This window comes from Periophthalmus magnuspinnatus, chromosome 1, assembly GCF_009829125.3.
Source record: "Periophthalmus magnuspinnatus isolate fPerMag1 chromosome 1, fPerMag1.2.pri, whole genome shotgun sequence".
NCBI lineage: Eukaryota > Metazoa > Chordata > Actinopteri > Gobiiformes > Gobiidae > Periophthalmus > Periophthalmus magnuspinnatus.
In genome coordinates this window covers 13,080,767-13,152,201 of record NC_047126.1, presented here as the reverse complement: position 1 = coordinate 13,152,201, position 71,435 = coordinate 13,080,767, and the positions used below count along the sequence as shown (strand labels likewise).

General features: G+C 39.3%; 5 protein-coding genes across 10 annotated transcripts in view; 3 read left to right on the top strand and 2 right to left on the bottom strand.

Annotated features, from left to right (window-relative positions):
- Positions 1–8,810, bottom strand: part of LOC117393922 (neuronal acetylcholine receptor subunit beta-2-like) — a 15,099-nt gene extending 6,289 nt beyond the window's left edge. Inside the window, exons 1-2 of the mRNA XM_033991934.2 lie at positions 8,551–8,810; positions 2,285–2,430 (exon numbers count right to left, since the gene is read on the bottom strand). Coding sequence (XP_033847825.2) covers positions 2,285–2,430; positions 8,551–8,656 — 252 coding nt within the window. The 5' untranslated portion in view covers positions 8,657–8,810. The remainder of the gene's footprint in view (positions 1–2,284; positions 2,431–8,550) is intronic.
- Positions 8,811–15,803: 6,993 nt separating this feature from the next.
- rnf38 (ring finger protein 38) lies at positions 15,804–37,499 on the bottom strand. 2 transcript variants are annotated; one of them, XM_033966525.2, is made up of 13 exons: positions 37,377–37,499; positions 35,798–36,432; positions 25,658–25,719; positions 19,133–19,335; positions 18,698–19,052; positions 18,415–18,582; positions 17,977–18,147; positions 17,689–17,871; positions 17,494–17,597; positions 17,296–17,380; positions 16,921–17,042; positions 16,738–16,837; positions 15,804–16,426 (listed from the first exon to the last, which is right to left on the bottom strand). In XM_033966525.2, exons 2-13 carry the CDS (start codon positions 36,354–36,356, stop codon positions 16,364–16,366), a joined length of 2,175 nt encoding a protein of 724 aa, XP_033822416.1. In that variant the 5' UTR covers positions 36,357–36,432; positions 37,377–37,499; the 3' UTR covers positions 15,804–16,363. The 2 variants fall into 2 exon arrangements, with proteins under 2 accessions (XP_033822416.1, XP_055077498.1); XM_055221523.1 differs by lacking the exon at positions 37,377–37,499 and adding an exon at positions 36,873–37,331.
- A 9,132-nt stretch (positions 37,500–46,631) lies between these two features.
- On the top strand, positions 46,632–48,745 carry zgc:195282 (uncharacterized protein LOC100192223 homolog). Its single transcript, XM_033970600.2, has 4 exons — positions 46,632–46,815; positions 48,230–48,324; positions 48,399–48,453; positions 48,520–48,745. Exons 1-4 carry the CDS (start codon positions 46,773–46,775, stop codon positions 48,528–48,530), a joined length of 204 nt encoding a protein of 67 aa, XP_033826491.1. The 5' UTR covers positions 46,632–46,772; the 3' UTR covers positions 48,531–48,745.
- Positions 48,746–51,049: 2,304 nt separating this feature from the next.
- pi4k2b (phosphatidylinositol 4-kinase type 2 beta) lies at positions 51,050–62,285 on the top strand. Its single transcript, XM_033968577.2, has 11 exons — positions 51,050–51,575; positions 56,300–56,451; positions 56,553–56,633; positions 56,709–56,828; positions 56,923–57,054; positions 58,389–58,542; positions 58,948–59,009; positions 59,952–60,054; positions 60,134–60,267; positions 60,999–61,058; positions 61,166–62,285. The coding sequence occupies exons 1-11, from the start codon at positions 51,233–51,235 to the stop codon at positions 61,337–61,339; spliced, it is 1,515 nt and encodes a 504-aa protein (XP_033824468.1). The 5' UTR covers positions 51,050–51,232; the 3' UTR covers positions 61,340–62,285.
- Positions 62,286–62,648: 363 nt separating this feature from the next.
- htra3a (HtrA serine peptidase 3a) lies at positions 62,649–67,351 on the top strand. Of its 5 annotated transcripts, none has more exons than XM_033968028.2 (10): positions 62,649–63,231; positions 63,387–63,495; positions 63,594–63,819; positions 64,916–65,110; positions 65,181–65,213; positions 65,742–65,886; positions 65,957–66,004; positions 66,068–66,125; positions 66,209–66,304; positions 66,514–67,351. In XM_033968028.2, exons 1-10 carry the CDS (start codon positions 62,817–62,819, stop codon positions 66,671–66,673), a joined length of 1,485 nt encoding a protein of 494 aa, XP_033823919.1. In that variant the 5' UTR covers positions 62,649–62,816; the 3' UTR covers positions 66,674–67,351. The 5 variants fall into 5 exon arrangements, with proteins under 5 accessions (XP_033823919.1, XP_055088552.1, XP_033823910.1 ...); XM_055232577.1 differs by having other exon boundaries at positions 62,649–63,246; XM_033968019.2 differs by having other exon boundaries at positions 62,661–63,231; positions 64,913–65,110.
- The last annotated feature ends 4,084 nt before the right edge of the window (positions 67,352–71,435 follow it).

Sequence of the window (71,435 nt, the reverse complement as noted above, 5' to 3'; positions counted from 1 at the left end):
TTTGCAGTAGTAGAGCACTTTGTCTTATTTTTTGTAGTATTAAACCTATTTGATAATATTTGAACTGTAGCTGGTTGAATAATTCACTTCTATGACACATTATAGATACTAAAACTACTACTATAGTAAAAGCCAAAGTTAAATCTGTCAACTGGACAAAAAGTTGTAGGATTGAAGACGTTTCTTCAGTTCTGGTCAGATTGCTGGTGGACACTGCCTTATATCTGGCTGAAGGGAGGAGCTAACTACACTGAAACTGTAAACAGCTTCTTAAGAGTTTCTCTATGTACGCTAGGTCTACTGAGCTACAATAAGTGTGCACTGTGCTTGAGACCTATTTAGCATAATCATTCACTTTTAATGTGCCTACTACCTTTATTGCTCTCTTTGTTTCTTTTGTTTACTTTGGGTCTGATGATGGAGTTATATATAGGGGATAGATTATGTCTCAGGGCCCCATTCCTGTTCAAGGAAGGACTGTCTTTTCTAACAAAAATAGCCTCTTTAACTCCCCTCTCAAACCATTTCTTTTCTCTGGCTAATATCTGTACCTCACTGTCTTCAAGGGAGTGGTTAGTGATTTTGAAAAGGAGATGTACGGCAGATTGGGGTCCAGAGGAGTTCTCACGCTAGTGTTGGTACATTCTCTTGTGGAGTGGCTGTTTAGTTTCTCCAATGTACCGCTCATTGCACTCTTCACTACACTGAATGGAGTAGACTTTATTACTACTTTATTTATGGCTCAGGGTTTTGTCCTTTGGGTGGACTAGTTTCTGTCTTAAAGTGTTTGTAGGTTTGAAATAGACCAGAATTTCAAATGTTTGAAAATTCTCTGCAGCTTTTTAGACACACCAGCTGTGTAAGGAATTGTTACATATTTCCTTCTTGGTTCAGATTCCCTGTTGTCATGTTTTTTAGCTCTCTTAGATCTATTGAAGGCCCATTTTGGATATCCACAAGCCGAAAGGGCTTTCTCCATGTGTTGAGCAGCAAAACACCTTCACTCCAACAACTTTTTGTCCAGTTGACAGATTTAACTTCGGCTTTTACTGCATAAAACTACTATACACTTTCATTTCGTTTCATCATGGTGCTATTTATTTCTTGCTGGCCACATTTTTTCAATGTGGTTCACTTAGCAAAAAGGCTTACTGGTATCATCCTGCTTTAGAGTTATTGTGTCAGTGGTAAAAGTAGTTTCAATATATTTTTCTGGATATTTTCTGGAGCAACATATAATACTTTACAATGTGTTATCATGGGTCTACCTGTATATGAAGTAAACATGTTCAAATATATTGTTTGATGATTGTTATGACAACTGTGAACTGTATTCTTAGTGACAAAAATACAGTTCATAATGTACAAACTGTTTATGTTTTCATAGTGTGTTTTGTTTATCCAATCAAAATGCAGAACGTGTCCATCCCTTGTGGTTAGGGTTACAATGAACAACACATATTTGTCCTTAATAAGCAGGTTACCACAAGCCAAGTTTGTGTTTTTAATCCCTCTTATAAACCAGTAAGAGCACAGACACATATTTTCTCTGTAATGTTGTTATTCTAATCTTTTCTTTAGCTGGAATTATTACAAACATTGTTCTTCCTGTTGGCCCCAGTGTCAGATTTATGTGTTTTATAGTTTAAGGCTGATCTAATCTAATCTTTTCTTCCCTGTTCTTTGGAAAAAAACCTGATCTCCTAAAGCTACAATTCTTCCTTGAACATTTATTTAAACTGTGCACAAAGAAGAGAGCAGCCAACATTTTATACAGTAGTTTACAAACAGAACGAAACACAAAGTTTATATATCCAGTTAAGCCTTTCACAATAACAAATTTTAATGTGCGATATATTGCGATAATATCAATGAAAATATTGAAACAGATTTATGCCATTAACTGTAAAGCAGAATTATTAAAAAAAAGCTTCTAAATGTACAATAAACAATAAAATAATAATAATAATAATAATAATAATAATAATAATAATAATAATAATAATAATAATAATAATAATAATAATAATAATAATAAATCTTTAGCAGTTAGTTTGCATTCATAATAAATCAGAAGATATTTATTTAATCGTTTACGGCTCAAATGTTATTGTAGTACAGAGAAATAATAAACTTCCCCTGTATACTAATAAACAGAAGTACCCACGATGAATATTGAACTGTTGCATTGTTTCATCTATCATTTATTGAGTGGATACAGGATGGATTCAGTTAAACTTCATGCTCTTTCTTTATCATTTTAGAAGTGTGAAATAGTACTGACCACACTGATGAGCTGGGACAGAGACACCTGTATGGAGATGGTGACCTGTTGGCTCTTGTTCAAAGCAGGTCGGATCAGTTTGTTGTAGCGCTCCGGCCCCAGCAGGTGGTTCACCAGCCGCTCCTCTGCGTTCTCTGCTCTGCTGCCTACCCACACATAGACACAAATCAGATGCCTTTTGCTGTGTTTATCAAATGTGCATTGTGTTCAGATGAAAGCTTTTAATGTTGCAGATCATGATAAGAATTAGATGAAGGTACTTTTATATGGTGATGCTGTGGCACATTGGTTAGAGCATTCACCCACCAACCGAAAATTAAGTGTTTGATCCTAGCTCTGACCAGTGAATGCTGTTTTTGCGTCGTCGTGGCAAGACACTTTGTCCACCTTGTTGTTTGAGTGATTGCCGTTGCTTAATTTAATCTACACCAGGGAATCTATGGTTACAGAAGTATCTTACCACCACAGAGGGTATAGTGGATGAAACAATAACTACATAATGCACTGCAGAGGCATGTCGATGTTATTAGGTGCAAAATATGTGTAAGGCCATTCATCCATCCATTTTTTTTCCACTTATCCTGCGCCAGGTCATGGGGGCAGCAGTCTAAGCAGGGACTCCCAAACTTCCCACACCCCAGACACTTCCTCCAACTCCTCCAGTGGGATCCTAAGGTGTTCCCAGGCCAGCCCAGAGACATAGCCCCTTCAGTGTGTTCTACGTCTTCCCCTCCTCCCTATGGTACTTGCCTGGAACACCTCTCCCGAAAGGCATCCAGGAGTCATCCAGGACAGATGACCAATGGAAACTTCGACTGCTTATATCTGCGATTTTGCCCTTTCGGTCATTGTATAAGGCATTATTATTAATACAATTAACAGAGACAAATTATGGATTTCTGTGTCCTTTAAAGTGCCATTCCAAACAAAAAACACAAAAGAGACATTTTTATGCCTTTATATTTAACTCAAGGGGAAGGGTTTTGTTACTAAACGCCAGAAGTACTTAAAGATAAAAGCCAGTTGGCCTGTGGTGGCACATGTTTTTTCCCTGCTGTAGTTTAGGGCATCATAATTAATGTTTATACTCCCAAATGATGAGCAATAAACTAGTTATCTGTGAGTAAACTACACCATGGGGCATTTAAATCGTCTTCTAATGAGTGAGTGCTTTGTGCTGCAAGCTTTAAATGCAAAAGAACAAACTAAATCCAGTCAAGCATCTATGTCAGTGCGCAGATCTCCAGAACTTTGTCTCTCTACTCAACCTGAAACTATGTCTTATGTAAAACTGATTAAATACATGAATAATTTTAGTGGAATAGCAGAATAGCCTCCAGTCCTGGCTCTGAGCTTGCATTACATCCACATTGTCAGAGCAAGTGACAACAGCAACAGGGACAGGATAATATTTAGAGATATGCAGAGCCGTGCTGTGCCTCGTGAGTTGTGTGTTTTAGTGAGTTTACAGGCAGCAATGGCCCATATACTATATCTACTAATCGTTCAATATATGAAAGCTGGAACAATATATTTTGGAGCTCAATAGTTATCTTGTGCATAGTTTCTTTGCAATAATAGGGAGATTTTTGTTATTTTTGTTGTAATACGATCAGATTTGAGCTGTGGAGGGTTGAAAAGGTAACTTCTGTGGCTACGTATTGCTTCATTCTGCCATTTATTTGTTGCTACTCATGCCATTTAATGATGTGTATTTAAACATTTGTTCAGTCAGATTATCCCGCTTTAAGGTTATTGTGCCACAGTAGTTTTAATATTATCGTTATGGCAGTATATCTCTGTAGTATCTCGTGCTTCAAAATTTGCTATTGAGACAGGCCTACTCAAAACTGTTCATAATTTGAGAGTAATCTGTTAAATCTCACTTTATATCTGTATACAGGGCTGTTGAAGAAAGGATTTGCTCCAGTTAGTCACAGAGCCAAACAGGAATGGAGGGAGGAGTGGTGGAATGAATTCAATAATCTACATAAATAAACTCCTGGTTAAAAAGCTCCAATTTCACAGCGATAATGATCCATCGCATATAGTAATTTGTATGGAGCGAATTTAAAAGTGCTTACATGAAAAATTAATGGGTACTTTAATTGCAGTGCTCGTGTATTGCTGTTATGAATGGCAAGCAGAGGATGAGGACTGCTACCGATGAAAGCTGTTGTTGTGTCCTTGGGCAAGACACTTAATCCACCGCACACCCTCCGTGTTTGCGTACACTGGTGTATGAATGTGTCTTTGAATGGATGAGTGGTTCCTTGATGTAAAGAGCTTTGAGTGCCTTGAAGCTGGAAAAGTGCTATAGAAAAATGATTACCACCCATAACCTTAGTTTATATATTCGGTATATGCAGCTTTAACTGATACTGAATAAAAAATACTGAATAAAAATGCCTGTTGCGTGCAAGATATTTTTCCCAATTAAATCAACCAATTGTTAATTTTTATGGCAACTGTCCTAATTTTTTCCTCTTTCTGGAAAACTCCTACACAGGAACAAATAGTTTATAATCAAAGAAATATCCATAGTATATTTGGCTTTGTATTTCACTCTATATTTCAGGTGGTGATGTTCATGATGGACAACATGTTCTGACCCGAGCTTCAAGTCTGCAGGGAAACAAATACTTAAAACAACAAGAAGAAGAAAGACAGAAGAGTAACGCACTTTCTCTGAGTATTACATCAGCTGAATTATTTAACTGTTTCCTTTCCTTTGATGGAGGCTCAGGGGTAAAGCCTCATGGTGCCATCTGCCCTGTTTGATCTTTTATATAAAGTTTAGTTGAAAATGTTGAAAATATGGCAAATGTACATGTAAAAAAATCGGTAGATGCTGTGTAATATAATTCATTGTATAGGTAGACCTTAGGTCAGTTGGACCCAGGGGCGGGGCCAGGACTGGAGCCAGGCAAACAAAAGCACACTGCTGCCTATAGAAAGGCTCTACAAGCAGAGTCTGAAAACACTAGATCAAAAGTCTAACTCCTATCATCACTGTAAAATATTGGGGAAATATAACGTTTTAAATTGGGAAAATTTAATTGTTTATTCAGACATTGTCCTGGTCTATAAAACCCTTCATGGTCTAGCTCCACCCCATTAAAAGAGTTCATACAGTTGAATCTAAACACAAACACTCGAGCATCAAGCAGAGGAATATGTAAAATTCCATTTAGAACAACTTCATTTGGACAGTCGGCCTTTTCAGTTCGTGCCGCTCATTCCTGGAATCTGGTCCCCACAGAAATAAGGAATATTACTTCTATCCATAGTTTTAGTAGATCTGGGAAGCGGTGGCTTCTGGACAATCAGACATGTGAACATAACTAATCTGTATGTGTTTTTGCATCACAGCAAATGTCTCTGTCTTGTTGAGTGACTGTGAATTATGTTTATTGTTGTTCATGTATGTGCTGTGCTTTTAGCATGTTCTAATTTTACTAATATGTCTACAGTATTATTCACTGATCTTTAATGTGCTTTGTCATGTGTGATGGACTGAATGTTTTCTGTGCCTATGTCCTTTTTTTGTCTTGCCATCAACCTGCCAATGGGACTACGGATGAAAATTAGCCTGCATGGCTAACTCTGGCACTTTTACATGCTGTACTAACACATGTTGATCAATGTGCACTGTCCCATATTTAATTAATAAGCATAAACATAAGGGGGCACTAGCCTCCCCTGGAACAGCCAACACGCCTCCATAGCTCCCCCAAAGGTTTTTGCCCCATTTTCATTGCATAAATTAATCCCAAATAAAAATGTACAAATGGCAACTGTACAGTGTTCAAAATGAGACTACAATTGAAAAGGATTCCATATTAGGCTTTAAAAGTCACTACAGAGGCTAACTACATTTAAACTGGTTTACAACAGCGACTCAAACGTGGTAAATGGATCTATATTACCATGTTAAGTGAGCACCTCCATTGAAAAACTTAGAACTCCCATAGCTCCTCCAACCAAAAATGTCTGGCACCATCCCTGGTTGGCCCACCATGACTGATGCAGGGCAGGCAATAAAGGCAAAAATAAATTGTATTGTAACATTTATCTTGATAACAATAATCAGACATTATCTTGGCAATCCAGCAGAAATAGGCTAAAATGTGTCTTTAAATGTATTAGTTCAGTTTTAAGTATCAGACAAATGCGAAAAGCACAGAAATGTCACTTTATGTTTGTGGAAAGATTACAACATAAGTTCGTTCTACTTTAACTTTAATCAGGTCTTTTTGATGCATTTTGAGATGATTTATTATCAACAATATAAATGTTTCAAATTCAAACATTCAACATAACTATATTATTGCTAATTCAACATGTATTTTCCACCTTCATTTGACTGTGACCTGTATTATCTACTAGGAACGCAGATATTAAGTAATTACTGACATCCTATGCTAAATGTGTACTACTTTGTACAGTCCTTGTCATATTGTACAGCTCAGTATTGAGAAAATAGGTCAGGATAATAAAAGCGTGCTCTGGTTTTAGAACAGAAGTAGATATTTGCTTCCTAAAAGACTGAGACGGTCAAGAGAAAAAGGTCCTAAGTGAATTATTCAAACCCTTTTACAGAGTCTTTTCAGAGGATGACCTGCGCTCCAATATTAGAATATAAACTAGTTCTGTGGGGCAAATGTTTAGAGAGGTTTACAGGTGACTTCATGCACTTTAGTACATATGAATATTGCTGTATTTTCACTGACCACAGATATTTCTAGTTTTTTATTACTTTTTTCCATTGTAGACTGCATTATATTCAACTGCGTATTGATAATAATAGGCCAGGTTGTTGATTTCTATTGTACTGAAATGATGTGTTTATTTATTACAGATGTTAATATACTGTTTTCTGACAACACTTCCCACTCACAGCCTTTGTCTTGCTCAAGGGCAGTTCACAATATGAGTGGTTGGAGAATTTAACTGCCAACCCGATTTATGATCAGCCTTGAGCACCTCTCTGTAAATCTGCTGTATAAGAGTGGTGTCAGTGTGTCTGATGGCTGTGTAGTTTTATGAGCTTTGCTATCATGTTTCTGCCAGATGTGCTTTGTGAGTCTGAAGTAACACGATTTTGATCACTGAGTTTTCATTGTGTAATCAGACACAAAATAAACAGGAATACAAACTTAAGTACTTCAAAACAGCAACAGAAAATACACGCAGAGTAATATAATTTACCCCAGAAACAACAATTTGGCTTAAAGGGTCATTATGTAACTTTACTGAAAGGGGGTTTGTCATCTGATCATCTCCATGGTGATTTTATTGCTTTGCGTGGAATGTTTCACAGTATGGCTTTAAATTGAATCCACCAGGCCATGTTTCTGGTCAGAATCATGGCGAGGCGAGTCCGCTCACAGTTAGAATGCATGTTTTTCAATGTATTTTTAAAGGGCTCATATTATGCTGTTTTCTGATCTGTTATAATGTTACATCATCATCAAAATCCAAACTCCATAGACCTTCACTAGAAACATTTGGATGATTTCACCCCTAGAATTGTCAATCTCTGCTGAACTTAAGATAAAAGGTAGATGTTAACCTAAAAACTACCACTTCATGACATCACAAGGTGGAACGGAGCATTTGGAGCTTTGGAGATGTAGACAGACTAAAAATAAAAGGTTACTCAAACATGTGTAAATGAAACAAAACACAACTCCAGGTATGTTTTTTTAAGAAGGTAACAACATTATAACATGGCTTAAAGCTCACAAGAGTCAATTTGGGGTAATACAACAATAAAAAACAGTTATAAATGAATAAATTATATTATGTTTAATGGAATACTGTGGAACATTCTAACAAAGTAATACGTTTTTCATGGAAGCAACCAGAAAAGTTACGTCATTCAACTTTAAAGTCATAATAAAAAATAAAAAAATAAAAAGTTATACAGCCTAAGTTGGTGCTAGTATTCATGTATTCAAACTTGATAGAAAGTAGTAGCTCAGAGGCTGCATCAAAGAGCAGAGGACTCCACTGATAGTCTATTGATTGACATTGGAGGGTCATCCTCACACACTTGGATGAGTGATGGACTCAATAAATGGACACCAGCCATAAGAAGCCCATCTAGTCCATCACAAGAGCGTCAAAGGCCAGATTTCTTACTCTACCGTGTAATTAACTCGCTTCAACTAATGGAGAAAAAATGATATATCCCACATTTGAATCATTTTCAGCCCGAACAAAAACTTAATTGTTCTTTCCCATGATAATGACAAACCTACCTGCAAGATACAGAACGAGCAGCAGAAGGCACGCGCTGGTAGTCATCTCCTTCCGGTTTGTAAACTTTCTAAATTGTGCAAACAGCAAGTTACATGTTGAATCCATAATTCCAGCGATGATCAATCTGAGTATCGCGTTTTCAAAAGTCTTCCCTTCCCTCTCCGCCGCTCCCCCGCACCTGCTCCATCATCTGCGCGCTCTCCATTCAGATATCTCCCTGCGAAAATGATTTTCCTCTGACTGGGACAGCAGCTGATTGAGTTTTATTAGCCGTGAAGTTCATTGTCATCGTGCGTCCAGTGCCACGTCAATCTCGCGTTAATGAAAATAAGACGCGCTGAGATTTGCAAAGCTCATCGCATCCAAGGAGAGGGAAGGAGGGAAAAAGTTTGCCGTGCGTAAATGTCTCTGTGTTTGAAACGGGAAGGAGAGACACGAAGGAGGAGGGGTCACTGTGAAGAAGGTGAGTGAGTGTGGGGACAGGCACTCTCCAGGACAAAGAGCATTAGCGCATGGAGAGGATGTAAGTGCGGCTGTTACATGACAGTAATATGCAAAATAATAAGAACATGTTAACTAATGTAAGCCTATCAACCTCAATTAACCTGACTGAATAAGGTTACATTTTGAATAGTATAGCCCTATTACTCAAGTGTGGGTCCCCAAAGATCCTCTTTCTTAGAAAAGAGGTCTAAACTAGACTGTGAGAATTATAATGAAGGGCTGGCACGTTCATTTCTTCTATTAAGTATTTTATACTCGTTACTGTTCTATGCCATTTTTTATGATAAATAGTTAATAGTAGCTTCTCCAGGAGAATGATGTGCCTACACACTCACGGGTAAAACTGGGAAAAAAGGACCCAGCAGAGGTAGGATAATATTTGTCACGATGTACAAATCAGCAGCAGTGTTTTAAAGCAGCAGTGTATTTTTAACACTTTTTTTTATTTTAAATTCCATAAACCTGATTTATCTGTGTCCCTAAATACTAGGTAAACATGCTCTTATCAAATATAGCTTTTATTGATAATGCTGATTTATTCTTCATTTCAGTGCTGAAATCCAATCAGTTTCAACCTAAAATGACTCTCGTTGATCTTCACCACATAAACCCCAGCACCTGCAGCCAATGATGAATCAGTGCTAGTGCAGCCTCTGCAGCTCAATGATTCTGGAGGTTTGGAACTTTCACATGAGCCATGACTTTTCCAGATACTGAGAAACACTTGTATGTGTACTATATCTGCAGGTTTAGACACTGGGTTTATTTGTGATTGTACTTTTTTAAACAGTGAGAGCACAGGCTACATGCAGGTCTTTTAACAAAGTAAACATATAGCTGTTAATGTACTGTAGTGAATATTTTGAGTATTAAACTATTTCTTTCATACTGAAATTGGCTACTTTATAAGTCTACGTCTGTAACTAACTATTCAGATGGTTACTGAAAGAGACAGTGTGTTTTAAAACAAAGTACAAATGAGAAGAGTGAAACCTCCTCATATCTTACAGTATTACCTTCTCTATTCCGCCCCTCTGATTACTCACTTATGCATGTGTAGGTACATTTTCCTGGTTATGTGGCTGCACACGACCACAGTTTTCCATCACAGAGGAGGAGGAGAGAGGAGATACAAGATGCCGCTGCAGCCTCACGGGGAGACATAAAGGCCGGGTGTGAGAGCAATGAACAGCACAGGACAAGAGCAGGAGGCACTTCTTGTAGACTTTTCTACTCTGTCTGTCATAAATATTACAGGCCACATTCACTGGATACTGGATAGTAGCACAGATCCTGCTGGTCTCAGGACTGGAGCAGCTCTTATAGCCTCATTTATTTATAACTGTGCACAGTGGGATAGTCAAGAAATATGCATGTAATGAACAAAGCTATTCAATGGTTATGGATGGAAAATGATGGACCTGAAAGAAAGTGACATTGACAAAACACTGTTATGATATCAAGGAAGAATTAAATATACACAATTGTTAAATAAACTGTTAAGAGCTGGCTATACTTATTTACTGCCTGTTATGCCTCTGGTGTGAGGGCAGCAGAGTCTGTCCATCCCTTTCATAGTTGAGGAGATTATCGTTGTTGCTGAATCTGTAACAGATTGTTTTTTTCTGATATTGGGTTGTTAGCCTTATGCTCAAACCCCAGTGACTCAGAGGGCCATTGGATTTCTTTTGCCACTGCCACTCAGCTGCCAAAGCATGACCAAGACCAACCGAGGCGTGTGACATGTGACTCGCTGGCAGAGCCCATGTATTTGGTATTGATATTGTTGAAATGAGTATAGCTTCAAAACATTTTTGACCACCCCTGTCCTAAGACATGCAGCATTCCCTGTGTCACCAATGTCCTGTATACCTTTTTTCTATGCAGCTTTTGGGAAACTCTTTTGTTATCACACTTTTCTCTCTGCATTTCACTGGAAGAGTCATGAACAAAATGAATCCATGAATTGCTGGTCTAAATTCTATTATCGTATGAGACTTGAACATGCACGTGAACGGAGGGATTTGGCTGCAGTGCAAATCCCTGACTGTGCAGCCCATATAACTAACACATTACTTTCCCTGCACGGCCCACTGGACATTTCAATCAGCTGTAATGGAGGAGGAACTGCTCCTCACTCAACAGGAGCAAGGGCACCTGCACATGTGGCTAAAGCCTACTGTTGCTACTATCTCCACTTTTATACAAGAGATAAAAGTGGCCCTATAGCATGTACACAATATTTGTACACAAGTAAAAGTGGCCTACTGTTAAGTCAAAAAGTTTGGGTATAGCATGCCATACCATATTACTATTTTACTCTGAGATTTTTACTTTTTTACTTAACAGTGAAGTAAAGCAGATCTACATATTTATTGTCTAACTGTAGTGGAAGTAATACTATAATAATTGTGTTTTTTATGATAGTTAACAATATGTTTTCTTTGTCTTTTCAGTTAACAGTCTGGAACTCAGGCTAAAATAACCTTATTGTACCTAAGAATTCAAAGGAGTACTATGTCACATTTTTGTTGGAGGCTTGTTTCCATAGTGATGCTATTGCTTGCTATGAATTTTCCATAGGCATTATACACATCTATCTCTCTCTATCTATCTAAGGCTCCAGCAAAGGGAAGGGGGGCATCCCATCCCCACACACATCTATCTTGCTTTATTTAATTACATGAGTTTTTATTGCTCAAATGCACTTTGAAAAGCATGCATTCTATTGTAAGTGGGCTTGCCTTTTCACAGATCTTACAAAACTTGTCCTGGTGTTGTTGCCTGCTTATCTTCATAGAGGTAGATAAGTTTAATGCTTCACCATGGAACATTCCTGGCAAAGCAGAGCACCTCTGTGAAGACAAGCTGGTGTAACTCCATTTGCAAAGTACATACCTTAACCTAAAACGCATAGTCGGACCCGAAACCTGATACCGGAGGACACAAATATGAGCCTGAGAAAGTGAGCTGTACTTAAGGTTTAATCTTTTTATCCAGACAGGGCTTTGCTGAGTGAGCATATATTTCTGTGAGTGCTGAGATTGCAACAAACAACACTGATGACTCTACCAACACAACGGCAGCTGCACATGAGGTTTTTAGGTCTACAAGAAATATGGAGGAGGTATATGCAATTGTATGATATCTACACATACATATCTTACTCCACATATCTACTTTCCCAGGTGCAAAGAGAGAACAATACCACTACACTCTATGCACACTGTATTTAGGATCTTTCTGCAGGCTGAAATGTTATTTGCTTGTCTCCATGGAGATGTTATTGATCCATAGTGTGGCATTAATGATTCCCAATTTGGGATACAGAGACCTCTGGGGGGCCGTGGAAGCATTGCAGAGGACCCTTTCAGAGATTGTCCACACATGAAGCAAGAAAGAGAATTGAGTTTTAAATCAACTTTACATAAAATATTTCTTTATATTTCTTTATATTATTATTAAGTCCAGAGGAATACATTGCGTGACTTGTGGAGAGATGACCCCACTCCCAGTAAGAATACATGTTTCTTAAGATGTTTTTGAGCAAGAAAATCAACTGCAATAGAGTAAGTTCAAGATACATATGTTTTATTCCATACTGTGGAATATGAGCATAGTAATATAACCTCTATGGAGACAAGCAGGTGCCGTACACTCCTGCAGAAAGTTACACAATGCAGCTTTAAATTACCAAGAAAATTGCTGCATGGGTGTTTTTACATTTTTAGTAGACTCCTCAGCTATTGCTTACACTAAAGTGGAGCCTCTAAAGAGTACAGTATTGTTAACTGATCTGAATGTGACCTCACCATTAGTTTTTATTCATATTTTACTAAATAATTGAATGAAAGGCAATGAAACAATAACACTTTTAACTGTACATTCATGGTATGTAGGCAAAAAGCAGACAAGAGTGACTAGGAGGTACTACAGTGGGATAGGGTATATAGAAGTGTGACTTTTTTCATAAAACTGTTTCGTTAATCACCAGCAGATGGCAGAGTTATGTAAGAATTAACCAGCATAACCCATAGGCCCAAATTTCACTTAAAAGGATTTTCCTGCAACATAAATTTAATTTTTAGCATTACATACATATAATGGACAGCAGAATATACATGCAACAGCCAAGAACAGTGTGTGTTTAGGTGGGATAACAAACAGAGGGCAGTGCAGACAGCAGCAAGTGTGTATCAAAAGCATCCATGACACTAGATTGAATCAGGAGTCTCAATGGACGGAGGTACTGTTGAACAAATTGTTTAAGTGCAAGGCGTTCACTGGGTTTTGATAAGAAAAAATCAATGTAAATCTATACAGTGCAAAGTACAATGATGTACACAGACCTGCAATAAGTCTCCTCTTTAGACAGATGGGTGACATCCAGGCAGATATGCCCACTGCAGCCTGAGGCAAGAGGCTCTGAGGTGGGATGTGAATGATAACAGCATTTTAATGGTGTGCTGATGTGGGCCAGTGGCTGAATAAACAGTGGGGAGTAAATGCTATGGAGGCTCTATATGAGATAAAGCTCTTCACCAAAAACCTGATGTTAAGTGCTGTAAACATCAAACTAAAAAACTGGATTTTTTTTAGGTGTTGACAGCATTAATTCTTTATCTTTCTGTGGAGATATAACATATGAATGTGTGGAAAGACAAGGACACTAAAGCTGCAGTTATAGTAATTGTGATGCAGTTTTCTTGTCACCAAATCTCAACATTATCACCAAAGATGCAATTATAATTCCACGTTTTGGTTGTGGTTATTTAATGTATTGAATTTTATGTTTTTACGCAGAAGCTCCTGTTTCTCTCCAAATATTGATAATTTTGACACAAGATGAAACATGAATTGGCCTTTGTGTTTGTTTACTTGTTTATTTAGATGTTGTGGCTGATTGCATCTGTGGTTGTTCTGAAACAGTTCACACACACACAGGGTAGAGCAGAGCTGAGCCCCAATGTAAACACGCCCACGTCTTGGCTCCTACACACTGGGCCTGGATCAGTTTCAAACAGACTGTTTTCTTTTAAATAAATACATTAAGGTATTTTTGCACTCTACTCCTGAAGCTACACATTTCAGCTGTTAGTTTTCAGGACTCAACTGAGACTTATGGCTTACTATCACAGTCAAATAATTTCAAAAAAGTAAATGCAATGTATTCTGCTTTCTGTCATGTTTTTTTGTTTGTTTGTTTTTTAATGATTATTCTGGAAATTGTGCTATGCTTTATTTTACCAAAAGGTGGAGTTATTGCGCTGCACAAGACCAAAGGTGATCTGCACATAAGAGTAAAACACTTAGGACAGTCAGGTGTAAACAAAGTGTGCATGTGACACTTTGACTTTTTTTAATTTCATCCGTACTAACATACTACCTTGTGCACGTTTGTTAGACATAGTAAGTTAGTACTGACTTGTTAATACAGTATTTGAGGCATAGCTATACTGCCACCTAGAGGTAGAGTACACATCCTCATGTATTATCTAAATGTATGCAGATGAAATAGAGTTACAATTACTTTTAGTTGTTCATTCTAATCATAAGGCCTAATTATAATAACTCTCATAATAAACAGTGATGCTATATACTTCACATTGTCTTAAGTGGTCCATACTACTTTGTTGGCTGTGTTTTGCCTATTTGTACTAGATCTAACTTGGACTTTAACTGAAATATTACTGAAACAGCCAAAAGAGATAGTAGGAAAAAGAGAAACAATGAAAAGGACTGAGTTGATGGCTCTGGTTCTTGACCTTTGCCAATATATCTTCTAAAACACTAAATCCAAATAACTGACATGATGAAGGTATTTTCAAGTGATTTTAAAGTAATTTCTTCTGTAAGACACAGCAGGCTTCAGGCTGACCTTTTCTAACACTTTTTATTTATAGCGTCTGAATATGGCTCATGTTAGAGAACCATCTTGACACTAATACTATTACGAGACGCTTTGTGGTGAGGTGACACGCTGACAAAGACCTCAGTGAATGTTAGCTTCAAGGTACTGAGTTTTGAACCCAACAAATACTGAAATACTTGATGTTAAACTTGAACGTATTGAGAAAGCAGATGTTTAAAGAATGACAATGTTCTGAGTGAGTTTGCTCAGAATACCAGCTATAAACAGGCCTCTCATGAAAATCTAATTTGAAGTTCAATATTTTGCTAAAGTAACTATATGCAATAAATGATAATATTGAAAAAAAAAACAATAGCCCAAGAGCAGATTTAAACCACAAAAACTAAATGTACAATATTGTTACAAAATCATGAGCTGCAATAAATAGCAGAATGAAACTTATTGTCCATCTTGAATGAGTCATAGAAGTTATTAATTCAACCTTTAGCAGCTTAAATCTTATATTGCCAAAAAAAAATCAAAAATTTAGCAGTAATGTAAAGAAAATACACACACAATTAATATTAACCCCCAAAAATATTGTTCCAGCTTTTATATATTGAACAATAAGTCAATGTAGTAATTATCCTGATAGGCCTAGGTATAAAGGAGGTGAAGTTGGCTTTTAGTATCCCAACAGGACTGAATACTCAACTCCATTTCATATCAATCAAGTGAATATATATGTAAATCTATATATAGTCATTACAGACTTAACTGATTGGCTCCACACTTATGTACACGACTGAATTCTTAAAATGTTTGAATCATGCATCTCTGAATTATGTTAAAACTCCTCTGAAAACAGAACACAAAAAAAACAACACATAAAAGATTGATTCAAAATTCAAATTTTAATGTTTAGTAAAAAGGACAGTTTCTGTTTGTTATGACAATTCTCACTGTATTAACAACCAGATTAATAACAATAAAGGTATCTTAGTTATAAAATTCATAATCTTTGGACTGTCAATCCTCCCTCTGGGGTGTTAGTACAACTATACAATATGTTTTCAAAAATCTTTTCCTGTCCATACGGTAACAGACTGAGGAAGTTACATCATCTTAAAAGAGCTTTTAATTAGTTAAAAAATACAACTTTAAATATCCACCAACACATGACACTGCGGCGGTGAGAGTGTTTCAAGGCCATTTGTAGCAGAAGGCAGAGTAACAGGGCAACAGTTCAAAGGCCTAAAATGAGCACAGTCAGTAGAAGATTCCCCAAAAGCCGGTCCCGGAATAACAGTTTGGAGTCTGGTGTTTGGGATTCAGAAGCACTGGTCCACGGAAAGTAGGAGGAAGTTCACTCCATTGGTTAGCATAAAAATACAGTTCACTGATTGGTTTGTGCATCCACATTGGAGTTTAGGTTATAGAAACGGTGGGATACGAGGTTACTCAGAATCCCGCTGGACTTCAGAGGCATCCGCTCGGCAAATAGGACAGGTCCGATTAGCCTGAAATCAAAGAAAAACATTTATTGAAATGGGAATAGTAAGAAACATGGTAAACTAACAGTACAGCAAACTATAACTATAAATATTGCTACTGATAGTACATGTACTGCAACTATTACTATTGCAAATACGACAACTGCAGTTGCCTTGTAGTCAGGCTTCACAAAAATTGTTAATTTAACCAACAGAAAAAATAAATAAATAAATAAACAATGAAATAGTATGTGGTCAATAAAAGACAAGCAAACTACTGCTATAAACTACAATACAACTTACTTGGAGCCTGACTGAAAACAATATTGATTACTCACCTTGAGCCACTTGTCCACACACTTCGCATGAAACTCGTGGTTACATGGCAAAACCCTCAGGAGCTGGCGAGACTCGAAGTCACACATGCACACCACACACCTGTAACACAAAGCAGCTTTTCAGTCAGCTCAAGTCACACGGTAATTTCACTGAGCATATGTTGGAGAAAACAAAGTACTTACATAGTTTGCTCAGACTGATGGTTGTTGGGGTTAAACCTGTATGACGGCAGCTGTTCTATGTCTGCCTTTGTTAGACCTCGAGGTTTGGCCTCTCCGAGACGCTCAGCTAGATTCAACAAGGCCTGAAATACACAGCAAAGACAATGTGGACAAAAGCTACTTTTGTAGATATTAACTATATTTATTTAATCTCAAATGTATTCTATTTTTATTGGACAATAGATCAAAATATTGTTGCTATTGCTCAAACAAAATTATAATTATTAAATGATTAGTTTGTAGTCCGGTGATGGTGGTAGGGATAGGTTTTTTGATTAACTTACACATACATACATTAGTAATATTAATACAAATGTACAAAGAAGGAAATAATACCTCATAGTTTTCCACCTCTCCATCCTCCACATCCAGCTCCAAACTTATAGCGGGGGCTACATTTGGGGGCACAGGAAGCATAGACCTGAAATAAATAGAAAAATGTGAGAAACAAATTAATAAAGAAAACACTCCAAATTCTAAACAATTGTGCAGATAATAATACAAATTTGACTTCAGATTTTTGAAGTTACATACAAGAAATAAGGCAGGAAGCTGGGGTGGTACGGTGATGGAGGTACAGTTTGTTGAGAGCGGTACCGACGACTTGTTATTCTTCGAGGCATGAAGTGAGGATAGGGCTGTGGAATATGAAAATTAAAACATTAGCACATTTTGAGATTCAGTCAAAAACATAATAATCAAGAGATCACCACAAACTGAGCTAATGACCATTGTGAAGAGCTCCTGTGACAGTGGGTCGTGGTGGGACAGGAACTGCAGTGGGGTGGAGGGGGGCAAGGCGGAGGGGGGCTGGTGGTGGTGGTGGTGCCGATGGTGACTGAAGCTGAAGCCTCCACCAACAGACAGCTGCTCTCCCAGGAGTTCCACCTCATTTTCAATTCTTTGTAAAGGCTAAAGAGAAAAGCACATATTAGAGGGGGCACCGAAAAGTATTGAAAAAAAAAAAAATTAGTTCATTATTAAAAAAATAAGCTAATGACTAAACTGATGACTTACCGATCGTGGTTGCTGTGTCTGGAAAGGCAGGAACTGTCCGGGTGCGTGGATGTGCGGAGGGTGGTGGGTGAGGTGAGGGGGAGGGGGCAGCAGAAACTGAGGGTCACTGGACAACAGAGAGGGGAACGCATAGGGCACAGGGAGATGCTGCATTGAACATGTCTGAAGCATCTGGTGAGAAAGAAACAATAGGTTTAATTATATTGTTTAAAGAAAAAAGGTTCACTGTTGTTGTAGTTAAACTAAAGTTCCACAAGGTGGCATTCAAGATCATAGAAAGAATATCCAATCTCACGTAAGCGGTAACATTTTCCACTTTGTTATTGTTCACTAGGCACTTTGGCTTTCCTTGTCAAGTCGTAGGAGAAAATGTGCCGTACAAAGTGTACTTCTACTACCAAGCCCACACACAAGAACAGATAGCAGTGTTCCTCTCACCGGGTGGTAATGCTGTCCAGTGCTGAAGACCACTGTGCTGCAGGCAGGGACCTGCTGTTGAGAGGAGCAGGCAGGGGGGAGGTGCTGTCCACTGCACAGAGGTGCCGCCAGCCCATGAGGAGGCACCGGGGTCACCGTGTACGAGATGGGAACACTGCCCTGCTGGAGCTGCACAACACATCAGGGTTATTTCTCTGCTGCCCATGGCTGCATTAATTATTATGTTTACATCATCCTCCATGATGATAACTGATGTAATGTTTTCTACACAATGTGCACTCACTTGTTCATGTAGGTCCATGAGCATGGCTCCTTGCTGCTGTGTGGCATGATGCTGCTGCTGACTATGGTGGTGGTGGTGGTGTGCAGCCTGGTGTAACAGTCGAGGGGACAGGGCAGGAGGGTGGAAGGCGCGAGGCTCCTCTGACCCAAGTGCTGCCCCAGCAGAAGGGGTCTGGCCATAGGCACTAGGGGTGTGTGCGGGGAATGTCTGGTGTGTGGGGAGGTGAGGGATGTGGTAGTTCTCGTCCTGGAGGTCTGAGGGCAGCCTGACAGGCCCTGGTGTGGTGGGGTGGTGATGAGGCGGCACATGACGAGATGGTCTGGAGAGACGCCCGCGCTGGCGCCTGGCTGGTGGGCTGGAGGGAGAGGAGAAATATTAGTTAAATTCCCATGATTCAATGCTTAAGGTTAGTTATAAATTAGGGGAGCCCTTTACCTGCGCCTGAGCCGTGCTGGGGTGAGGCATCTCTCCTGGTGGTAGTGGGGATGGGGATGAGGTGGTCTGCGATTGGCAGGTCCTGACTCCCAGGGGCGAATGGGGGGTGACGGGGTAGATGGTGGTGGGGCAGAGGAGGTGAGCTGTTCCAGGACAGACTGGCTGGATAGCCTCTGGCGCTTCGGACTGGGGCTTTCCTCACTCTTGATGAGTGAAAAAGGAAAATTGGGGAAAACAGAGGGGACTGTGGTTAGTGACCCAAAGTAGTCGCATCATATACATCAGTTTGTTCATACTTTACATTTTCTCTGGCCAACAATCTATACTTCTCCATAGACACTAAGCTCCTTTGTGAGTCATGGTATTTCCTGTATGATCTGGAGTGTGAAAGAGAGCGTATTACACCAGCAGGGCCTCAGGGTCAAAGTCACTTCCTCTTGGAGAGAGGAAACGTAAACACTAGACAAGCTCTCACAGGCAGTTTGACTCACACACACACCCTAAATGTTTGAATACACAATATAGTGCAAACAGGAGTGAGCCTGGTTGGCAATGCCTCATATTAGTGAAGAAATCATAAACCAACTATGTTTAATCCTATCGAAGCAGTGACTCACTCGACTTACTGTCAGAGGAGTGACTCTCGCACTTGGCACTAGACATGAGCACACATGTTGTGTGTCAGCTCTTAGTCACTGTCTTAGGCCCAAATGTGCTCTGAAGAAACAGGGCCCTCTGAGGCGCACACAGACTTCCAAAGAGTTCAACACTTTTCCCTTTAGACCGACTTGATCCCGGCTCTCACCAGCACTCTTCGTGGGAGAGACACGTTGTTAAAGTGTGATAAAAATGACTCAGCGGCTGTGACTTTTAACACACACATCCACACAGCTCAGCAACCTTGAGAGCAGCGTGATAGCTAACAGGAAACAGCTGGAGAGCAGGCTGCCGAAACGCACACACGTATGGAAACGCCTGCAGACATGCGCACATTCACACATGGGCAGCTGCCACTGTTTGAGTCTACAGCCTATAAAGAACAATACCTCCCAAAGTTTCAGAAGCTACACTGTGGGGTATGTGGTGTCATGATCTAAGATTTCACGTAACTCTTTGAAAAACTGGACCACGTTTAAGTCTAAAAAAATTGATAACATAATAATAAGATATATATGTATATAGTACTGATTAGTTTTTGCAAAAGAAACCATGAATGAAAAGAGCAAATCAAGTCAACTAGAGCAAATGGTAAGAGTAAGTATTTGTATTATACGATGCAGGGTGTACACACAAGAAAATAGAGTGAGCAATGTAACCAAATTCTATTCCATCTTTCAGTGTCTTAACAATGATGCATAAAATTAATCACGTTCATTGCATTACAAATATTGTCCAATCAAATCCAATGTACACACATACCAGTATATGGGTTACATAAAATCATCCTTTAAACAATTCAGTTTAATGAGCTACATGCCCATTCTGAGGGCACCACCATAGACACCGCCCCCACTATCTCTAAGGCCCGCCCCCCTCTCCACCCTGCCTTGACACCTCACCACCACCATACCAACAAACCCCAAACCCCTAGGGACATCTACTGTGCCCATTTTCATATCCAAGCCAGACACTCCCGTCATGGGACGGCATATCCCCCCCCCCTCCGCCACACCCCCACCCAATCCGGCATGCTCCTCCCCATCCCCCCATCCCATCTAACAGATAAGCTCAGGCTCTTCGCAGGACTCCTCTTCCTCTTTGGTCCCATCCTTAGACCCTTGGCTCAAATCTGAAGGGACAAGACGAAAGGTTCTTGGACAAGACACATGCCGTAGGTAGACACAGTTTGTCCAGGGACGCGGAGACCATTGGCCATTAGTATGAAAGTTTGATGGGGCTGTCTACCCGTGTCAGTGGGAGGGAGCAGTGCCAGACAAAGAACTGTGTGTGCGCATGTTTCCCCAAGCTACACACTTTATTGTGGCCTTCTTGTGTTCTTGTGTGCAACTCTTCCCCCAGTTATTTGGTCCATTTCTTTTCCATTTGTTAGACTATGTTGTATTATAACCCTGTAGTGATAACTATAGCCATTATAATTTTGTTTAAGAGTAGTTAGGCCTGTTACAATTATTATAACGACTTATCCTTCAATACATGAAAGCTGGAACAGTATTTTTTGCGGCTCAATATTTATCATGTGTAGAATTACTTTGCAAAAATGGGGAGATTTTTGTTATTGTAGTTGTAAAACAAAAAGATTTGAACTGTAGAGAGCAGAATGAAGCAATAATTAGACTTATTTAACGACATATTTGTTGTAGCTCAGGCCTTTTAATGATAGTTTATTTAAAAAGGGTTTGATTTATTTTAATTTTAATCAGTGGCATAAAGTAGTTTCAATATTATCGTTTACTGCCATATTTCTCTGTAACAATATATCGTGCTCCAAAATATGTAATTGTGACAAGTCTAAGAGTAGTTTGTACAGTATATTATGATTAAGTTACAGTGTATCAAAACGACAGTGATAGAACCTTCATCCATTTTTTTCAGTTGGGGTAAATCCTGTGTTTTTCTAATCTGCTTCTTCCTAAACCAGTCATCTACATTTTTCTTGGCTTAGAACTGACACACTGGATTGTGACCCCGTATGAAAGGGTTTGTAATTTATCTTGTTTCAAAATTCAACACAGCATGTAAAAATTTGGAAAAAATTTGTATGGTCAATACAGATGAGCAGCATAATCTAGAATCTATAATACTAAACCTGAATACCGATGTATATTGCTCATAAAAATATATATATACATCTCTCAAAATGCTACAAAAAGAGCAGATTAAAGAAAAATATTGAAACAGACTTAATGCAAACTCCCAAACAAGGATATACTGAGTGATTTCACATTTGTCTGATACTTAAACCTCAATATCTTCTGAATATCATTATCATATAGTAAAAAAAAAAAAAAAAAAAAAAAAAAATTAGATTCTTTTTGCCACTGGTATGAGGATAACTCACAGATAAAAACATATTGTGAAGCCATTTCATGCTGCACTGCTACATGCATGTTCTAACACTCAGCTTGTGGAAATACACTGTTTCTTTGCTTTAAAGCCTAAATACACAGTCAAAAGCACAGACAAATGGATACATAGAGTGACTCCCAGAAACAGAGTGAGGCAGTCCACCATGACTGAATATTACATTCTGCAGAGCCCACACACTCTCCCTCCCTGTCCCCCTCCGCAGACACAGTGCACTGGACAGATATTCCCGACACACCCTGCCACTACCACGTCCTATTTCACAACATTTGGGATATGTGCATGCATTCACAGAGAGAGAGTGTGGTCACCAGCTGTTGTGGCTTCCCAGAACTGGAATAAGCTCTGAGGATGCTGTGTGCTCCCAAGTAAAAATGGGATCATATGAATTTGTGACATAAGCTAAATCATATGAGTCAATGTATGACTTGCACATCCTGAAAACTAAGGCTGCAGGGCTTTGGTCTCTTGGTCAATGAATTGGTCGATTGGGTCTTAGTTATTCCACGTTTTCATTAGTCAACTGATTATTTTATCAAGATTAAAAAGATTTATTTGCCTGGGATCCAGAATACAGACTTCTCCAAAAATTTACCAAGAACTGAGTCTGGTCACTGTTGGATCACTTCGTTTTCAAATGGGCATGACTGACAGGGGGATTATCCAATCAGGGATACACATGGTCCGTGCATTTACAAAAAACTTACCACGAAAAAAGAAAGGGAAAAAACATCACATGGGACTGAAAAACAACATGGATTTCTGAAATTTGAATGAGGATTTTTTTTTTTTTAGTCTTGTTTTTTTCACGTGAGAGAGAGTGCAGAGGTGAGATGATGAGATTTTAAATCTTGCGATCCTCCGAGCCCAAAGACTGCAGCAAAGAGACCTCTAAGAGCTAGCAGACTCATATCATCCCATCCCTACACCTGACATATGACAATATAGCTAATCGCTATCAAAAACTGCAATTAATTGTTTGTGGCATTTTTTACCTGATTATAAATCGCCCTTAAGGCAGACTGTCTCATGTTTCCAGTTTCAATACAATGTTTAGAAGTTAGTTCTGGTGTTTGCCTACAAGGGGGCCCTTTATTATAGTTTGGGAATGGTTCTTGACCTCAGTCACTATCATGGCTAATGGGCAGGCAGTGGATCTGGATCCGGAAGACTCCACACATTTATATCCTCCAATCAAAAAAGTGAAGTCTGATGTGTGGAGTTAATATTATAACTTGAGCCGTAAGTAATACACCATGTGAAATAAACTATTGAATGTAGTTTGTGTTAGTTTGGATTTGTATGAATGGTATAATGGTATGTGTTTGTGTCGACTTTGTTATCGCTAGGTTAGGGCTAGCTAAATTACATTTTGCACAGCTGATGGCTGCAATGCCAGCATAGTCTTTATCCTATCCTTTTTTGTGGGGTTTTTCTCAGGTTAGTTCACGTGTTTTTTTAATAGAAAAAATATATAATTGACAGATTTATTATTCATTCATTGTTAATTTCATTTGCATCAAAAAATAAAAAATAAAACAATAAAGGTGATTGCTCAGACACCTGCAAATTGTATGGTAATTGATGTTTAATGACTTTTTAAAAAACTAAACATTGGTTTAATAATTATGATAATATCGTTAATCGATATTAGTTTGGTCAAAATAATCGTGAGTCTAAATTTTTATATTCAAGCAACTCACTTTGAGACTCATCTGGCAAAACAGTCAAAGCACTGCACTTTTACATTATATGCAAGTCATAAGTATGTTATTTCTTAAAACATAGCTCAGAAAATATTTTGCCCAGACAGAAAATGGTCAATAAACAAAACACTACTTCCTGTTTGTCTATTGCTAATCTGCAACAGCTTCACCCAGCAATCCTCACTCTGTGGATTTATGTAAACACGGCACACGTGAGGAACTACCATTGCCTTTTTCTCCATTTTTATTTTTTAACACTTCAAACTGGATTAATAGCAAGGTTTTCTGGAGTGGATCCCATGCATATGCATAGAAAATACTAGGCTTTAAAAATAAAAGGGCATTGATTAACGCTACAGTATAACCTAATAGCTTTACGGTGAGTAATAAAATAATCATTGTCCTTTTGACATTTGTTGTGTTTCTATCTTGCTCCTCTGTGTCCGTCACTCCACCCTTGACGCTCGGTCTTATTGGCTGTTGCCGTAGCTGTCATGTTTTGTGGATACGATATGACGGAATGACACGACAACGACAATGCTAGACACAGAAAGAAATAATCTTGATTTCCTCTCAACAGTCGTGAGTAGAGATAGTCTGATCTAATCGGTCAGCTGACATAATGGGCCAATATTTGGACTTTTTAGAGTATCTGCATTGGCCTTAAATCCCCAGTGCTGGCCAATATTTAGTTTTGGGTGACCTGCAGCATAAAAATACCCATAGAGCTTTATTTGAACACTTTAGTACAAATAGATAACTGCTGAAAACATCACTACGCTGCTCTCTTATGGGTTTGTGGTGAAAAATTGGCTGTGAGTTTTTACTAAATTTAAATTACATAATTTGAGGAAAATGATCAAAATTGGCCCAACATCTCCCCAAAATATCAGCAGATCTGATTGGCCACTCTGGCTTCTAAACAATCGATCGATATGGTTTTCTTTGTCGATATCGTGCTCTACTATTGAGGTAAGTCATCCAAGCATAAAATAAATGACTAAAAATGTATTCATATTGGATTAAATAAAGCATTTCCAGCGTATATACTTGAGTAATTTACTGTGTTGGTCACATTAATGGCAAATGTAAAATGAAAATCAGTTAAAAATATGACTGACTGTTGGATATTTTGTCAAACAGATTTATATTTAATTGATACTCAAATCAATTCTTGATATTTTTAGTAGTACTCATTTTTAATTTACTTGAGTGTTAATCTCTCACAGTTTCGAGTGCACTAGTCCAGTACTTCACCAGTGCTTACCACACACAAAACAGGCCTAGACCAGCTCTCAGCTTTGCACACAGTTGAATGTATGGCCATTTGCTTTTACAAATTCATTAATATTTGCAGACATGCTTCCACTCAAACACCCTCTCCCTCCCCCACAGATTTTCTTTTTCCATCAACAAATTTTCAAAGCCCATTTTGTTTCCTGTGCCACTGTTCCTCCCTTCCTTCCCTCCCTCCTCACCTCCTTTCCTCCTCTCTCAGTCCAACCAAGTCCCACAGCTGGAGGTGGAATCATTAGCAATACCCCCTCCCAGTTTAAGCCTCGCCTTCACCGCTCCTACGCCTCTCTCTTCCTCCCAGCTTTCTCCAACACCTACCCCGAGCATCCTGTCTCCCTGTCACCGCCAACAAATCATCCCTTTCCTTTGTAATTTAAGGTGATAATAACTGTAATGTTTCACGTTTAAAGTTAAGACCAGGACAAATTTGCTCCTCGTGTGACTTGTGAGCATGGTTTTCATGAGTGTGTGCACTTACCTTATCACTTTCTTCTCCGTACGCGTGGTCTGGGTGGCAGTGGTACGACCCGCCAGAAGCTCCTAGAAACAAGAAAAAGGAGAAAAATACTTACCGTAATGCACTTGTCTAAATATACATGTTTTTAATGTAATGGTCTTATCATAGCAATAACAATTTTAGACTCTCATGATTGCATAACAATTAATTGATTTCTTGTAATCATTCATGCTTCAGCCCGACTGTAAGCTAATTCAAAAGTCTCACTTGTGATGGGCAGACTGACAAAGGTGTGGCTGGTATTCTGCACATAAAACTCTTTTGAACCCTTAGACTGTACAAAGAAATGGACTAAGGGAGTGTGACGTCACCCATAGTATTCGGCTCCAGTCAAATGAAGCTCATCAAGATAACTAGGTAATAGGGGCGAATTTGGAGCCAAGTTGCATATTAGGAATTCCGATTGAGAGTATCATAACAACCAAAGAGCCAAACTGTAGTGAGGCTTGGTACACCCCTTCCCGCCTGCACCGCTGGTTTAGCAGGAAGCGGGCGCAACACTGACAATTAAACCTGTTGATAATGCTAGCGGAAGTAACCTCGCAACGCCTGATTTGTCTGTTATCAATGTTCATCTTTAATTACAAACACAATAGCAAAATAAAAATGCCAGGACCATGTAGAGTAGGTTAATATGAGCATTTTAAGACCAAAATGATGAGACTGACAGCAGCAGTTACGGAGAGAGGGGCGACAGTTTTCTAATGTAAAGTGAATTGGAGCCAGAGTTGATGGAGCTGGAAGAGCGCCCACTTCCTATTTGAATCGCGGCAGATAGCAGGATGGCTATGGCCAAGTATATATACAGTCTATGTTTAAACTCGGGTTAGGAGATTTCTGGTTACCAACCGATGAGAGCAGATCTATTCCCACTGTCTGCAATAGACAAAACCTAAGCAAATGTAAGCCTTGGTATCAATAAGTCAGAAAAGCTTCATGTGACAATATGGCAAGTCCTCGATGTAGATTAACTACAATTTTACAAAACATTCTAGACAATTTACTCAAATTGATGGCAAACAATCTGATGAGTCCTTTGTTTATCTGTATAGTGAATATTTAATCCGTTTGTTGTTTTGGATTGCATACAGCAGCATGAAACAATGACAACATGTTTGTGAAGGTCTGCTGACTGGAGAGCCTCAAACACATATGGTATAGCCTTGCAGCAGATCAGAGACAGTAGTAGGTACACACTCACACACACACAAAATCAACACAGTAATCCTGGATTAGAGGGGCTGTCTGATGATACCGCTGCTTGCATCGTGGTTAAGACTTTTACTCTTTTGTTTTCCTCACAATCCTTTCATCTTTTTATTGTCTTCTCTATTTATTCGGGCTTTTGTTTTTGCCTTTGTCACGGGCCCAGTCTTTAGCAGGGGACATTCTCGCCGCAGATGGTGGCAGTGGTGCGCGCGGCAAGGGTAAGCGCTCCCAAGGGCGCATCAGACACCTTAACCATACTAGGGAGAGGAAGAAAGCAAAAGTCAAAGCAAACAGATGCAGAAAGGGTTGAGAAAAGTGTTTCTTCGTCTCATGGTTGTTTATTTGAGGGATTTTTCCTGCTTACTGCCTTGGCTTTGAAGAATAGCCCTGATTGACAACAAAGAAAGAGGCAGGTGAAAGAATAAAAGATAAGAGAGAGGGTTTTGCAACTGAATTTATCGTTTTTCTTAAAAAGGCACTTTCTCTCCAAGCCTCAGAACAGCCACAAGAAGCTGACTGAAAAGGTTGAGGTGAGTAAAGCTGATATTAGCGGAGGACAAACTAGCTAAGAGGCTATTTTTACCAAAACGATGTGGGAAGAAATAGTGCTGAAGCATTCATGAGACTGGCCGGCTCCACTGCGCTGCTCTGTACGGCTTTCATTCACCGATCACAATGGGCAAATCCGAGCCGCTGTCTGAATATGGGCTCTGCTTGTACATTGTCAGAGTGCGGTAAATTGAGTCAGAGCGCAGTCATTGAGCGGCAGTGACTCTATGGAGCACGACACAGAAGCTACTGAACAGGTTTGGGTGACATCATGTCCACTGTGGGCCTGACACACACTGCACTCAGCCAGGCTTGGTTTCTGCGCTCAGGGCCTCTCAAGACTTGCTGAATAGGAGAGACTGCAGAAGGAATTTTAATGCATGTGAACATCGTCTTTTTCTTTTTTTTCCTCCCCAAAGGTTAATTTCCAAAGGGCTTATACGGAGGGCTTAATGAATAGTTTGAAATTTGAAATATGTTAATGTATTTTTGTCTGCTTTTCTACACAGCAAGGAGTCTGCTTGTTTGTGATAGGTGCAAAGTACAGCTCACACCTCCACCACTGAGGCGGTGTTCATAATTTTTCCTTTCTAACTCCAAAGTGAGCCTTGTATTTCTATTGTTGTACAAAGAACTCTATGAAAGGAACTGTGCTATTGATTAAACTGGTTACAATTAGGCATTGGTCAAACAGTAATTGGTAAAGCTGTCCAAACTCGCACTACAATATATTTATATATAGTTCAGGGGTAAATGCTCCATCGAGGGCTGGCACCAAATGACAGTTTATTGAGAAGAGATACATTTTAAGTCAGTGATAAATTAACCCCAAATAGCCATAAATAACAGAATGAAAGACTGCTAGATGTTAGTTATTCAACAATCAACACCTTAAATGTAAACGTAAAACAAAAACAATAAGAACATTTTGTTGTCCAAGAAATTCTACATGCAAAATTAAGCATCAAAAATACTATCCCAGCTGCCATTTTTTGAACAATGAATCATATAGTTATCATGACTAGCTTGGTTCTCCCATACCAGAAATCATGCTAAAACCATTTCTATTGATACTTTGACAAATCAATGTAGGTTTTACTAATTTGTCTAAAACTATTTGTCAAAAACACGGTTTAGTCAATGCATCATTTTGTCCTTAGCAGCAATGTGATTTTTTAAAGTTCTATCGAAAATGTTCACACTTCCCTAATTGTCAGAACATAACTTTAGCCTTGGTAAACAACAAGCAGCCAATGAAAGTCACAACACAGTCCTTAAAATAGACACTTTCTATGCTCTGTGGACATTGCACATCACTTTTATAGAGTGGGAGGAGATCTGTCACCATAGCAAATGTGTACAAGAGGAAGAAAATGGCAACGGACCGTTTAAGATTACTAAATATCTCAATTTTATTTGAAAAGGGTCAAAATTATTAAATATATGAAACTGCCCCAAAACATCGTTGACTGAGACATTACGGGAGGGGCTTGTGAGGGTGGACAAAAGTGTAAAGATGCTAAAGAACCACAAAGCATGATCAAGAAGGTGAGCAGGTGAAGAGCAGTGAAGAGATGGAAAAAATGTGTAGTCTTCTAAAATGCATTGTACCAATACAGGTATAGTTTATAAGATCTGATCTAGATATTTACAGGCTATTGTTTAAGGGGTTGGTCGATCAATAATTGAGAATAGATAATAATCTAATAATCATTACTCTGCACTATATCATTTGAAATCTGTTATATATATATATATATATATATATATATACACACACACACAGTAATGCAGACCTGTATAGACAGTAATGGAGCAGTCATTTCAAATCATATTTTTTTACTTTGACCGATATTGAGTAGCCAATGGCCAATCAGCAGAGCTTATGGGCCATCGGCTACTCTGTATTCTAAATAAAGGTTTTGGGTTTTGGTATTGGGGGGAAAGCATATTGGTCTAGCTCTAGATTCCGTATACATTTTTATGCTTTTTTAAATGATAACCCTTGCCAAAGGACAGTATCCATCTGTGGGAGCTAGACCGATCTACCACTGATGTTTATGTCGAGAGAAGGTTTCGCACTGCCAACCTTCAGATCAGAGGACCAACTCTGCCAACTGAGCAACTGCCACTGTCTTGATGTAGTTCCTGTTTTGAGCATTTGCATGAATATTTTGTCTTTTATATGTTAAACTTGTATTAGCAAACTCCGTATTAAACATAATTTCGGTATGTGCAGGCCTAGTATGGATCCAGAGAGAGGAGTGAAGGGCAGGCAGAGAAGGAGAAGGGGAGGGAGGGCTAGGTGGGGGTAGTGGCTTCCCCTCCTGACTACTATTGATTTTCTGTACGCCTCAGAGTGCATCAGCTATTTCTATCCATTTCCTCCGCCCTCTTCCTCACACACCCTCCTCCTCCTCCTCCTCCTCCTCCTCACACTCTCCATCACTTCATCACCAGCCCTCCCTCCCTCTGTCTCTCTCTCCCAGTCACCGATCTATTTCCCTATCTGCCGGCCCTGTCTGTCCGCCATATATTCTCACCCTTTTATCTCGCTGCATCCACACTTCCTACTGTCTTATCTCCACATCTCCCTTATATGAACACTTCCCTTTTTAAGGAAAAGCTCCACACGGCCAATAGAGAAAATACAAGTTACAAGTGGCAATAAGCACTGGAAACAAATTTTTCTGGCCAGGTTGTTTGAATAAGTTAGGATGAAATAACCAAATTCGTGCTGCACTCGTCCTCTCCAGGTTGTAGTGAATGCTAGGATCTGTGCAGGAGACTTATTCCCAGACATATTCCCAGCTCTGACAATCTGAAAGTCTCTCAACAATCATGCCAACATGTTCAGTTCAGAAAAAGCTATGTACGTGGCAAGGGACAGTTACGGTTTGCCATGCACATGCGGATAAAGTTTAATTAACAAAATCATTCATTTTCCCTGAATGCTAGTCTATAGTAAAAATTGGAGTGGAAAATACAAACCACTTAAAGAATGTGCTTTGTAAGGGTGACAGTAGCTTGGTGTGTTTGTCCACTGATCCGAAAGTTGGTCGAATCCCACTCCCGACATAAAAATCATTGGTTAGTGGACAGATCCACTGACCCACAGGTTGGTGGTATGATTCTAGCTCCCACAACAAATGCTGTATGCTGAATGCTGTAACCCACCTTGCCCCAGTATCTGCTGACACTGATGTATGAATGTGTATGTGAACGGGTGAGTGGTTCCTTAATGTAAAAGGTGGAAAAGTGCTATATAAAAATGTGACCATTTACACCATTCTCCCATTTTCTAGTTTTTACTATTGTAAACTTAAAATTACCACTTGCTCACATCGCTGCAGCATGTCCATGAGTTGAGTTTTTACCTCTCCAGGAGCAGACACTGAAGACAATTCCACCAGAGCATATGCGCAACATTAGCGTCACCCCGCCCCCTGAACACATGTCAGCGCACACTTCACACCTTAACGCCAAGCAGCGCCGGGTAACGAGCTGCTGCGCTAGCTTAAAATAGGCGCACAATGTGGAACGCCTGCCCGGTGATTACCTTCTTAACGTGGCTTCAAACGGGCCTAGCGCACGTGCTACCAGACGCCCTCACACCTCACTGGCCTCCCCCACCTATTTACTCTACTCACCTAGCTCTTCTGTTTAGTCCTTACATACAGCTCCTTTAAGTGGAATGTAGGGTCGGTGCACGCTGGGCTTTACATTTACAATAGCAGCCTTTTACAATACCTCTTGATTGCATATGCTTTTAACTTGCAACGTACTGGTAATGGCCCTACATTCTTTTGAGTCGTTAATTGCATCTTAAACTTCTTTTATAGTGTCTTGATCACTTTAATCAAGTGTAGATGAGGGGTCACAAACTGTGTACCCTGTAGCGACAGTTCAGGCTTGGATGAAGTTCAAGTTGAATACATGGAATGTGTTAGTAAAGGGAATCATACATAAAATTTTAGAGAATGTTTTAAAAGTACATTGCTTTTGCTGTCTTCAAGAATTGTTGTGTGCTTTTTAATATTGTAAAGACTAAATTGGTTATAAATCAAGTGCTCATCAATCAAATTAAGGTAAGAAACATGCTTTTTGAAGTGGGTTGTAAAATATGTGATTTTGCCGAAGAGGAATCAATCTCAGTTATGCATTTCATGTTTTTAAGGCTCATTCTTGGAACAGGTTGTTGATGTGACAAATTAAAATCAACCCAGTGTGCTTGACAGTATGGCGCCCAATCAAAACCAAGAGACACCCAACAGACAAAGTTGTTGACATGTTTCTTACTGGAGAGACTGACTTAAATGCAATCCCTAATTATGCCTCATTTGAAATGCAAAAATTATGATAATTTTATGTGCAGAGATCTGTGCCAATACGTTTTTTTTCTTCACAATAAAAACTTAAGAAGCTTTTTAACCTCTACAACTAAGAGCAAGTGTAGCCTTCTCCTATTTTAGAGAGATAAAGTTATAAAAATCCAAAAAGAATAAGCAAAAGAACTGGACAATATGTACAGTGCCAGAAATACAAAAAGAGACTAAATATGCTGGAGCCTTTAGCAGTGTTGAAATGACAAGCAGAAGTTGCAGATGCTTACAGTGTTGAAACGGAACATCAACGGAGCTTAAAATGCCACAGTGACAGTCTAACTGGGCTGGTTCCTGCTGTTAGACCAGTCCCATTCTGACTATGATCGCCCTTAAACCAATGAGAAGGGCCGATGTAGGATAAAAGCTCTCTGGTCAACTAGTGGTCCAGTTTGACGAAAGACCTGTATTGCAACTGCAATTAAACTTGGAAATGATAATATTTACAGTTTGAAGAGGTTGACAAGAACGTACACATTTCAGAAAACTTAAATATTCTATACCAAATGTCATACATTACATCTTGCAGCTCTACCACAAACTGAACAGCCACTGACTAAACTGTGGAGCATCTGGTTAACATTCCTATATTAAGAGTGAGAGACCGACATGTAACGACAAACACCAGCCCTCCCTCTGTCCCTCAGCATTCACTAGGCTTGTAGTTACTTCCTTGCATGGGACACACCCCCTGGTTTAACTTCAATCTTTTCCTTCTCCCTCAATCAGCCGCCAGCCAATCCCAGCCCTCGCCTCATTCACTCACAGTGGCTCCCTGCCTGAGGCTGCAGCATACCTGCTCTGTGAGGCACGCCGCCTCTGCCCTCATATCATACTCAGGTGTCACTCAGATTCAATACTTCTTTTACCCTTTCATTTGGCATAGCTTTCCTTACCTTATGTGCTTCGTTTAAAAGCCAAAACATGGTCCTTCATAGAGACCCCAAGGCTCTTCATGTAAAAATGAGGGCCAATAGGAAATGGTGCTGAAATATTCATGTACTCTACCAGATAAGAACTCTCAATAATTTAAAGGCTCCAAAAAATGGAAAATATATCAAACCGCTATTTGACTTGTTTTATTTTATCTTTAAAGTGAGGGTATTATGCAAACAACTTTTTGGAGCTTTCTACGACGTCATCATAAACATGCCTGAAGAGGTTTTAGATGTCATCCATGCATTTTTCAGTAATCTAGTGATATCTCCCAGGCCTTATTCAACCTTCCTTGCTGTAAGCAGTATGGTCCTATCCAAAGCCTACGTCACCGATGCTTAGAATGCAATTATCCATTAAAATACAAAACGTTGATACAAAACAATAAACTACAACTTCACAAACCTGATGCGATAGTTGCAGTAGTTTAATTACCAGAATTGATTATAATATGATAGCACTCTGAAAGGGGAGTTACTTAGCATGGAGAGCAATGGGAGGGGGGGCTCAGAGAGTCAAAAACAAAACTGAAACATATTAAACATGTAAATGTTGTTTTCACCAAATACTGCATTTAAAAAACAATAAAAGTCAGGAAAAATGTCAGGAATTGGAATAGAAATGCAATGCCCCTTCTTTAATCAACATGTATATTTTTTTTAACCTAGTAGTGTTACAGTTTTTGGTAGTAAGTGGTATCAATAAAAATGGTAAGGGTTTCCTTTGATCCGAAGTGAAGAACTTGCAATGAAACAAAGAAGGTAGATCTGTGTATTCGCTGTCACTTTGTGTTTTGTAGATTGAGTGGCCAGAGATATATTCTGGAAGCGCATAAGCCTCCAGCATCTTTCCTGCTGACCAAATGGACTGCTTTGTCATTCATTTGAAGTGACAGAGAAGGGGAACCCCTGCTACTTGGTCAATCCAACCAAAGGACCTTGCCTCCAAATCAGAGGGGGTTGCCTGGGTGACAAGACAAAGGGAAATTAAAAAACAGAGCATGTTTCCACTTGTGTCAGAGACAGAAGGATGGAGAGGATGGCTGTGGAGTGCAGGGTAAAGGTATAGAGGCAGGAGTGGCTGGCCCTCTGCTGCTTTGGGCGATCCATTAAAACGATCCCTCCATTAGACAAATGGGAGGGAGGAGGCCGCAGCAAATGGACTGGAGGGGAGCACAGAGGGTCGGCCGATCCTAAAGGGAGCTAGTGTTAGATGGGACGAGTGGGGTGGGTCATAACTAAGATAGGATAAGCACTGACTACAGGGGATGTTTTAGCGACTTCAAACTATTTGGCAGCAGTCATGAGCATTTGGTGGGCACATTGCCCAAGCACTTCTACAGCTCTGTGCTTGTTTTCAAAACTTTTTTCCCTTTTAAATTGGTTAGTGTTTCCTAGTATCAGCCAGTTAGCCTCCATAACAGGAGCACAATTGTAGAGTTTAATACATTTGTGAAAGAACAGGAGGAGAAGAGTGCCCAGAAAGACTCTAAGAGGGAAGAGGGGGTAGATGAAAGAATACAGTACCATAAGCTTTCATGCTCAACGCAGGTGACTAGTACAGAAGAATAGACCAAGGAGGTCTCCTTGTCTTTCACTGTACCCAATGAGCACAGAGCAGTTTGCAAAAAGAGCCTCTAATAAAAGCGGTGTGTTCGACTGGGTCCAGCCCGCCAGCTGCTTTCTCTTCTTCAAGAAGATTCAAGTAGAAATTAGTCCCAAGGTTTTACCTGACTAAGGACAAATTTTTCCTCATTGTGAAACAAAGAGATAGCTGTTAGCTTCATAGCGATAAAGGAAGCACGCACATCTTTTCATGTTCACTCCTGATTGACTTAAATATTACAGTTTCCCACTTAAAACCCAGATAAATGCTTTTGCTCTTGTGAAAATCAGGTTTACTTCAAATTATTGTACACAATGACTGAGCCTCCATGAAACATTCAGCCTGGGCCTCTTTCCCCGGGGTCGAAATCCATTTAGATAGACATACAATACAGCGATTCTGTTCATTGATCTGTGGTATCCCAACATAGCCAGGTCCACTGTGATGGAGTACGGGTCATGGGTCACCAGTGTCCAATAATCTCTGCACTCATACAGTACAGTCAGGTCCAAAAAGCCTGTCCATAGACAGCACTATGTCACTCGCACTGTAGCCTAAACCAGCTTTGGCCTGTGTGTGCACAGCTGTTGGATCTTTGTTTCTCTCCCAGACCAGTAATACCTGTCTAAACTGAGGTACACACACCTGCAAATTCTATATTTCATTCAGTTGCCAAAAGGATTTGACGCTTTCTTTAAGTGAAAAATAGCTGTATAACAACAGAGACAAACAGCAATAATATGCTTTTTGCATGTGTATTTTTAATCTTCACTAATAACTGGAAGTCAAATTTAATCAAACCACATGAGGCCAGACAGAAAAGCCCGCTGTACCTTTAGTGAAAGAAAAGCTTTCTCTTGGTCCTGAATGTGAAACTCTATCTGAGGTGTTTCTATGTGCATGGCTCCACTGCACTGGCTGTGACACTGCCCTCACATGTACTCTCCACATGCACCCTTGGACAAATTCTCCTTCAACTTATTTATTTATTTTAGTGACGAAACTAGAAATGTAAAGTTAACATGAAGTGAGCAGTTCAAAAACAACTTATTGTCATCAGTCATCTTTGTTGTCAAGGCAGCCTATGTAGGTCTTTGAATATTAATTTTTGCCTAATGCTTGCTGTCAGACTTGTTACCTAGTTACATCAATTATTTAAAAGTCACCATACATGTGAACAGCACACACAACCTGCTGTTCACCTGCACCAATAGTGTACACAGTGTGTGTAGATTGCACCTCTTTTTCTACACTGAGCAGCAATTTGTATGTCAATAAAATGGTTTCAAAACGCAGGCAATGTTAAAATACATACATAGCATTACTGTGTTATAACTTAAAAATTTTCAGCATAAGAAATAAAGTTCGTATTATTTCGCAAAGATTCAAAGCTTATGTGTCTTAAAAGAAAGGGGTTTACCTGGTGCTGAAATGCGGTGCGAACCATTTACTGAGGGGAGCCTCTGGATGCCGGCTGAGGAGTTACTTCCTGGGGCTCTGTGCTGGTCTGTTTGGCTTCCGTGGGCTCCAAGTGGTGCGCAGCCGGCCGGGTGCAGCTGCTGCGGATGGACTTGCTGATGATGGTGGTGGTTGGATCCCATGACCGTACTCCCGGTAATCCCATTGCCATTCACACTGTACTGCTGGTAATATCCGGAGCGAGAACGCGATCGAGTCCTTGGGGGCTCCATAGCCATTTGGTGCGGGTGAAGGGGGTGGAAGAGAAACGAGGAGGAGGACGCGGTCGGGGACTGCGGCGGAGAGCTGCTGGATCCGGGGTGTATGAAGCTCCGTGCGCCGCTGTGGCTGTAACTAAAGCCGCCCTCTGCACCCCCGTAGTCTGTCCGCTCCGCAGACTCCGCCGCCCCCGCCTCGTCGAATAAATCAGCCCCTTTAGGGACAGGTTCTGGGGTGGAGGGCAGCCGGGGGCAAACGCGAGGCTCCTGAGTCGTGGGCTGTCCAGCGGCTGCGATTGGCATTTCCTTTTGGGGGATTTCCTCTGTTTCTTTTTGCTGTTTTCCTCTCGTTTCCTCCAACAGAAGACGCTTTCTGTCACTGTCCAGAAATAAAGTTGAAGAGTGAGCACTAACACCAACACGCCCTGACGTTCAACCCAATGTAAAAGGCTATTGATGAGATTAAACTATTGACGAGATAAAACTATTGACACAAACGCATGACTCTAAACTCACTGTTTATTTTGACAAGCGCGTGTGTGCTTTGAGGGAGATACTTCCCCCAAGTAACGTATCCAAACACAGCATGGTTTAACAAAAACTGGTCTGGCAACTACCTAAAGACACACACAACAAGCTTTAGGGTAAAATAAAGTCATCAAAGAGCTGTTTGAAAGCGTTATAATTCTACTTTACGAGACGAAACTGTCTGCCCCCCAAAACTACAGAAGTTCACAGCAGCGGTAGCTCGCTAGAGGCTAGTAGCGTCGGAGGCATGCTAACATTAGTGCGTAAAAGCACAATTACACGGTTCCTCACTATGCAAGAGCATCGGCTTCACTCCTGATAATCTTCTCGGCAGTGCTGTTGTCCTCTAAGAGAGTTTATCGCTACTTTAATCACTTTAAACACGAATTAAACTTGTTTAGTCCTTCTGCGTAATGTCGTTCGCTAGCTTGGAAAGCAAGACCAACCCCTCCTCCTCCTCCTCTGGAGAGAGAAAGCCCATTGCTTAGCCACCCACGCCTCGGTTCCCTTTAAACTATTCGGTTAGAAAAAACAAAATAACTCATCTTTAAGTTTAAAGTATATGTAGAGTGTAAATTGGGGACTCGACGCGACCGACTTTTGTGTTCCACCGTGGGAAAGACAGAGAAGAGCAAAACGCGCTGATGAAAGATAAAAGTGGTCAACCTAAAATTACAAAGAACGAACCATGGGCAAAATTAAAACAATCTCACAGAAAGGATCCGCCTATTAGCTTTCCACTAAAACCGGCCTCATTTTCTGACATTTAGAAGTAGTTTTCTACAAAAGCCTTACCTTCAGCGTGCTCTCTACGGATGTGCTCAGACTTGGATGTGTCGATAATATTGTGAGCCCTGCTTGTGTGAGTGGATGTGAATGGTTGTGTGTGCGCCTAGTGTTCGCTTGGTGTCAGCGTGAAATGTGACAGACCGTCAGCGCTCGAGTCGGATCTCTCTAGACACGACCAATCGAAACCAGAAACCACCAGGCGTATGTAGTTCTAGTCATGGTGCGCCTTTTCTTTTGTAGAGGACGTAGATTAAAAGCACATACCAATCGCCTTCCTGAAAAATATTGCATTAGTTTAACCGTTTCAAGTGAAATAAATTGCCAATTTAATATAATGTTTTTAGTGATCATTTAGAACTCGATTATTAATCCTGTTAAATCAGACGCTGGGGATAGGAGAGAGGCAGGCTGAGGGGATCTTTAAATTATTTATTTACAAATACCAAGCCTACCCATTGCAGCTGTTTCCTTTGGAGCTAGGTTTTAAAATAAACTTAGCTGCTATTAGCTAGCTTTGCAAAAGTAAGATAACCGTTTTACTGAAGCTACAAATAGGTCTGGTTGCCTTTGTGGAAACAGTGAGGCTTATTATTATAGCATTTATAAGAAAACCTGTATTTGTCCCATAAAGAGAGAAATGCCACTGTATCTATCTCCCATTTATAAACAACTACATTTTAAGTTTACAATTATTTCAAACTAACATATTTACAGATGGTTCTTTCTAATTCTGTTCTTTTTTTTTTTTTTTTTTTTCATTTGCTGCTTACATAACTCAAAGTTCAATATAGAGACCAATAGGTAAGGACATACTTGATGTGTAATGCATGGATATAGGTAATGTATTTCTGCCTGTCCGTCTGTGCCCTCTTCCCATCTATAGCCCAGTCCATCTCACCTTCTGCTGCCTATAGGTTCTCCTGTTTCACACACACCCCGAATCAACACCACTCCTAATACACACACACACACACACGCACACACACCCCCACACACACACCCCCACACACACCCACACACGCACACACATTCTCTCCTCATTACACTCCCATCCCCTACTTTGATGATATGCAAATAGGGCCTACCTCACCCCCATCGCTCTCCCTCCCTCCCTCCCACATCACACACACTTACACATACACACGCACACCCCTCCACACACACACACACACACCCCCACACACACACACACACACGTACACTACTACCACATGGGCTAATACACTGTGGCAGCGTCCACAGACAGCCAGGGAGGATCAATTTTTCACCCAGTGTGCTACCGATATTCATAAGATAAGGCCAAAGAGGAGAGTGGAAAAAGAGGGAAGCGGGATTGGGTGAAGGGGATGGGGAAAAGGAAAATGGCGAATAGGTGTAATATACAGGATGGCTGATTGGACTAGAGATGTGGGCTAATCAATGTACAATGATTTATAAATGATGCCAAGTCTAAAAGCTAGATACAATCTGCTCTGTACTCTACTTTCTGTCTGTGACCTTTATGGGTGAAAAACCATAGCATTGATGTTATACTGGTATAGTTGTGTTCTGTGTAAGAATTCAGCCATGGGGGTCAAAAAACAGAAGGGTTTTTGTGCCAGTCCCCAAAAACTGGATTGGGTTATGCCAGAAACAATTCCATTTATTTTACATAAGAGGGTAGGAGAATTTTGATAGGAAAGATCATAATTGTGAAGTATATTGTAGATTTCAAACATGAACACAGCACTGTTGTTGGCAAAAATCAATTTCAACCATATTGTGTGAAGAGATTTTGTATTTGAACATGGATTTGTTTAAGTTATAATGATCCAAACTTTCTGATTTATCTTTCTACAGGCAAACTGTCAAAAAGAGGAATACATACGTGTTCTTTTGTGTTCATTGTGAGATAATATTAGGCCAAAGTTGAGTGAGAACAAGAGTGATTCACATTTTAGTCATATCAAAATGTGTTGTATTTGAATCAGGGGGGAAAAAAGAGAAAAAATAAGGGGAGTTTGGTTCAGAAATTGTCCAAAAAAGCATAGAAAACTATGAAGACCAATTGTGCGTCTGGCTGCCATGAGGAAGTATCAGCAGCTCGGGTGAGAGAGAGAGAGAAAGAGAGAGAGGGAGTGGGAGGGGTGTGGAGACAGGAGGAGTAAGTGGGTTAGGGGGTGGGGTGTGCAGAGAGGGAGAAAGGGGTGCCTCTGGGGGATGGGGCTGGGAATGGATGGGCTGGTGGTGTAAAGGGAAAAGGGAGGGATAGTGAGTGTGTGATGAGGAGGGGGCCATTTCGCTGACGTGCTTTCCCATTGGCTCGTTCAAACGCTGGGGGAGGGGCAGTCCCAGAACTCACCAGCTGTAGGGAAGAGAGCAGTGAAACAAAGAGGGAAGAGGAGAGAGAGGAGGAGGTGGGGGGCAGATATGTGTTTTAATGTTGATATTCTGGTCTAATTAGATTCTTGTCTAAGTGGCGAAATGAATGGGGCTGTGCAGATAGGGACGGGAGTAGGAGACAGAGGAGCAGGCCTTTGTCTCACATGGAGCATTTTGTCTCGGGGTTCTTGATCTCTAATTTCATTTCATTTGCAAGACAGAGAGGAGCAAATTACCAGCACTGTCTACCAGATACATTCAAAGTTACATTTATTTTAAAGCGATATATAAAGATGCATGTATATTTAGTGTCTCGTGTGGACAACTGTGCCATAGTGCAACTGATTCATGTTCTTTTTATATGTTTTTATATAAGCACATGTATTTATAAAATGGCCGTATCAAATTTTGGACACCAGGAAATGTTTATATGTTTGAGCCAAGGACAAATGATTAATTTAACAGCTTGAATCAAGGGTTGCTTTAAAGGTTAGAACCATTTTTGAGATACTGAGCCATGAGTTCACAACTGGAAAGAGGGACAACACAGGAAAAAAACATATTATTCTGTAGCATATAGTAACTGTAAAAGCACATTGCAGTACAAGTACAAAGCAGATTGGGAGTGGTGTGCGTGTGGAGTCCAGCTATACCCTCAAAGCCTCACAAGTGTTCCTCTGTGACATACAGACAGGGAATGAAGCGACTGCTGTGTGCTATGGTTAGAGCAGAGGAGAAATTAAGACAAAGCAATTACCAGACCAGTGTGGAAGGGACTAGAGCTGGTATATGTCAACCACGGAGGGATCAAGGGGTTGGTGTGAACATGCACATCACTTTTAATCTCATTTTTACTGCCTTTTCTACCTGCTTATTTTTCTTTTAAGTGTAACTGCACCTGCCTTGCTAGATTAGATTAGCTTTTTGTTCTATAACTTTCACAATCAGCCTTTATTCACAAGCCAATTGAAGTATCCATCTTTGTGCTAATTCCATTTCTGTAGGTTATAATTAAAATAACCCCATAGTGAAAGTAACTATAGTTAACAATACAATGTACATGTTACTCTTACATTGCCATCAGCTCCTGTTTGCGTTATGTATATAGAAAAATGCACAAAAAATAAACCTAAAATGGTTTGCAACAACATCGTCAAAATTTTACTTTGCTTCCTTCATATTTAACACAACCTGTCTTAAATAGCACTTTTCTAGCTTCCCCAATCAGCATTTATTCAGCTGCCAGTTGGAGTGTGCATTTTTGTAGTCTGCCAGTTCCCTTATTTATATAGCGTGCCATGTAGGCCATCCACCATTTATTTATTTATTTTATTTTATTTTTTATTTTTTTACAACATTCTTTAATTAAATCATTTTTTACAAATCCAAGGGAATATAGTTGTATCTCCATATGTAATGTTTCTATTTGCATTAACTGTAAATTACATAGACTCCAATCTAAAGGTAAATGGAACGTGCTTTGACTGGGAGAGAAAGACATGAGCCTTATTTTTATATTCAAATTTGGATTACTAACATGGCTTGCTGATTATTATTATTATTTTTTTTAATCCAAAAGGAGGGCAGAGTATAGCCATGCACTGGGAATGAGAAGGAAAAGCTGAGAGGCGGAGGAAGCCAGTGTTTCTGTGGCTGATCCAGGCTGGAGCGGTGGGACTTGGCTGGCGCTGGACCCTTGGCTTCACCATTAAAGCGAGTGGAGAGAAAAAAAATCACAGTCAAAAAATGAAAAGGGCAAAGAGCTATGCCAAGAATGCACAGGCAAGAAGCAACACATTGGCTCTTCTCCTCCGCCTGCCTCTCTGTTTTCCCCGAGCACAGCCAAACAATAGGTGGGACCGGCCTGAGAACGGACCACTATAGAGTCAGAACCCCACTGTGAAACTTAAGGGCTTTTAAAGTGGCTAAAGTGCCAGCATGGGGGGGCTTTTAAGTTTGCCTCATGGATTGATGTGTGTTTCCCCTGATGTTGTTTCATCTGCTATGACACTATGACCCTCTTGTCCCGAGGAGAAGCAAAGCAGATTCAGGGTTATTTGATCTATAGCTTAAGTTTTTACCAACTGAGAATTTTTGTTAGAACAACATCTTTCACAAACCTGACTCTAGCGCAGCCTGGATGAGAGCCTCTCCTGTTGTCTCCTTGAAAATATTGTTCCTTTGGCTGTAAAAAATCCACAGTATGGCATTAAGCCTATCTATCGCATTATGAAGGTTCCAAACTATGGTTTTAACTTTATTTTTCCATGCAGGTGACATACCACTTCCAGAAAGTTGCGCAGTGTTGCTTTAAGAAATCCTACTTGAGTTGTAAAGAATTTGCTTCAACATCTACAAAATAATAAAATAAATATAGGCTAATAATAGTAGAGCTTTAAATGAAGTTTTATCAGGACATAGAGTTGTTTACTAGATGTGTTTATTTAGGTTAATATATGCCAATACAATACACATTAGAAGGCATCCCTCCCACATATTTTAATAGTTTAAATACTATATGTGAATAACATCTCAGTGTATATCACATTTAGCCCAGTGTTGCCATCATAATCATGGCCAGTGTCAGTGACCATGTGGGAAGGGAGTTGGTGGGACAGGGGGAGTGATTATGCTCTCTGTGCTGCAGTGGGTCAAAATAGGTCAAATAACTTTAGTGATTCTAAACAATATTACAATGGCTTATAAGCATATCACTGGGGAATTTGACGTCGTGAGGTTTTATTAATTGTAAAAGACCGGAATATTTTTTTGGACCGTCGTGATTCACACATAAACACTAAGCACGAGATTATAAAATTGGATTGGAGAAAGGTTTTCACAGAGGGGGGTAAAAAACTGCAAAAAAAAAAAAAAAAAAAAAAACTGCAAAAAAAAAAAGTAAAACTAAAACGGCTTGCCAGATAATGCCACAATATCCTTGGAACTGGGACAAATAAAAACTATGTTCTATTGTCTGTATGTATTGACAGAAATATTAAAAATTGTGTTAAAATTTACAAATGTGCTATTTAAGTTGCTTGAGTAATTTCCTAATAAAAACCCTTTGAAATGTCTTTGTTTGCTGTTAATGTTAAGGTTCTAATGATTTTGAAAAGGATAAAAAAAATTGTTGTAAATTGCCATAAACTATGCCTTAAAACTATTTACTATGTTTGTTTGGTTGAAAATATAAGTAAATCATTGAGTTTTTCTTTCATTTCGCTTCTGTGAGGTACATTATGTAACTTTATGGAGGTGGCACATTACCTGCGTGTTTCTGTGGAAATAGAAAGTTAAAACCATACTTTGGCACATTCTCCACTGAGAACATCTGATGCCATACTGTGGAAGAATATACCCAAATAAATAACTTAAAAGCCAAATGTAAAATCTGTCAACAAAAAGTTCATCAAAGCTCATTCAAGCCGTTTTTTTTTCAGTTCAAAGAAACAACATTCTTATGGAAACAAGCAGGAAGAGGCCCTCCTCCATGTCAAATAAGTCATAAGTCAGGTTTGTGGAGATGCAAGCCCGCTCAGAGACACACGTTTGTTTTTTGTTTTCTCTGTGCAATACAACACAAATTAAAAAACCCTGCTTTAATTTAAGGATATTTTTTGGCTACAATCTACATACTGTTCCTTTAAATGACCTAAAAAAAAATCCAAATTGAATTCATCATCTTTACCCCTCTCAAACATTGTGGTCTCATTTTTTTCTCCACTGTCTCGTTTATCCAGCCAATCTCCATTTAAACACTACTTTATTCCATTGGCCATATGTCTTGCAACACAGGACTGATTGTGTGTACGCAACTGAGATGCAACCCCAAAGCCATGTCATATTCTGAGCTCTGAGGCGAGTGAAGGATGCCAAGAAGTGAAACGTGATGAAGAGTGGGCGTGTGAGAACCAGTGAGGCAAAGGGAACCTATCCAAGCCTCCATTTGAGTGTGCGTCCTTACAGTATGTGTGACATGTGTGCGCGCATGTGATTGAGACTGCATTTATGTGTGGGAAGAGGAGCCCATCCCTGCAGCCTTCCCAAGTCTGTCTCTGAGGGCCCAACCTCCCAACACACACAGCACACAAGCAGACGAAGGGATTGGCCTTAGCAGGTCTATCTGCTCTATGAGACAGCTGAGGATCAGGCTTCTCCTCCTCTTCTTTTCTATGAGCTATGTGCACTTACCAAATGTTCCCACACAGAGGCACAACACAATCCCCTCACACAAACCTCATGTTGGTGGATCTATGACTTGGCAAAAGTGGAGCATGCGTATGGACTGCACATGCCAGGAAGTTGGAAAGTTTTGGCAGTTGTCGACACCCAGATACCCACTGGGAAATGTGGTCTCGACGCCCCCTCTCTTCAGTTTGATCAACTCATTTATGTTGTTTGTTCTGCTACTTCTTCTACTACTATCACTAATTGTACCAACAGCACTACCACTACTTCTACTACCACTACTACCACTACCATAATCCTTTTTTACATTTTATCATATTGTCAGCATAAAGCCTTCACCCTCAAAATACTGATTCAAATAGTGGGGAGTATAAATATTTTACATAAGAGCAGGTGTAAGTATAAGTATGAAGTGGAATAATGAAGTAAAAGTAGTGCTCTTAGTAAAAGTGCTGTACTTAAGTATACATTTTAGGTTTATGTACTTAAATACATTTGAATGTGGATACGTTGTACTTTTACTTCACTACATTTGAAAGCAGGTATCTGTACTTTCTACTCGACTACATTTTTTAACTGGACTGGAAAGTAAAAGAGAGACTTGCTGCAGAGGCTGAGGGGTTTATTTTTTACACATTTATACTTTGAACAAAAATGTACAAATAAAAACAGCTAGAAAAAATGATTGATTCAATTGTTTCCGTTGAACAAAATTCTACACAAATCTTTATCAACATCACTAAATTTCAAGCTTTATAAGACCTCAAAATTTGCATGAAATACTTTAACTTTTTGCTCTTTCAGTACATTTTTAAACAGGTACTTTAATGTTTTTGCTTAAGTAGATTTTTTCATGTGATGCTTTCGCTTGAGTAACAAAATCGAGTACATCTTCCACCACTGAGTATAAACAGAATAAGTATAACATGTTCTTAATACAATGAAATTAACAATATAAGTTTTGTTTGTGACGTTTAGCTCACAGAAGGTGATAGAGAATATGCTCCATGCAGTGTCCATGAATAGGCCGGCTCCCAAACACTGTCCCACATGGCCAGAGCTCTTGTGTGATATGTCAGTGTAGAGACAAAGTGTGTGAAAGAGGATGGACAATGAGGCAGAGAGAAAGAAAGCACCGATATCAAGTTTCCTTTTGCAATTCACTGATTCAACAGGTAGTTTTAATCTCAGAAAGAGGGTGAAAAGAGCAGGTAAGGGGAGAGGAGGTGGGAATTTGAACTTATCCTTTAAAATAACTATCTTGGAATTATGTGTTTAAAGTTAAAATGATCCTTTTAAGCAACCGCTAGTATAGAAAGAACAGCACTAGATTACGGAGATACAATATACATGCAGACTTCAGCCTTTACTCTTTTACTCACCCGTTGTTTCATAACGGGTGATGAATTTAAAACCCATCACTGTACACTCTATGAAAAAAGAGCTTGACCATCACTATCTGTCACAAGAGAACAACACTGTATGAAATGTATTTATGACTCACTTGCTTGTTGAACTTTGATACGGGAACTTTACAATACAAGATCTTATGATTGTCTCCATCTAAAAACTGGCGGCACTAGAACTGAAATGGGAAAAAGCTTTGGAATATATTTTAACGACACGCAAAACTAGATACATTAGTTTGTTTGTTTGTTTGATTTGTATTGTTCTGTATTTCAACAGGGCACTCATGAAAAAGAGAGTCTGATACTGTCATTGGGCTCTCCCTGTATAAATAAAGTTAAATTAAAATGAATGAAAATGAACTGATGATAACTGCTTTAGTTCTTTTAACAGTGCTAAGTTTGGATTTCCATACCGTTTAATAAGCACAAAAACAAAAGAAGAGTACATATTCGAAAGGTTATGTACTAAGACTGCTGGAACAGAGGAGAAATCAAATTAGCCACCAGCTAGCTAATGGGAAGCCCACTAACCCAAAGGTTGAAGGTTTGATCGTAGCTCTACCCTGTGCATGCTGTTGTTGTGTTCTTGGGCAAGACACTCCACCTGCTCTACCCCCATTGCGGTTTGGTGGATTATTGAGAATGTATTTGTTAGTAAAACCAGACAAGGATGGAAATTATCTGGTGTGTTTACATGCACATTTCTCATTTATTAGTATGAACTGTCCCTATAATAAACAAATTAAACAAAGTCAAGCTCATGTAAATGGCAAATGGTCACATACATCAGTACATGCAGACACTGGTTGTGAGGTAGGTTAAGTGTCTTGCCCAAGAACACAGCAACAAAAGCATTCATCTGTGGGAGCTGGAATTGCAGCGCAAACCTGTGGGTGGGTGGATCTGACCTCTTTACCAATAATGTTTATGCGCAGAGCAAGATTCAAACCGACAACCTTCGGATCAGTGGATGATCTAGTAATCATGTCTAGCTCTGATGTGCTCTTGCTCTGTCCAATGAGCTGAAAAAACTTAATATCTCACAACATTGTTAAAGAATCGATGAAAGATAGTTATATGGGGTTTGGGTCAATAAAACCTGCATCTTAGTTATATTGAAGAAAAGACAGAAAATATTAAGCAGCACAGTATTATTTAGTCCTTTCCTGAATCTTAAAAAAAACAACAACTATTGTGCCGTTTTAAATACTGTATACTTTTTTTGTGACAGCGGCACGTCCTCAAATCAAATGAGACTTGTCGCTGTGACGTCTCTCTCACCACATCCTGGCCCTGGCTTCAAAGAGGATGACATGTCTGCGGCACGTTAGCACTTTTCCTGTTAATTTTCAGCTCACAGCCTCACACTTATGCCAACGTATAGGGAAGTGAACATTTTCTCACCATCCCTCACACACTGTGCTGTACTGAATAAAATCATATCATGGTTAGCTACTGTCCAATCTGTGGGAAGCCAGTCTACTTTGGTGAGTGTGTCCTCTTCACTTTGCTTCATTCACCAGCCAGTTTTGTGCTGTGATACTCGTTTTATGCTACAGTTATTTTTATTTTTTCTAAATCTGCTTGTATTTTTTATATATATTGCTGTTGAAATATAGATTTGAGATATAGATTGACTACTATTTCACAATCTGAAACAATTAGGGAAAAAAAATCTGGTTCTGGGTATCTGTACAATTGTGCATATAGTGAGAACAGGATGTGGGCAACAGTCAAGGCTTTTTGGGGTTTGCTGTTATATTTGAATTTCTAGTTCCCATAAGAGCAACACATAATTTTTTAAGTACTTCAATAACTTGTGCATGGACAAAACATAGATAATTATAATTATTATGGTCATCAGATGCTGTTACCTATAGCCATACACTAAACAATGGCCAATATTTGTCTAATTTACATAGTTATAATTTGAAATACATTTAAATTACTTTTTTCAATTTATTTTTTCAACATTTCTTCATAAAACATCCCTTGTCTGGTATAAAACTAAAACATATTTTCCAGTACTATCCCACTAAAAGAAGCAATCCCTAAAAAAACACCTGTCACATGCACTTCACACGTCTAAATGCAGTATACTTTAGTTACACGTGTGTGCAAAAGTACAGTATGTGCACGTTTCCATGGTTACTGGGCACCTCACAAATCACTCAAAGCACAACAGCCCTCAGACCTGCTGTCGTAGTGCAGCTGGTTTTACTTGTGGATTCAAGTAGCAGCTAAGTTCAAACTCTGTGATGTGACCTGGCCTACTTACCTCTTTTCCTCCACTAACACTGCACTCTCAGCCTCTTTGTACTGAGGCGAGCAAGAGCTCTGGAGAAGACAGCAGCGAACAAGCTTCACACGGCTGCAAAACACATGAAACAGTAAATCTACTCAAATGCTTCACTTTTTTACTTATTTATTTTCAGTTCAGTTTCTATTCCGTTTCCTTTTTAAAGGTGTCATTTTGAGGACTTTTACCATTCAAAAAGATACAACAGCCTACTTGTTAAAAATGCTATGGCAGCGGTGTTGATTTTTTATTACTCCAAAACCCATGGCTAATACGTGTGGTCCTGAAAAATATGACTGGCCTACACAAGGTATTTGGTATAGAAATATTTAAAGGTGCTCAATGTCATTTTTCTGGTAGATGGTCCACAACCTACTTGTCTTCATGATGTTATTGCTTTCCCAGCAATGTTCCATACTATAGCATTACTATTACTATGGGCACAATTAGGTGATGCCAGTTGGAATGCATGTTTTCAAGGGATTTTTAAATAAATGCAAGAGGGATTTTTTTTAATGCTGAACTGTGGAACATTCCTGGCTAAGAAATAACATTTACCATAAAAGTTACATAGTGCACCTTTAATTTTTATCCTTTTACAGGAGAAAGGAAGAGATCCTTAGGAAGAGACTACCACCCACTGTGTCTCAAATGTCAAAAGTGTAACAGACAACTCAATGCTGGACAACATGCAGAGGTATGGCAAAGGAAATATAGTACATGGAAATGCATGAATTAAACGGATACTATTGTTTGTTTGTTTTATTGCAGTATGATGACAAGCCATACTGCTCCTATTGCTACTTAAAGATGTTTGGTCCTAAAGGTATAGCTATAAACTGCTATATACAATGTGATTTTTCATCATCACTAAACTTCTTTCTTTGCACAGGTAACAGGTAACCATTGGTAACCACCTGACCTACAAACCCACCATTAAAGAAAAAAAAAAACAAAAAAAAAACTCACCAATGGATCAAGATGACTTCATCTTCTAAAGATGGACAACATCTACCAGCCATGATGATCTAAAAAGTGGAAACCGTCCTCCAAAACTGTTTTGTAATTACATGTGGTTACTCTACAATCGGACCACCGACATTTTCCTCAACAATTCAAGATGAGTGATATGAAATAAATGTATGTTATTGTTTGGATTTATTTAACATGCGTTGTTTAAAGATAAAATATTAAAATTAAAGTACAAACAACATAAAGTAATAAAGACAGCTACGTTTATTTTTTTGTATATTGTTATGAGGCTTGGGCATGGCAGTGGGTAGCGTCTTAATGCAAGTACATCACCATAACCTTCTGGCGAGCCACTCATACTATATATTCATGTAGTAGGTGCACAAATTGATTGGTTCTTTTGTTGCCTCACTGAAAAAGAAGGAAAACTGGCTATTAGACTCAAGGAAAGAAGGACCACAATAATATAGTTTGCATAAAGAGACAACCATATTGATTTAAGATATGTACAGCTCCTTGTTAACCAGAAATATTTTTGTATATAGTGTCATTTATGTCATATCTCTCAAATAATGGCAAAGTCAATGTGATGTAAAGCATGTATTTGCATAACACCCAATGTGCCTGAATTCATGAATAATTTGCCATGTGTGCATTTGAGTATGGACCCCCAGGTACCTTTGGCACGGGCCCCTGCATTTCCACACTCAAGGGACTTGGGTAAAAGAGTAGGAGAAGAGGGATGGAGGAGATGGTCTCTGTTGGCAGGGCAGAACAGTTATGGTGCCAGCAGAATCCAGTGGAATGGATCAGGCATCAATGTATCTCTGGCACATACACACACATGTTCATACATTGTGTTGAGGCTGCAGGGGCCTGTCACACTGCGCTGAGGGGAGAGCATAGCTTCAGAGGCACAAAGAGAAGGCAATGTGTGTGTGTAATGCCCTGAGAATGTCATCTGGATATATGCACATTTTGAATTCTACTGTTTATGAATGAGGATCTATTGAGATATGTTTAATTTCTGGTCAGGAAGTGCATTTCAGGTATGAGGGTTATTTGAAATGTTATTTGTTTAGTATCCTACCTGGTCAGGGAGTAAAGTTGAGGCGTGCCGTGTGAACCAGTTATGCATAGACCAAAGTTTTACCTGGTGCAGTCTTGGAATAGTTCCCATTTGGCATTGGTTTAGCTCTAGTTTTGGCATGTATTACTCCTTTATACAAGTTTAGTCATACCAAACTCAGGACTATTTTGACCAAAGATGAGACACATAAATCAATGCAACTAAATAATTGAAACCATCAATAACAACACCTGTGTAACATGATATAAAACCTTTGAATCTTCTCTGTCTGTTCCCTCACTCACGTACCCGCCCTATCTCTACGCTGGCTTCACCCTGAACCCCCTGCCTTGATAGATCACATGGCTGTTGTGATACCAGCTGGCTGACTGCTCATTTGCATGTGTTTCAGCTACATTGCCTTATTAGAGAAATGGGTGGCAGCGGCTGTGGTAAAGGTGGAGAGAGGCTGGGGTGAAGGAGAGAGCCACGGTGAGACTCTGTAGGCCTGTATAAGAAGACATTTATAGATTTATGAGATTCAAATGAGTGCTTAAGTAATCAAGCTTTTGTTATAATAATGAAACAATATTATTCAAATGCAGCATTACCTCTGCATTTAAAAAGAATGTGCTTAGCCTATGGAGTTAATTTATTTTATTTTATTTATTTTTTATGATGCTCTGTTCATTTAAATATATACACTCAGCCCCGGAATATTTGATCAGAGCGTAACATTGAGGCTAAAGGCCAAAGTTAAAGAAGTCATAGTTTATTCACAATAAGGGTCATATAGCCATATTTCTGTTTCCACATGGACGTGACCCAGCTCTATACCGCCATCTACTGGTGCAATTAGAAAACTGCAGTTAAATCGCGATTCAATGCCCATAATACACAGCACTATGTAGCCAACTAATAATGTACGTTGCCTCCTGTGCTCATGGATCTATTAAAATAACATAACATAAGATATATGCTCCAAACATGAACCCACTGTGACCATATGCCACAGCCGAACAGACTGCCATTAATATTTCAGGAAACTGCATTTTTAATCAAACTAGGGTCCAGGAAGTAAGCGCAGTCATTCATTTGACTTTGTGTACTTTTCTTACTTGTTTACAATAGACAAGATGCATTTTTCTTCATCCTTTTGTTTGTATCTCTTGAAACTCGTTAAGGCAAGAGGGTTTGATGTCCTCATCACCATTTAGGTCAATGCGTAAAAGTCAAATAAGTACGGGAATATAATAAAAAACGGTCCAATGACTTATTATAATTTAGAAATGGAACAAAATAGTTGTGCCGTAGATTTCCAAATCTCACCTGAAGGCATCTTTGGTCGACGATCGTCATTTTTGTGGCGCGCATGCGCGGTCCGATAAAGAGGAAGCAGACAAGCTCGACGGATTATGTGGACAGATCTGTGTGGAGAGGCAGCTGTTTCGACCAAATTGGGGAGATTTAGGTAGTCCTATTCAGCCTTACAATGGACGACTGACTGCCTGAATGGAAGTAACTGTTGGATTGTAAACAGTAAAGTCCAAACAGCTGAGCCAAGATGATGTTAGAATGCGACCCGACAGAGACAGAAGGCGAGCCCGGGCTGGACAGCACTGGGACAGCGGCGGAGTGTAACTTTCCCCCTGAACATACACAAGCGGTGTTATTTGACAAGAACCGGATAGGGCTTGGGTTTGCGGTGAACCCCGGGGGCGCTGTTCGTATTTCGGACTCTCGGGAGAGCGTCTTGACGGAGTTGGAGACAGACGGTTCCGGGGAAGAGGCGCTGCTGTTGCCGTGTCTTTCAGGAAGCTCTGCGTCTCCACGGCCAGTGCGGGAGAAGAGGGGACACCGCAACAGACACAGCTCATCTTCGGATAAGGACACCTTGGCCTCCCCAGGTAATGTCTTTAGGACACACGTGATTAGGAGCGGTCCCAGTCTCTGACATACAGGCGGCACGCGTGTGAACTGCTGCTTAAGTGGACGGATTAAAAGGACAAGCTCGCACGATCTGTAGAGACGAAATAATTATATTAACTCACTTTTAAAATAAAAGCTCCGGCCAACATAAACTACCTTATTTTGTACAATTGTTTCAAGATTGCACCTTGCCAATTTTACCCATTTTATACAGTTTTATTCCCCTGATTGTGATAAAATACACTTTACAAATACAATTATCATAAAATCGATTACAAAAATAATAATCTCATAAAGAGTAAAGTATATCTTAAATATGAATGTTGCAGAACACAGAGGTCAAAGATCCATTCTAATGTGGCAGGAGTCAGGAGACAATGGTTGTCTTCAGTGGGTGCATGTCATACAAATGAGAAGGTTAGTTGACTGTGACTATAGCCTAAAATGCCTGGCTGAATATTGAGACTAAAATCTTCAGCAGATGTTTTGTTGCAGGACATTTAAAATTCCAAACTATCTTCACTCCTCCTTGGAGCAAACATGACGTGTTTACCAATGTTGGACTCTGTTCTTTGTGTGCCTGTGCATTAAAGTGATATGAGATATCAGTGTTCATGTGTCTGATATGAGCTGATAGACTTTCAAACCTCTGATGTAACTGGAGTCCTGCCACAACTATATCTATCTGTTCAAAGTTACCCAAAAGCTTTTAGTTTACCTTTTTACTGAAATGGTCACACAACAGATGAGCCAAAAGTGTTTCTCAAGCCTTTTACACCAAGTACCTCCTCAGTGTCCTTCCAGAAATATTTTAATAACAGACAACGTTTGAAATAGGAAATCTAGTCCTCAGTTACTCCCTATAAGTGACTGGCTTTTATAGCAAACATCCATTGGACAAAACAGGATTTGTCAGGCACTAAGTCAGGATCTAGAGAGAAAACTATAGTAAATTAGAACTTTTAATAATTTTGTTCAATTTCAATTTTGTTTACCCAGGAGAATCTTATGGAGGTCCTTTACGGGGTAGGCCCATCCCCAGAGCACACCCAGTTGTACATGTTTTAAGTGGTGAAAGCAGAAACACCTGGAAGAGATGAGCAAAATTAAGCAAAAGCAAACTGTACTGTAGTGTCAGTAACGGTACTGTCTTGTTGTGAGGCAGGAGTGCCAAGCTACCTTTTTCCTGAAAAAATAAAAAACAATTGTCTACAATAGAACTTAAATATTGAACAAAATGTCCCTGTATTTTTACATCAAACACCTTCTCTTCATCTTTGAAATGCCCATGTCCCACAATGTGACCAACTATTAATACCGCCCAATGGTTGTTATTAGTGGTTTGTCATTGATTGTCTTGTTAAGAATAACTGAAAAACAATCAAATAATAAGTGAAATGCGAATGTTGTTCTGGGGCATGGTGAGATGACAAGGTGATCCAGTAACCATAGCAGCAGCACATTCTGACTCCTGTCAGCTAATTGGTTTTAACACTACACCCCCGCCTCGTCACTGACCTTATTTCTCTGATCACTTTTAGATCATTGTTTTCTATTTGAGGTATTTGGGTCTTTCTCTTGCCCCTTTTACATGTGGCCTGGGTTTGTTTGACCATGTTCTATCACATGTGGAAATCTAGGCCACAGGTACACACTGAGACCCAAATCACTGGCATCCCATTTCCTGTGGTCGCTTAAAACAACAATTGCAGAAGCTAGAGTTACCATGCTTTGACTGAGTGCATCAGACATCAGTTATCTGAGCAAGCCAGGTTTTTGTGCCTCAACAATTAAAAACCTTTTTAGGCTTAACCTACTAAAACCCACATTAGTATAATAGCTACAGACATGTAGACAGACAGTATAATCAAATTATCAGCATGAATGCTAAATCAAAATGTTTATTAATTACAGGCGTACTATAGAACTTTTTTCTGCTGAAGGGTCCGTCCTCTCTCTCTCTCTCTCTCTCTCTCTGTCTCTCTCTCTCTCTGTCTCTCTGTCTCTCTCTCGTATTCTGGTATGGTATTCTATTCCCTGTACTCCCTACAGATCTGACCTGTAACTTCATTTGATGTGGGAAATTTCAGCCAAAGCGACAATCTCCATGGAGACGGGTAGTGGTAGCTCCACCAGAAAAGTTCCATAGTAGTGCAACTTTAAATGTTCCCCCCAAAAATATGAAAAATCTATACATTGGCCAGAAGATTTTGCTGTCACTAAAAGCACATGACCCTATTTTTACACTGTATCAAATCCACTTAGCACACACATACCTGTAATTACATACTTATGCATGCTCTCACTCTAAATGTATATGAATTGATTGGCCACAAATGTAAGGATGGAAGTTTCCAGAGGAAGGAGTGGTCTGTGCTGTGCCCATGGATCTGACTCCTGCTGGGAAAAGCTCATGGACCCATTAGCTGACCCACAGCACAAAGGGAGACATTAAATATGCACAAGTCCATTCTATGTGCAAAAGCCTTCAGTGCAATACAATGTATATCTTGAACATGTCTGGTCTTTGGTTATTGGAACTATTGGTTTAAGAATCTGAAAAACACACTGTGCAAACCCATGAATTTCCAGTATTATTTCATCATAGCCAATGCTTTATATGCCCAAAACACTTCACCTTCTGATTCAGTGAACCTGATAATTTTGCCAGTTCACATGGACCTGCACATGGCATCTTTAACTTCTCAGCGAGGAGGTTGAGGGTACAGTTTATGCCTGATTATGCATAGCTTGAGTGCTAAAAGGACTAAGAGAAATTTAGCTTTTTAAATTGACACCGCTTGTCCCTTGGCTGAAATGTTGGCGCATTTCTTTCTTTGTTCAAGCCTTTAATTGCCTCTACTTCAAAAGATGCAAGTTACCTCTGCCAAAAGCTCGATGGTGCTAAACTGCCCATCAGAAGTCAGGCATGAAAGCTCTTGAAGGTGTCAGAGAGAGTGTGAGTGCGGTTCCTCAGTGTGGGGCTAGGAGCCAACAGGCCGTAGGAGGCTACTTATATCTGCTCCACTGGTGTTTCTTTTTATTCAAGAAATGTTTTTGTCAACACCAAACGCCTGAGCTGCATCCAATCCCTCATCAATAAAATTTGTTTGATGGATCAAAGACATTTTTGTGGTTCGCTTTAAGAAATGAACCGTGCCCTTTTATTTCTCGATTTGCATGAATATTTTGACTGTGTTGTCGTCATAGCAATATCAAATGCAAATAAATTCAGTGTCATAAAGTAATGTGTACTGCAGTTCAGTTTTGTATGGGAGTTAAATGTCATACAAAGCTGAAAACCCTTATTCTGTTAATATTTATTCTAGTCTGATTAAGTCATTGTTTACTCTGTGAATTTATTCTGCCATTTCACACATCAAAATGGGTCTTTGAAGATTGGCTCAAGTTTAAATTTTAACCAATAGTGACTTGTGACTGCACATTGAACATTTCAGATTGTCCCCTCTATTTACTGCATTTGAGTTCATAGATTTTATATATTTATATTTTTATGCTTTTCTGGGGCTCGCTAATGGGATCATCTTCCCCACATCTCTCTTATCTTGTGACAAATGGTGCATCATCTCCTTTTCTTTTGTTTCTTTCGTCTCCTCCCTGCTCCCTTCCTCAGTCTGTCCTTTCGTCTCCCTCACATCCCACTGTGACTGATACGGTGCATATGGAGCCGCTTTCCTGTCCCTCCATGTGACGGCAAGATGCATTCTGTCAGCTCATGTGACTGGGCAATGGGCATTAACTGAATGAATAATTATCAGATCAAATCAATCAGGGAACATGTCTATTGAATTATACATGCAATATGATTGTGTGATTCGTCACCTATGGTAATTTATTTCATTTTAATGTGCTTTGAGGTGTAGCAACAACTAAACTGATTATTTCTTCAGTAATCCGAGTTTATCTTAAAATATAACACACTATTATTGTTAATGTTATATATTAACAGTAATATAATCTTGTTAAATGGTCACTTTTTTATATAGCGCTTTTCCACCTTGACACTCAAAGTGCTTTACATTAAGGAACCGCTCAACCATTCACACACACATTCATACACCAATGGGCATAGACACTGGGGGCTAGGTGGGTTCAGTGTCTTGCCCAATGACACAACAGCAGTATTCATTTGTGGGAGCTGGAATTGCACTGCCACTATCAACTAAGCAACTTTGGCCCCTTAAAATACTAGTGATAATATAAAAAGCTAAAATTGGTTATTTGAATTGGAGCTGAACAATTTAATAATATCAAATTCCATTTTTTTCTGACAACCATCGAGATTAGATTTATGATTTGTGTTTTAATAGTTGCATTATGTTCAAGGTTCATATTTTAAGCATGTGCTGAAGAATTGACCAAAAGTCTGAAATATGAACCAATACAAGTATCACATTTCATAATCATGTCTGTTCTCACAATCCCTGTAGAATCTCTTGACTGTAATAAACCTCTCATATACGCTCTGATACTGTTTTAGGTCTTCATCAAGCACCATTATATTAAAGGTATCATAATTACATAGTGTCTCGTACGCTTTTCATTTTTGCTGTCAGTTCTTTGCCATAGACTTGGCTCCCTAACAACTCTCTCGCAGTAATGAATAAATGTCCAAACTTGCACAAGACTAGAAAGTTTCATGACTATTTCTCTAATCTAGATTATTAATTTTTCCCTCTAGGTACCCATCACGGTGATGTCAACCATTTTCCAGATGATCCAGAGTTTGCAGATATCATCCAAAGGGCCGAGCAAGCGATTGAGAATGGTGTTAATCCAGAGAGGATTTCCCAAGGTTCAAGCGGGAGCTATTTTGTCAAGGATCCTAAAGGGGTACATTGCAATTACTTGACAACAATTAATGTGTTATACTTTTTTAAAACTTTGTATTATGTGATTTTTAGACAGTAGGTAATTATTATCTTTTAATGCAGAAAATCATTGGTGTTTTTAAACCAAAGTCTGAGGAACCCTATGGTCACCTAAACCCCAAATGGACCAAATACTTTCACAAGGTAAGTTTTCTCCAATGTCTCCCTAGTTTGTGCTTGTGAACAGTTGCTAAAGCTCAAAAATGCCTTATCTTTCAGTTGTGTTGTCCGTGTTGTTTTGGTCGAGGCTGCTTGTTGCCAAATCAAGGTTACCTGTCAGAAGCTGCTGCCTCATTGGTTGATTCTAAGCTCGGCCTTGGTGTAGTGCCCAAAACCAAGGTACAAATATTGAAAGGATTTGCATGTTTTAGAGTTTTTCTTACTTTCATTTTTTATTTTATTTTTTTATTTACTTGATTCTTTGGTTTATCAGGTCGTGTACCTGGCCAGCGAGACCTTCCATTACAGTGCGATAGACCGAGCCAAATCCAGAGGAAAGAAGTACGCTTTAGAGAAGGTTCCTAAAGTTGGACGTCGCTTCCATAGAGTGGGTCTGCCTCCTAAGGTAAAACAGTCTTTTAAGAATTAAATTCTGAAACTTAATATTTTGTCTTAATATTTATGGCTGCACGTTACATTGCTAATGCAATCAAAATCGTAATTTGCAAACGCTGCAATTATTTTTGATGGGGTGGGAATGGGATTTTTGTCTTAATTGTTCATATTTCAGTCTTCTTTCACATGTTAAAGCAAACATAGAAAACAAATCATATTCAAATGCATTTGTTTGATTCTTTCTCCTTCCCTTTGTCCTTGTAGTAGTGCTGTAGAAGACATACAGGTTGTACCTGGCACAGGCTTATAGTACAATAATTAGTTGTGAAGAATATCTGTCATAGTTTTCCACATGGGAGTTGAGCAAGATCAGTGATTGCTGCATTTAGTATTAAATAACTATAGCATAAATCAGGGGTGTCCAAACTATGGCCCGGGGGCCAAATGCGGCCCTCAGACCAATTTTTTTTGGCCCTCAAACCTACAGGTAAACTGTCCCAATTGATCATATTCAGTACTTTTTATGGCAAATTTGAATAATCCTAGCAGTATGACCTAAATAACATCACACTGCATTGTCAAACAGACCAAATGTTAATATTTCAAACCTTATTTAAAGTATAAAGTCAAAACTGTTAAAAGAACCATCTGAATTATCCACTGTATTCACCACTGTGGCCCTCCGTGTCGAATATTTCTCAAGATATGGCCCTCGGTTAAAAAAGTTTGGACACCCCTGGCATAAATCATTATTCTACATTTTGTTCATTGTATTTGGCGATATTTATCTAAAACAGCTTAATAATAGAAACAGGTTTATTGCTTCCTGTTCAGAACTGCAGAATTAAATTCTGAAACTTAATATTTTGTCTTAATATTTATGGCTGCACATTACATTGCTAATGCAATCAAAATCGTAATTTGCAAACGCTGCAATTATTTTTGATGGAATGTTCTATTCAGTGAAAAAAAAAAATGGGATGGGAATGGGATTTTTGTCTTAATTGTTCATATTTCAGTCTTCTTTCACATGTTAAAGCAAACATAGAAAACAAATCATATTCAATAGCCTTTTGCTATTGTTTGTCTAGCTTTTTGTTCTGCAGATGTGTTGCCCTGTAGCTAAAGAGACAGTTCAGATCCATTTTATAAAAGAAATGACTGCATGCAATTATTTGAAATTCTAGTTTCTTGTTTCTATGATCAGTTTTGATGTACACTACACTACATGCTTCCTCTTGCTGCAGATAAACACTCGAGGAAGTAGATTAAGGTTTCTTGACTGCCGTGCTGCGGTTGTTGACATATTTTGCATAAGTAACGTGTGCGTGTGTCTTTTTTCAGGTCGGCTCATTTCAGCTGTTTGTGGAGGGGTACCGTGAAGCGGATTACTGGCTCCGCCGTTTTGAGGCAGAGCCGCTGCCAGAGAACATCAGGAAGCAGCTGCAATCTCAGTTTGAGCGCTTGGTCGTGTTGGATTATGTCATCAGAAACACAGGTAACTGAGGGTGTGCGCATTTTGACAGTAAGCTCACTGTTTACTAAGACCCAACATGGTATTAACCAGCAGTGAATAATATCGATGGGGCAAAACATTATGATGACGTATGACGTACAGTAAAGAATATGACTAGAGAAACATTTAGGTCTCTGTTCTCTCTCTCCAATACATATACACACACACAATATATATATAGATATAGATATAGATATATAGAGAGAGAGATAGAGATATAAACATGACAATATTTCCAAGGAAGTAATATGATACATGTTGGTTTTTTTTAATAGAAAGCTGCAAGTCATACATATGGCAGATCCTAGTCCTAGCTTGAGGTTAAATATTTCTAGAGCCTAAAGCATACTTACTCTGAACACACCTTCTTATTTGTTTGGTTTTCAGATCGTGGAAATGACAACTGGTTGATCAAGTATGAGAAGCCAGGTGATGGTGAAGAGGAAAAGGTATGTGAAGTTAAAATGGATCAATCACAGGACACACTTTTTGTCTGTTTTTCTATCAATAGAACTTTTATTTTTGGTACTTCATTCTCTCAAACTATTGTTCGGTTTCAGAAGACATCACAATGTTATATAGGTCAATTATATTTAACACAGATGGGGGTAACTAAAATAAATATTGTTAAAATGCAGATTTTAGTTGTAATAGTGATGGTGAAATCTTGGGTCTAATCACTGATGATAAATGATCACATTCAACATTTTGTGAATTTACATTGTATTTTGCCATGAAATATCCAAAAGGTCATTTTAAAATATGATTCTGCGATGTGGTGATTTCATACTCCCAGATGGGGGGCACGAACCAGTTTTTCCCAATTGATTACCTTTTACTTTCCCATTCAATATCTAAAAGGTAAATTCACAAATGTTGAACCTAATGCATCTGCATTTTATCAATACTGATTTTATCTGTTCCCCATCTGTATTAAATATTGTTGGCCTATACGATGTTGCAATATCGTCTGAAACCCAGCAATAAATGTGTCTAAATTCCAGAAGATGATTTCTATGAGCAAATTCATGTGTTTTCTATATTTATGCTGGGATAAACTTGTACCTTTTCCCGATACTATAGAGTAACCTTTTTTACAGTTTCTGCTTCGACCCATGAACACCATAACCGCCCAAAAAACCTGTATTCTCTCTTTCATTAGAGAGGCCCACATAGTCAAACAATGGGATGTGTGTAACTAGAATAAACCAGCGGCCTTGTGACCTGCCTAGCTGTTCCTTTGGGAGCTGTGGCTGTCATCCCTTCGTCACAAATGTCATGTTGTCTTGTATCTGTCCAATTAATCATCCTTCGATGCGTGGATCAATAACTGCTTTGGTCATAGGTTATAGATTTCCATTGAGCTCATGTATATTCTCTGTTCCCTATAGGGGGCAGAGTGGCCTGAGAGTAGCACGGACTCTTGCATCAAAATTGCAGCGATTGACAACGGCCTGGCATTCCCCTTTAAGCACCCGGATGAGTGGAGAGCTTGTATGTTACTTTCACTCTCTTGTCTATAAAAATGCCTCAGTTGTTTTAATGACATGTTTCCTTGTTCCTCCCGTTTTAGACCCTTTCCACTGGGCTTGGCTCCCTCAGGCTAAAGTGGCCTTCTCTCAAGAAACCCGAGACTTGGTTCTGTCGCGTCTCTCAGATATGAACTTTGTACAAGACCTTTGTGAAGACCTCTATGAGATGTTCAAGGTACAGGCTAATGGTGCTTTAGCAATAAACACAAACACTAACTGGGAAATTATTACCGTACTGTCAGATAGAAAGTGAGAGGCACAGATTTTCTTTTCATTGTGGCATTTTGGACACAAACTTGCTAGAGAATTGTCAGATGTATATGTGAATTTAACACAGGGAGAAACGGGAGCTAAACAATATCTTTTTAGCAAGTTTTGATGCATAAAATAGTGGCAGATTGTCTTGCTTCTTTGTAGCATAAGAAGCTGCATGTGAGGCTTAATAAATAGCGTCACGATACTTAAAGTTCTTGATTTTGATACTAAGCAAAAGACTTGGTACCAGTTTTGCTACGTCAGTGATACAAAACATTAATGCTCTTATCTGATAATAGTATGAAAAATATTGTAGTATCGAAATTACATTTTAACTTTATCCATCCATCCATCCATTTTCTTCCGCTTATCCGGGGCCGGGTCGCGGGGGCAGCAGTCTATGCAGGGACTCCCAGACTTCCCTCACCCCGGACACGTCCTACAGCTCCTCCAGTGGGACCCCAAGGCGTTCCCAGGCCAGCCGAGCAACATTGTCCCTCCAGCATGTCCTGGGTCTTCCCCGGGCCCTCCTCCCCTTAACTTTAGTTTCCTTTTAAAAAATGTTATTATATTTTTTTTACAATTCAACACCAATAATTGTCAAGCTGTGATCATGCTATCTGATTGATCTATTTTTTTTTAATTCTTCAGACGGATAAAGGTTTTGACAAGACCATGTTTGAGAGACAAATGTCTGTGATGAGGGGGCAGGTGAGATTTTTTTTTTTGCTGACTTCTCTCTCCTCTCATTCAGTAGTCTGCACTTATTTTTAGATCTCTTTGTGTTTTTAATAGTAAATCCTGTATGATTTCTGTAGGTGTTGAACCTTACCCAGGCCCTGAAGGACGGAAAGAGCCCGATCCAGCTTGTGCAGATGCCCCGCGTGGTGGTAGAGCGCAGTCGGTCTGGAGGTCAGGGCCGCGTGGTGACTCTGGGCAATGCCTTCACACAGACTTTTCACTGCAAACGCCCGTTCTTCTCCTCCTGGTAGACTGTGTGGGATGCAACCTACATTTGATAACGCTGAATACTGTGAAAGACTGAATGTATGTGAAACTAGGCTTAGCTCGCTCCTATTTTTGTAAAGCAGGAGTGTCCCCATGTCTCCAAAAGACCGTGAGGATGTTTGAGTTGCCATGGTGACTTAAAAGCATAATCAGCTTTTCTACTGAAGAGGGATTTGTTTATTGTGAGGCCGAACATTTTTTTTTCATACCCACTTAAAGTTCCTGCTAAAATCTTCCAAGGTTTCCAAGTGGGACTAATGGCCAAAGAACAAAGCACTTTCTGCATATGGTTTTTTGGATTACCATGGAGACAGAATTGCTACAGGATAGGAATAAATCATGAGATGCTTTGCCTTGTGCGATTACTTATTGAAGCAGGCGTAAGTAGTTGGTGCGACTTTTACCCACTGGGATGAGTACACCAGCTTTTTCCCAGTGTTTAATTTCATGTTACACAAGTACTATGATTACGACAGTGTCTTTTAATCTCACTACTGCCAAATATGATATGGTTGGAAGGGACGCTGTAAAGCCTCAAGAATAGGAAAACATAGAAACTTGAAACTTGACCATTGGAGAAGACGAGGAATGCATATTGCTTGAATGTAAGCTGTTTACGGTTTCTATACACTTTTACTCTGAAACATTTCAATATAAGGAATCAAAAAGATCTCTTGATGAATGTATTTGTTGTTGTATTTAATTGCTGGTAAGTTTTGTTCTTTTGCTCCTTGCAGCATGGGGCTGGCACCTGGCCTTTCTCCTTTACAGTAAGTTATATAAAGATGAAATGTGAAATTCAAAAAAGCATTTCTCACTTGCTCAAAGTTGTTGTGTTTTGTCTGCATCTTTACATTTTTATTAAACTCAATGATTGTATAAACAAATTGTATATTTAAAAAATAAACTGTTTTCTGTTGGCATTTGACTAAATACTTTCTCTTTGTTAACGTCAGACTGCACAATTTTTCAGACCAAGCTCTGACAGGGCCATTAAACTCAGTGGATACCCTCCAGCAGATTTCAACTATTATTAGACTAACCTTTCTGTCCTCAAGTGGAACGTTTCTGAAAATGTTGGAAAATAGGTAACATTAGATTTTGTATAGGCCTGCAGTTTTATTGTTAATGTTATACATTATTTGTAGCACTTTTTGTACTAATACTGAAGCCCGTCCACACGTGACAGTTTGCTCTGTAATTACAACAAAAGCAATAACCTTTACTGTCCAGTAGATGTCGTTATCGCGCATATTCTCAACGCAAATGTGGCCGCAGACGGACTGTATGTCCAGTCACTGTCTAAATATTGAGACAGGGATGATGTGCTCCTCTCAGCACACATTCAGGTGCTTCACACCTTATAGTCTTTCCAGTCCATATAGGCCTAGACATGAGCCCCTCTCAAGATTAGTTTGTTAAACGTGGTATGAGTTACCGATTCTGCTATTTTTGGCGACAATGCAGTTACTGTTATTCGCAGTTGTTTTTCTTTTCTTCAACGACTTAAGCGGAGCAGACAAGTGCGCGTCCTCGTGTGATGTGAGCTCGTGTCCGAGTCCCAGCTGTCCGGGGGTCTATGTCCCAGACCGGTGTAACTGCTGCCTGGTGTGCTCCCCGGGAGAGGGGGACCCCTGCGGCCGGAAAAACGACCTGCCCTGCGGAGCCGGGCTGGAGTGCAGGCGGCTGAGCGCGGGGAGACGGCGGGGCTCCAGAGGAACATGCACGTGTCGGAGCCACCATCCAGTGTGCGCCAGTGACGGCAAAACTTACCCCAATGTGTGCAAGATGAGAGCGGCCAACCGGAAAGCCCAGCACAGAGGCAGAACGGAAGTCAAACTGAAGCACAAAGGAGCCTGTGGCAGCCTGAGCTCAGGTGGGACAACGCCAGGTAGACTGCTGTGTTTCTACATGGAGCCTTCATCAATCACACACTTGTTTGCATCATTAGGCACGGCGTCTTGGCAGGCTATGCAACTTTTCACTATTTTGCAACTCTAAATCACTGTTTTTGTGTGTATCTGTTTTTAGGTCCCAAACCACAAGAACATCCCAGCAGTCCTCGCTTCAAGTTCAATTTTATTGCTGATGTTGTGGAGCGGATAGCCCCTGCAGTGGTTCACATTGAACTTTTTGTGAGGTTTGTCGAGTTCATCCATTTTTCTTTAGTTTTTTATCACAGCCTCTTACTGTCTCTTAGTGAATACTTTGTCTCTTACTGTCTCTTTGTCTGTGCAGACACCCTTTGTTTGGCCGCCACATGCGTCTGTCCAGTGGCTCTGGGTTCATTGTGACTCACGCTGGTGTGATTGTCACTAATGCTCACGTTGTGACCACATCCAGCTCCTCAGTGACCGGCCGACCACAGCTGCGCGTTCAACTTCACGATGGAGACACTTATGAAGCTGTGCTCAGAGATGTGGACAAGAAGACGGACATAGCCACAATCAAGATTACTCCCCAAGTAAGAAACACATCAGCCATTGGCTGAAGGGGATGAAGTCAAGAAATGTCTGAATTTCACAAGTGGAAGTTTTGAAGATATAAACATCTGCCTTGTGACTCAGAGGCCTCGCTCTCCTGTGTTTTCTCACACACTTATCTCAAATAGTTGGGCTGCGTAGTCAGGATAGTCTTTCCTATTCTCACCACATGACTGGTTTATACAACAACTGTTTCTGTATTATTCATCTGGAGTTGTATTTTCCTTGACACATCCCCATGCATGTTCGTATTTGATGTTTTGTGTCTCATTATGTCCCTGTGATCAGGTTAATTACAATTGGTGTGTTTTGTCTCAACTCTGTCAGTCATCGATGGCTACAGAACTAAAACTATCCATAGTACTGTTGTTACCTAGAAGTAATGACTTCTTGAATTTGTTTTTTGTATATCCAGTGGTAGATGGTAAAGTTCTATACTTAAGTACAATTTTTATATATTTGTACTTTACTTAAGTACATTTTACAGTGGATACTTTTTACTTTTACTTCACTACATTTGAGAGCAGTATCTGTACTGTATACTCCACTACATTTTCTAACTAGACTGAAAAGTAAAAAGTACTTTTCATATGATTTGAGTTTTTTTTTTTTTTTTTTGACATGTCCATGGTAACATCCTAGCTAAAGTTTTTGATTTCAAACTTTGGCTTTGAGAAAACAAAAATAAATACACAAAATTAATTTAATAATTAAGAAACTGATTCATAGTGCAACTCTTGTATCATTTTCAGTCAATATCACTACATTTACACTTTCAGATAAACAACATCCATCCATCCATCCATTTTCTTCCGCTTATCCGGGGCCGGGTCGCGGGGGCAGCAGTCTAAGCAGGGATAAACAACACTTGTGTGAAATACTTGTACTTTTAGAGTAAAAAGTAAATTTTTATGCAGATACCTTTTTCATGTGATGCTTTTATTTTTACTTGAGTAACTTTTTGCCTTTGTATCTGTACTTTTACCTAAGTAACAAAATTGAGCCACACCACTGTGTGTATATTTGTTTTCTGAATTGTACTCCTTGCTGATATTCTGCGTTTGTACTTTTGAGCAGAAGAAGCTCCCTGTTCTCTCTTTGGGTCCCTCCTCAGACCTTAGACCAGGGGAGTTTGTGGTTGCCATCGGCAGCCCCTTCGCTCTCCAGAACACGGTGACAACGGGCATCATCAGCACCGCCCAGAGAGACGGGAAGGAGCTGGGCATTAAGGATTCAGACATGGACTATATCCAGACAGACGCCATCATCAATGTAACACTCTACTACCTCTAGAGTTGTGTACTGTGTGTATCTGTCTTTATGTGTGTTTTCCTTCTTTTAGTATGGAAATTCAGGAGGGCCCCTTGTGAATTTGGTGAGTCAAAACTATGACATAATAAGTATACATAACAACTCTACTACTATTACTACTACTAATACTACTACTTATAATACTTCTACTAGTTCTAATATTACTACTGCTATTACTACTACTACTGCTACTACTACTGTTACTACTGCTATTACTACTACTGCTACTGCCACTACTACTACTGCTTCTAATACTACTACTACTACTTCTAATACTTCTACTACTTTTAATACTACTACTGCTATTACTATTACTGCTACTACTGCTACTACTACTACTACTTCTTATACTACTACTTCTAATACTACTAGTTCTAATACTTCTACTACTTCTATTACTACTACTACTACTTCTATTACTACTACTACTACTACTCCTTCTTCTGATAATAATAATAATAATAATTATTATTATAGTAGTAGCAGTAGTAGTAAACACTTGTATAGCGCGTTTCATGACACTCAAAATACTTCATACAGTTAAAGACAGAACATGCTGTATCGCTCATACCTTGTGTCTGTGTATCGACAGGACGGAGAAGTGATCGGCATAAACACGCTGAAAGTCACTGCTGGGATCTCCTTTGCTATTCCCTCAGACCGGATCAGCCGCTTCCTCACCGAGTCTCACATCAAACACAAGAAGAGTCGAGGGTCAAAGGTCATCAGGAAAAAAGGTGATTGAGATGTTTCTATGTTACATATTCAGTTAGTGCTCTAAACGTTTAGTAACCGATACTCTTACAGAAAAGTTAAGACTGCAACGATTTACGAGCGAACCACAGTCTGATGAAGGTGAGAGTCCAAGTCTGTTCATACTGTGACATTACATCTCTAAACATTGTCTTGTTCTAATAGACACCTCACATGTAAAAAGGAGATTTCTAGGGATCAGGATGCTCACAATTACAGATGAGTATGTAAAAAAAATCGATTTAAACTGAATGTGTTTACTTTTTTCTACTTTTGAGTATTCCACTTTTTTTCTTTTTTTAACAGTCTAGTCGCTGAGTTACAACACTTGAACCCTCATTTTCCTCTGGTCAGTCATGGAGTTCTAGTGCAACAGGTTCTTCCTAACTCTCCAGCTGAGAGGTATGTTCAAATATCTGATATTAACAGGGTTCATCTTCCTGTTATGTCATATTATATTTTTTGAATGGGGAAAAAATTGAGCATATTTAGTTTTAAACTGTTAATGGGCAACAGTCCTATTTGTTCATCGTTCTGAAACCTATGGATAAGCACTGTTGGCATGTCATTACACCTCCACGTGCAGTACATACAATACTTTTGCGTTGCAGTGGAGGGCTGAAGGACGGGGATATAATCATCAAATTAAACGGACAACCAGTCTGGAGCATCGACGACATCTGGCAGGCTTTACAAGGTCATCACGCCCTCCTGTTTGAGATTCTGCGAGGCCATGAGACGCTTCTCTTCCACATCGACCCACAACAGTGAATCAAAATGAACTTTCACTTCAACTATACCCTTTGAAAATATTTTATACGTTTGAAGAGGTAAGCCTGAATCAAGATTGGGTTTAAACATAAATTAGAAGAAATGTAATTACCTCACAAGGACTAGACGAACTTCTACTTAAAAGGGCTACATCCGACCAGTGGAACATCAAGCACACATTTAGCATATAGACCTTACATGATAAAATATATTCAGACATGATGTAAATTTCTCTTTTGCTCTAAGTATGATTTGCATTGCAGAGCTACACAATATTATACTGTTATTTAAATTCTGTAAATAAGCATTTCATGTGATCCAATGCAGTGTTATCATAGCAATAATAACAAATGTGCTACTCTTTGTCAAGCACGATTGTATAAAACAAGTTTACTCACAAGCTGCACACTTATAATTACAGATACTAAATAATAAAGTGTTTGATAATTCCCTTGTCCATAAATGGAGTCTCCTGAGTGTTGGTGTGAGAGCATGTGAGCAGCAGATGCAGCACAGACACAAAACCTCAGTGCTGTGTTTATGTCCTGTCCATAGTTCCTCTCTGCTCTGACAGATGTGCTGCTAATTCAAACAAACCTCCCACTAAAACACAGGCTCGTACTGGAAAATCATGTCTTTTGACTCCTGTTTTGCTCTCTGAAAGACCCCTACATTTAAATAAAGGATCTTTTTTAAATGGCTACCTAACTACTCAAATTGTTAGTAGCAAAAGGTAAAACAAAAGTAAAGACTTAAAGTTGTTACTGCTACTACTTCTAATCTGATTACTACCAGTAGTGGATGAAGTACTCAGTTTTATTACTTAAGTAAAAGTACAGATACAGAGGTGGAAAGTTACTCTGAACAGTAAATGTAAAAGTATCACATGAAAAAATCTACTTAAGTAAATGTATTAAAGTACCCAATTAAAAATGTACTTTAAGAGTAAAGAGGAAAGAAATTTTTTGTTTTGTTTGCCAAAGGCGAAGCTTTAAACGTGAAAACTTTGGTCGGGATGTTGCCACAGACATGGTAAAAATAGCCCCTCAGATGATACGAAAAGTACTTTTTACTTTTCAGTCCAGTTCAAAATGTAGTGGAGTAGAAAGTACAAATACCTGCTTTCAAATGTAGTGAAGTAAATGTAAAAAGTATCCACTGTAAAATGTACTTAAGTAGAATTTTTAGGTATCTGTACTTTACTTAAGTACAGTACTTTACTACTTGTACTTTGTTACCTTCCACCGCTGATTACTATAGCTATCACTCTGACACTTCAAGTTTTCAGTTGAATATTCCTTCTACCAACAGTGCTACTATTACTAGAATGTAAACAAATAATCCACCTTGAATATGTGCTGGAGTATATTTAGAACCTGCATTGGCACGTTCAAATAGGATGAAGTTACAGATAGAAGAGAAACCTCATAAAGAGACTGGCATCAACTCAAGAAAGTTACTCAATATTTTGAACCAAAGTATTTCTTGGCAGCCTATTCATGATTTGACTGTGCGGAGGCTGGTTCCCGTTAGTTCGGGTTGTATGTCTGTGACCCAGATATGTGTCTCTGGTGATGTTGAGGTCTGGCCAAGACATTGGTCATACTGTACACAGACTGAGAGGCAGAAGACTGTTTGCCTTTAGAAAATAAATACTTCACTTACCATAGCACTGCTTCTACTAGTAGTGCTAATTCTATTTTACTGTGACCTATACATTATAAATACAGTTGAGTTTCCATGGTATTTTTGAATGTTTGCATTGATTTTAAATATTGAGACGTTATGTTTTGTACTTGTTTGTGGGTGCTATTATACATTTATGAACTGTATGTAGATTATGTTTTGCCTTTTATTGCCCTATAGCTGAATTTCAATCAATCACTAGAAATTATTCATGCCCAATCCTCCCTTCACATGGCACCAGGTCATGCACATCTACAGCTTGACCAGTAGATGGCGCATGTTGTATGAGCATTTTCTGACGTGGCAACAGCACAGCACATGAGCTATACTGAACTCCATGTGACTGTGAATGCATGAATATTGAATAATACCATAGCTGGAGCACTGGTAGATGGAAAATATGCAGATAGTGTAAATTGTGTTGTGTTGGGAAGTGAATCAAGGAGAATGAAGGGCAGGACGAGACTAAAGAGGAACTTAATTATATAAACGTTTGATCTCTATATATACATTTGGTCCCATAAAATGTAAACATGGAGTTGTTCAAATTGGTGTATTGTCATGGGCTGCTGTCTCTTTCTTCCACAAAGTACATGACATGAGCTAAACACACTTGGACACATGTGCGACCTAATGTCAAACTGTGAGACATGGCTGACCTCACCTCCCGCTGACACCTGCTTCCATCACTGCCTTGTGAGAGACTCTGAACCCGCCTAAGCCAGCAAACAGACTGGAGGTACTGCATAAATGTTCATACATGTTCACAATAGATATTTATTTAACATGAGGGAACCATTCACCCTTTCACACATACATTTGTCCAGAGAAAGTGGAGGTAAGGCTGCTTAAGTGTTATGCCAAATAGAACACACAGTAAGCAACGTCCTAGCTGTGTATAAATAATTTTTCTTGTTTGTTCCTTATTGGTGTACTATATGTAACTTTTCTGGTGGTGTATTACATTATCTGAAATGCTCAACAATATGGCATTAAACTTACATCAGTTCCATTACAGGTGTTTTAATTGCTAAAAATATTCTTGAAAACGTCTTGTCAGGAGCTTGTGTTCGTGGACATGAGATTGAATTTAACACCATACTGTGGAACATGACAGATAAAAATAACATCTACATGGAGACAAGCCGATGGCAAAGCTTCCACTTGAAAACTTGCATAGTTTAGTCTTTGCCCTGAATCTTTTCCTGAATTTTATTGCATTCCATGGCTTCGGTGATGTAATTCTACAGTGTCCTTTTACAGACTGTTATTGAAATAGGCAGAGATTCAATAAGAGAGATGGAGGGTGAGGACCTGGCCAAACAATAATGCATTTAGAAAGTATACACAAAACCAGGCACCCCCGCATTTTGCTTGTATTGACAGACAGTAGTAGTTATCATATTGTTTACTTTACAAATCTATAGTTCATAATGAGACGAGGTTGAGACACAAGAGTCACTGGTCATGGCACATGGCCTGTAGCGGCACAGATTGGACATATTAAGCCTGAACTACTGTAACTCCACACTTCTCTAACTGTTTCCATCTGTCTGGCTCCTACTGCATGAGTCAGAGTTGACCAGAGCTACTCTGGCCTCGCAATGCTCTTCAAAAAGTAAACTTTCACAATATTATGGTGCAAGTTAATGATGGTTTTAACCGATAAAAGTCTTGCGTCATACAATTAGTTTTAGTTTAAGTTTAATGCCTAGTAATTACAGAATAGGGCAACTAATGAATAAAGACCACCAGTCAGCCAGTGTTTCTATGTGGCCTGAGTATTTTTTAAATAAAAATGAACCAGTGTAGACTGTGATATGCTTAATGGAGTCATATTTATAGATAATATTTACTTAAATAAAAGTATTTTCATAAAAAAATAAAAATTATATGATAATCTTAATAACAATCTAATTTTAATAGTGCTGTCCATGGAATAAAACCAGCTTTGATTGCAAATAGTATCTGTTACAGATAATAATGCATTGGATTTATATAGCACTATTAAACACTCAGACCTTTACAGTGCTTTATTTGGTCACTCCACACTCCGTGGTGAGCTACTAGTGTAGTCACAGCTGCCCTGGGGCAGACTGACTTAGCTTCTGAGATCTGACAAGATCAGGCTTTGACAAGCCGGTGTGGCCAGATAACAATTAACTATAATTACTATAATTCACAATTAACAAAGAGTCAACTAATATTTGAGCTGTGGTTTTATTATGCAGATAAATCATGTAGCTCTGTTAGCAAACATGAGTAAAACAAAAGCTGTTCATTTTGTTGTGCACTGTATGGTAACAGTATAGCATAAAATCATCCCCGTTCCTCAATCTTATTCTTTTGTATTTTTTCATTTATAAAAAACTTTATAAGCCAGTAAATTTTGACAGTTGTTCAAAATGGTTCTTTCTTTTTATAAAAGCTTCATAAATTGCTGTCAGGCTGTTCTTGTGCCATGATGAGGGACTTTGCCAGTGTCCTTGTGCAGGGCAGGTGTGAAAGACTTGTCAGACTTTCACTCCTGTTCCAGTGCTCCCCTGTTATTACTTACACCTTGTCTTCTCTCTTTCACACTCTTTGGCTGCACTCTTTTATTTTGCAGCCCAAGATGAGTCTTCTGTGACGACCTCAGGGTTTCCACATTTTTTAGAAAGTGAAAATGAACTGACAAAAGTGTAGAGGACACTGTGGCCTCCTTCATTTATATATTTCTAACTTAGTCTAAGCAATAGCTTGATGTATATGAGCCTGATGTACATGAGCCTGATTCTCATATAATTCTCACAAAATGTATAAACACGTGTCTTTTCTATATATTATCCATTCATCCTATAGCTTTTCACTTATTCGTATGCATGAGTTTCTGAATGATGAAAACTTAGGACCTTTTTCATAATTATATTTCTTTTGAATGGTAAAAGTCCTCGAGATATTGTATATAACATGTATGGTCACACAGGGTCACATTTTTATTCACTTTTCTGCTTTCAAAGCACTCAAAGCATTTACATCAAGGAACCACTGACCCATTCACATACACATTCAGATAACAGTGTAGGGGTAAGGTGGG

Bases quoted from the DNA above. Each gene is read 5' to 3' on its own strand.
- rnf38 (XM_033966525.2), bottom strand. From the start codon at position 36,356: ATGCCAATCGCAGCCGCTGGACAGCCCACGACTCAGGAGCCTCGCGTT. The intron at 25,720-35,797 runs GTAAACCCCTTT...TCTTGTTTCTAG, and splicing joins GCACCGCATTTCAGCACCAG to GAGCTTCTGGCGGGTCGTAC. The intron at 17,598-17,688 runs GTCATTAGCTCA...CATATTCCACAG, and splicing joins CACAGGAGCTCTTCACAATG to CCCTATCCTCACTTCATGCC.
- zgc:195282 (XM_033970600.2), top strand. From the start codon at position 46,773: ATGGTTAGCTACTGTCCAATCTGTGGGAAGCCAGTCTACTTTG. The intron at 46,816-48,229 runs GTGAGTGTGTCC...ATCCTTTTACAG, and splicing joins TGGGAAGCCAGTCTACTTTG to GAGAAAGGAAGAGATCCTTA. The intron at 48,325-48,398 runs GTATGGCAAAGG...GTTTTATTGCAG, and splicing joins ATGCTGGACAACATGCAGAG to TATGATGACAAGCCATACTG.
- pi4k2b (XM_033968577.2), top strand. From the start codon at position 51,233: ATGATGTTAGAATGCGACCCGACAGAGACAGAAGGCGAGCCCGGGCTG. The intron at 56,829-56,922 runs GTACAAATATTG...TTGGTTTATCAG, and splicing joins GTGTAGTGCCCAAAACCAAG to GTCGTGTACCTGGCCAGCGA. The intron at 59,010-59,951 runs GTATGTGAAGTT...TGTTCCCTATAG, and splicing joins GTGATGGTGAAGAGGAAAAG to GGGGCAGAGTGGCCTGAGAG.
- htra3a (XM_055232571.1), top strand. From the start codon at position 62,817: ATGCAGTTACTGTTATTCGCAGTTGTTTTTCTTTTCTTCAACGACTTA. The intron at 63,820-64,912 runs GTAAGAAACACA...TGTACTTTTGAG, and splicing joins CAATCAAGATTACTCCCCAA to CAGAAGAAGCTCCCTGTTCT. The intron at 65,214-65,741 runs GTGAGTCAAAAC...GTGTATCGACAG, and splicing joins GAGGGCCCCTTGTGAATTTG to GACGGAGAAGTGATCGGCAT.